Source organism: Neovison vison, chromosome 6 (genome assembly GCF_020171115.1).
Source record: "Neovison vison isolate M4711 chromosome 6, ASM_NN_V1, whole genome shotgun sequence".
Taxonomy (NCBI): Eukaryota; Metazoa; Chordata; class Mammalia; order Carnivora; family Mustelidae; genus Neogale; species Neogale vison.
In genome coordinates, this window is record NC_058096.1 from 153929503 (window position 1) to 154001591 (window position 72089).

Sequence of the window (72089 nt, forward strand, 5' to 3'; positions counted from 1 at the left end):
CCTTTTGCCACCCCGGTCCAAGTCCATTAACACCTACCCTGCATTGCCTCATACCCTTGTGCCCCTCTCCAAGCCATGTGACCATTCATGTTTAAGTTGTCCTGTAGGACAAAAACAAAACAAAACAAAAACAAATGGTGTCTGGTAATGCCTGGTTGAGGCAGAGATTCAGGAAGAGGATTGACAGTCAGTTCAGAGACCTTCGGAGATTGTCTGCTTGTCAATCTCACTTTGTGTGTCTTTGGGCAGACAGCCAGGAAGGCAGAGCATTAGTAGGAAGCCACCTCCTGGCCCTTACTAACGGTGGGAGCTACAGAAGTGGGGCATGGTGGGTTGAAATAGATGCTGACGGCACACCACAGAGGGGGAAAAAGATCAGCTAGAGCTTCCGGCTTCCATCTCAGTGACAAGTCAGGCATTACATAGGGAAAGACTTGAAGGATTTTGAAGCTTTTCCTCAATATTGTATTTTCCCCTCATTTGTTATTTTATGTCCTGTGTTTTCATGATATTGACGGGAAAGTCCACTATGGAAGGCACTTCTGGCCCCGAATTAGGGCTATGGGGGAAAGTAGAGAGAAGGACTGGGTCTCATCCCCAGCTGGCTTCAGGAGGAACAAAGCAAGGCATTGAGTGGGTGATAGCAGCTCCGAGGAGAAAGGAAGGCAAACTGGGAAATAGGGAGTTTCTGGGAAGAAGAGGCAAGCAGAGGAAGATGTCCTTAACTTCAGAAAGGTCTAGAGAAGTCAGACCAAAGCCAGAACTCTAAGAAGCAATAGGCACTCCATCAGTTTTTAAGTCTACACCATCCAGTGTGGTACCCACTTACTACATGGGACTATTGAACCCTTGAAATATGGCTAGTTGGAATTAAGATAAATATTTTATTTTGAGGACTTCATACTAAAAAAAAGGATATTACATATTCATGTTACTTTTATATTATAGGTTAAAATGTAAATAATTATACTATATTGGGTTAAGTAAAATACACTATTAAAATTAATTTTCCCTCTTCCTTTTTGCCAATTTTAATATGGTCACTAAAACTCTTTTAATTACATATGTGACTCAAATTACGTATTTATTGGGTATCACTTTTCCAGACAAAGAGATGCAGAATTTCAAAACTCTGTGTAGTTTAAGTTCACCACACTGAATCTCTGCTCTTCTCTGCATCTCCTGAGGTTCATCTTCCCTGAGAAGAACTGAAACCAGCTTCAGTGAAGCAGAGAGCTAGGGGAGTTTGGGTCCTAATACTAGCATGGTGAACAAGCATGCTTTTCATTTGGTGTATTAGGTCTTCCTCTTGCCTCTGAGAAGAACCAATTTTGGGGGCTGCTGAAGGCATAGGAAGGAGGATTTTGGAAAAAGGTGTCCATTCCCTTCTCTGCTTCAATTATTTTTGCCCTTTTTTTTCTTTAGCTCCACTTTGTCATGGAAATTTGCATCTTCTTACTGATCCTGGCACAGAGCAGGCAATCAATTTCAATAAGCATGCCATCAGATGTGCCCAGGCACGAAGCTCAAAATCATTTCATTACTCACTGTCAGGAGGCAACCAGAAGATCCTGGAAATGGTTCTATCGGTTCAAACATCAAGGCTTTTCTTTATCCTATTGACTTATTACTGGAATTTGCAGAACATTTTGTGAACGCTGGTTGATTGGTAGGTCCTGGCTTCAGAATGTTTTGGGCAGGGGTTGGGGGTGGGCTGTTTTTCTTCTTTAAAGAAACACATTCATCTGGTTAACAAAAATGAACAACTCATGCAAAGTATAGACACTGTATCAGATACTTTGCTCTCAATGAACTCCCAGACTAATTGAGTGAGACAGATTTGTAAAAAAGAAAAAAACACAAAGAAAGAAAGAAAGAACATGATAGAAATCTGTACAGAATATAGAAGCATGTAAAGGAAGGAGTAATCAGTTTTCCTTGTGGAAAAATCATAAAAGGCTCTAAGGGCCTTTGAAATCAAACCTTCCGCTTCCCCTACATTGCGCCCTGCACACATGCCATGTGTCCCCGCCACCAGTCCTGAGACCCAGACAAGCACATCTAGACGGATCCAAACAGCTCTACTTGGTGTCTCAGGAACATCTCAAACTTAACGTGCGCACAATGTATCTCGCTTGAAAAAAAAAAAAAAAGAAAGAAAGAAAGAAAGAAACCCTCTGTTCCTATCACCCAATGTGCCTTCAGTTCCCACTACTCAGTAGATGGCAACACTACCCACTTCGGTTCTAAACTGTGACCTCAGGGACACCTTTGATTCCTCCCTTTCCCCCGAATACCTCCCCAGACAATCCGTGTGTGGATCCTGTCAATTCTGAATCATCGCCATGTCCCACCCGAGCTAATGCAGCTGACCCCTACATGGACTCCCTCCCTCCTCTCCTTTCCCTTCCATTCTCATTTCTAGATAGCAACACGCACGCACATCTGCAAATGGAAGTTAGGCCATGTCCCTCGCCTGCTCTTACCTATCAAATGGATCCTAAGGGCACAGGAACTACAATTCCAAACACTTTTCTTAGAATCTGCAAAGATTTCTCAAAAAAGACACAAGGAACACTACACAGCAAAGGCAATAAGATTAATTTAATTCCTTTGAAATGAATAGCTTCTGCTCATTATAGAGAAGTAAAAAAGGCAACCTAGCGAGAGAAGGTATCTGTAAAACATATATCTGACAAAGGACTCATAGCTAGGATGGGCAAGAACTCAGACAAATCCATGAGAAAAACAGAGGTTACTCAATAGAAAAATAAGCCAAAAACTTGAACAAATGGTTGACAAAAGCAGATATCCAAATGGCCAACATAAATATGAGAAGGGGCTCAACCCCATGAGTCTTCAGGGCAATGACGCCACAATGCAGTACAACACCACCAGGCTGACTGAAATGAACAAGGCAGATGGAGTAATACCAAATGTTGGAGGGGGTCTGAAGCAACTGGAATGCTCACCCATTTCTGGTGAGAGTGAAGATTGGTACAAAATGGCTGGGAACCTGTTTGACAGTATCTGTTAAGGCTTCACATATGCCTGCCCTATGCCTCAGCAATCCTATCCTTAGATATATACACACATACTCCCAAAATACAAACATATATACTAGAAGACAGTCACAAGACTGTACTAGATTACTAGCATTATTAGTTAACAGTATTCATGAATATGCCCCAGCTGGAAACTAACCAAATGTCCATTCATTATAGATGAATAAATAAGTTCTGGAGAGTCACACGCCAGAATATTCAATGGCAAAGAAAATGATTTCCATCACCAAAGAAATACCTTTGAATCTCCAGATCACACTGTTGAACAAAAGACAGCAGAAGAGAGCTTACTGTATGATTTGTGGGTACTTGGCTCAAAAGCAGGCAAAACCAATGAATGCCATTAGACATCAGGTTAGTGTGTACCCGGGGAAGGAGTGGGGCCATAATGATGGGAAGGGGAATAATGGAGGGCTTCTGGGCTGGCAGCTGGGTGCTGTTTCCTGATCTGAGTGTTGATTACATGGGAATCCTGAATGTGAGAAAACTTATAAAAAGTATATTTATGGCTTATGTACTTTTTTGTATGTGTCTTAAGCTTCAATAAAACTTTTTTGAAAATCCAGACTTCTAAGCATAGCCTGCAAGACCCTACCTTCTCTCCAGCCTCTTCTCCTTCTCCTGGCTTCCCTTGCTTCAGCCCAATGCCTCTTTATCTTCTGCAATACACCGAGCTCACTGTCCCCTCAGGCCGTGGCTTATCCTGTTCCCGCTGAATTTTCTCCTCCTGCCTTCACCTGGGCAACTCCAAAGCTCCTTTCACACCTAAACTTAGATATCTCCACACAAAAAGTAGGTTTCTATCTGTTATTTTCTTTTTATTTATTTTTTTATAGTATAATGGTATTTATTAATATGGATGCACCTACCACAGAGTTTAGATTTAATGTCATAGATCTAGCATCTGGGCATGCTTTATAGACAAAACTAAACACAATAATGACCAATCCAGGAACCTGAGATGATGGAAGTCCTTTGTCTAATGTGGAGAAAATTTATCCAAGACTCAGGGAATTCTGGAATGAATTTTTGGGAAAAGGAAAATTTTGGGAAAATGGAAAAAGGTTACTTTTTCCAACCTATCCCTAGAAGAACCCTGTAGATATTACCTTTACCAAAGGCTTGAGGGATCTTTTTTTTTTCCCCCAATTTATTTATTTTCAGAAAAACATTATTCATTATTTTTTCACCACACCCAGTGCTCCATGCAAGCTGTGCCCTCTATAATACCCACCACCTGGTACCCCAACCTCCCACCCCCCCGCCACTTCAAACCCCTCAGACTGTTATTTTCTGCCGCAAGTCCCTAGATTTCTTCCTTTTGAGCACTTATCACAATTTGCATTATTTTCTTTGTATAATTTGGCAGGTAAATAATCTGGTTAAAATGTTAGCTTCTTGAGGGTGCAAACTGAGGTGTTCACACAGTACCTCAGAACTGGTTTTAAAACTTGAAGATGGGGGTGCCTGTTGGGGGGAGTCAGTCATTAATTGTCTGCCTTTGTCTCAGGTCATGATCCCGGGTTCCTGGAATGGAGCTCCACATCCAGCTCCCTACTCAGCAGGGAACTTCTTTCTCTCCCACTCCTCCTGTTTGTACTCCTTCTCTCACTCTCTCTTGCTGTCAAATAAATAAATAAAATCTTAAAAAAAAAAAAAAACTGGATGACTGGCATTCTGGGATATTCCTCAATCCTAGGCAAAATGAGATGGTTGGTCACCTTAGCCAGAAATGTATCCTGCTGCCATTACATAGCAAACAATAAGTGTTGAACAAACAAATGAATAAGGAAATAATTGTTGTCCAAGTGAACAAAAAAAGGAGCAGAGAGATTACACTTATCTTCCTAAGCTAACATAGAAAGAAAGGAGAAGAGGTCAGGATCGAGCGCCCTGGCACCACACAGGTCCCGAAACATGTGCTTATGTATTTGATTCTACAGTTCTTCCTCAGCTTACCGCAGGGTTATGTCTCATTATAAGTCGAAAATACTGTAAGTTGAAAATGCAAACATCATAGCTTAGCCTAGCTGACCTTCAACATGCTCAGAACACTCACAGGAGCCTACAGTTGGGCAAAATCATCTAACGCCAAGTCAGTTTCATAGGAAAGTGTGGCCCAGCTCCTGTAACTGATTGAACACTGCATTGAAAGTGACCAAGGGAATGACTGTCTGGGTACAGACGGGTGGTCGGTGTCCTGGTTCTGCACCCCTAGCACAGGTGGCTGACGCAGAGCTGCGGCCACCGCACAGCATCACAACGGGGTGTCCACCACATCCTGCCAACCCAGGAGAGCACCCACATTTACAATTCTAGTACAGTCTCTAATGAATGTGCGTCACTTTTGCACCATCATAAGGTCAAAAAATCTTGAGTTGAACCACGGTAAGATGGGGACCAGAGTCTATTGGTGCCATTTGGCATCAGTGCAGCTCCGGCTTTCAAAGCCATTCCTCTGGTCAGTCCATCAGTAGCACTTCCCCAAGGCTTTTTACTGCAAGGGTAAGAAGCTGCTGGTAAACAAAGTAACAGGCACTGCCTGCGAACAAGCCGATCGAAACATTTTATTTAAATGATCCTTCTCTGTTGGCATCCTTAGGAAATAGAGGGCTTTCAGAAAATTCAACATTATTCTTTCAGAGAGGGAGACTTTGCAGGCTCCACGAGTGCTGGGGATGATGTTCATCTCCTGCTTGCATGTCCCTTTCAGATTATGGTGTCCTTGGAGGGTGAGAGCGACGATGAGCTATCTGTGTGACTCTTTGGCTTTCTTTTATTTTTTTTAAGATTTTATTTATTTATTTGACAGAGATCACAGGTAGGCAGAGAGGCAGGCAGAGAGTGAGGACGAGAAGCAAGCTCCCTGCTGAGCAGACAGCCCGATGTGGGGCTCGATCCCAGGACCCCCAGGATCATGACCTGACCCGAAAGCAGGGGCTTAAACCACTGAGCCGCCCAGGCGCCCCAGTCTTTGGCTTTCAACTCAGCCTCTCTTTCAGAAGCCTCCCAAGGCTCTGTTTGTGCCTCCCATGAGCAGAGCTGCTTCTTGACCTTGTGCTTATGGAAGGGATTAGCAAGCCAAATTCAGCTGAAATGAAAGACCTGTGCTTCTCACAACTAGGAGTTACAAGTGGGTCTGATGGGAAGTCCCAGGGCACACAGAGCATCAGTTACTCCTCGTTCCTCATGTCTCCAAAAGCTCTTACACATTTTCTATGGGCCAATATTCCAACCTGGCTTGACCAGGAAAAGCATTTACAAATTAGCCTATTGCACTATGATTATTTCTCATTCTTCATCCTAAACTTTCCACCTGATGATTCTGTAGTTCCTCCAATTAAAGCCACAGCCCATTGCCCCATGCGCTGTGACTTAGCCACGTGCCTTAGCCACGTGCCTTAGCCACGTGATTTACGTTAGCCGGAGGTGGTGTCATGACAGTTTCCAGCACAGATCTCAAAGATAGCACATATTTCCACTTCTACTCTGGATAGTTCCAGCCATGAGAAGAACATGTGTCAGGTAGCTCACTGGTCCAACGAGGAAGGGAAAAATGTGGAGAATACCTAGACCTAACCCACAGTTTCAAGCCAAGCTCACATGAACAAAGCCTCAATTATCCAACCCTCAACCAACACATAGAGGTTTGAATTAGAATATCTGACTTTTGTTTTCAGCCACTGAGCTGGGGTGGTATTTTAGGCAGCATTGCTATAGAAAAGAAAATCAATACTACAAAAATTGGCCGACCTTGACTTAGTGCTATCCTAAGCGTCCTAGCAAAAGTCTACTTTATCATCCCCTTCTGCAAGGTCAGTAGCAGCTTTTGGGCAAACCAAGTCATCTGAGACAAGTAAAAATGTACTGAGCATCCACAGAGACCACAGAGATGAATACAACAAAGTTTCTCATCCTGGAAGAGCTGGTATTTTGAGTGGGATCCAGATACCTGAGGAACAACTTTACCATAAAGTGGTAATGAGTAAGATTAAAAATGCACACTGTATTACATTCCCATGGTGATGGTTAATGGTGATCCCAATGGCCAAAAGAGGTCATTTCCTATGGAGAGAAGACCATGAATGGAGAAGATGAGGAACCCAATGATGAGACCGTGATACAGGCACGAGGCCATTACCCAGCACCTAGTGGGAGTATCTCTTAGCGGTATAGTGACAAGATCTAGGATAACCATCTATTCAGTCCTAGAACAGTTGCTGAATGGCATTTTGAGTATTCTACATAGACCAACAGAAAGCGACTCTCTCTTGACACTAGCAATCCATTTCCCTTCAGATTAGGAAGCCAAAGGAGAAGAGTTAGTTTATGGTGCCAACTGTACAATTCCAAACTGTAACCTACTACTTCTTTTGGCATGGTTTTCTTCTTTTTTAACAGGCAGACATTGAGGAATGCTTTACTTACCATAAATTTCACCTGTTCTAAGAACAGAATTCAATGATTTTTAATAAATTCGTGGAGTTGTGCCACCATCACCGGAACCCAGCTTTAGGACATTTCCAGCACCCCTGTAAAAATTTCTTCTGGCCATCTGCAGTCACTCCTGTTGCCAGCCCTAGGCAACTAATCTACTTCCTCTATCAATTGCCTTTTAGGGAGATTTCATATAAACAGAATCATACTTGGGTTTTTGAATCTGGTTTCTTTCACTTAGCATGTTTCTGAGGTTCATGCATGTTTTAGTATGCACTGATTCATTCTGTTTTATTTCTTTTTTTTTTAAAGATTTTATTTATTTATTTGACAGAGAGAGAGAGAACGCGCGAGAGCACGCACAGGTAGGCAGAGAGGCAGGAGGGGGTGGTGGAGCAGGCTCCCCGCTGAGCAGAAAGCCAGATGTGGGGCTTGATCCTTGGAACCTGAGATCTTGACCCGAGCTGAAGGCAGAGGCTTAGCTCACTGAACCACCCAGGCACCCCTGATTCATTCTGTTTTCTAAAGAAATAGATTCCCTTACCGACTTGACTCCTGCCCAACAAAAATAGACTTAACATAAGAATATTACGCATAATTTATAGCTTTAGTTTCTTCAGCAATCACACCCAGGGAGGCTGGTACCTATATAAGGAATGGAGAAAAAACTGACTGAAGTTAAGAACAAGGTTTATTTTCTACCTGCCATGTTCCTTATCACATGGGCCAAGAAAGAACCTAGGAGGATCATGAGTCATCCTCCTGAGGAAAAATGGTGATCATTACATAGCCACCTGACTACAGACAAAGCGTTTCTCAGTCTACTTTGACCATAATTTTTCTCTCAACCTCTCTCCCTCCCTCCTTCCTTCCATTCTTCCCTCCCTTCTCCTGGTGTGTGGATGTGTGTGTGTATCTACGATTTGTTCACTGAAGACTCTGGAACTATTTCAATGGGACAGTATCTTATCCAATAACATTTTATTTGCCAAGACCAGAAAAATTATCTAACTACATGAGAGACCATAAAATCTGACCATTAAAGTCACAATCTGTAAATAGATACCAATAAAACAAGGGGCAACTGATTTCAACAATGTTCATTGGCCAAATAATTAAACATTTCAGTTGGGTGGTCCAGGAAGGACAGCATGCATGTTTTTTAGATAGTTGCTTAGTATTTCCATCAGTAAGACTGGATCATAAAATCAGCTTATGACATAAGGGGGCCAGGGGCTCCTTTCATAAAATTAAGGAGAAAACAATGGAAGCACTACATAGAACCGAGATTTGTATAAGCAGCCAACCTACGTGGGAGCTATGAACAATCTCATGGGCCAGCTGTGCCCCCAAGCTGGGAACCACACTCAATACCACTACTATTCTATGCCCAGTGGACGCATTTGACTTCAGACTCTATGTTACACAGCCCGTCTGTCCTACAGGAGCACATCAAGGCCACTTATGACCTCACTATGGTCAGCTGAGAGACTGTGCCACGCTAAACCTCTCCACACAAAGAGCCAAGACAGTCCCAAGCCTGATTTTGTGAGCCCTGACAAGGGGAAGTGATCTGGCAGTGCTTTGGCGGCGAGTTTGAATCCAGAACAATCCAGAGAAAGAGAAAGCAAGGTTTAAATTAAACAGAATTGAACAGAACAGAGAAAAGGAGAAGATAGAACCTTCTAACTGCAATAAATCCTGACAGTTCAAAGCCAGGAAATAGTGGTTAAGGGAAGAAGATGGGAATATGACAAAACCTCCAAATCCATCTGAATCACCCATGCTCATGTGGTAGAAAACAAAGCGGTGAACAATATGTAGAGGAGGCTGCCCAAGGGTCCTGACATAATTTTTCTCTCAACTTTCCAAGCCTAAGGTTTTTCAGGTAAAGCAAGAGCCACTGGAATTACCCCACTTAAAAAAAAAAAAATGTGGGCTTCTGTGGAGAGGGCAAAGTTAAACATATCCCTTGGACACTGGAACATTACCATAATTGGTTTGTAGAAGGCCCTTGTTTTGTTTTATTTTCTTATTTATTTATTCCTTTTTATTGTATCTCTTTCTCCTGTCCCCTTCCCCATCAGCAACTACTTTCATGTTTCTAAGGTACATGTAAATAGATACTGCTGTTTGCTGGGGTATTTTATTATCTATTTGAGAGAGAGGGAGAGTGCACACAAGCAGGGGGAGTGGCAGAGGGAGAGGGAGAACCAGATTCCCTTCTGAGCAGAGAGCCCAAAGACACGGGGTTCAATCCCAGGACCATGGCATCATGACCTGAGCTGAAGGCAAATACTTAACTTACTGAACCACCCAGGTGCCCTGCTGTTTGCTGTTCCTACATGTAGACAGATTATGTCACATAGCTCATTCTGCTTCTTCTACTTTCTACTAAGCACTGTATAAATGTCTATCCTCTTTGCCATGGACAGTGCGAGTCTCTTCTTTTAACTGTTGCCTGCCATCCCTGTGCACAAACCACACTTTGCCCATGTGCTTCCCCAGGGCAGGGTGAACTTGCTTCCAAGTCCCTACCCTCTGCAGGCAATGCTGGGGTGACATTGCCTAAAACACCGTTCTTACAGACCAGTGTGGAAATTCTCTGGGCTCTATACCCCAGAGCACACTGCTGAGACATGGAGTACACAAGACTTCACACACCCAAGAATGCAGAGTACTCTCTAGAATGGTTGTGCTGGTTTATGGGCCCACCAGCTGGCTTTCTTCCCTATCCAGATTTCCTATATCCAGACTTTTCCTATCAAATAGGTGTCAAGTAATAACTCATGACTGTCATATTTTCTTTGATTATTAATGAGTCTGAGTATTTTTTAAATTTTTAAAAATTTTTTTGTAAACATATAATGTATTATTAGCCCCAGGGGTACAGGTCTGTGGATCACCAGGTTTACACACTTCACAGCATTCACCATAGCACATACCCTCCCCAATGTCCATAACCCCACCACCCTCTCCCGACTCCTCTCCCCCCCACCCCCCTCAGTTTGTTTTGTGAGATTAAGAGTCTCTTATGGTTTGTCTCCCTCCTGATCCCATCTTGTTCCATTTATGCTTTTCCTACCCCTCAAACCCCACACGTTGCATCTCCACTTCCTCATATCAGGGAGATCATATGATAGCTGTCTTTCTCTTATTGACTTATTTCTCTTAAGCATAATACCCTCTTGTTCTATCCACTTCATCGTAAATGGCAAGATTTCGTTTTTTTTTTTAAAGATTTTATTTATTCATTTGTCAGAGAGAGAGGGAGAGAGAGCAAGCACAGGCAGACAGAGAGGCAGGCAGAGGCAGAGGGAGAAGCAGGCTCCCTGCCGAGCAAGGAGCCCTATGTGGGACTCGATCCCAGGACCCTGGGATCACGACCTGAGCCGAAGGCAGCTGCTTAACCAACTGAGCCACCCAGGCGTCCCGAGATTTCGTTTCTTTTGATGGCTGCATAGTATTCCATGTCAGGTCATGTCAGTAGAGACAGAGCCTCAAGGGGGTACTAATTCTGTGGCAGCTCTCAGAACAGGAGAAACAGAGCTGTGCCAATACCTTAAAGATCTAGGGGCAACGTAAAAATCAGCAAATGAGTAGATGTGAGATTTGTGTGGGTTTTGTCTTTACATCCAAGAGTACTTCCTGCCTTGTTCTCTCTGCTGAGACCAGGGGCACCTGGACATCAGCTCTGTTGCCAGACCAGGGGCACCTGGACATCAGCTCTGTTGCCAGACCAGCTATCGGTCTCACTCCTCTTAGAGGGATCCTTTGTCCTGTTGGTGCCCCTGATAGTTGGTGAGAGGTCCGAATAAGGTCTGATGAGATGTTGCTACATCCTGACCACATCCAGAGACCACATGTCAAAACCTGTGTCTCCTGGTTCGTGAGGTGTGAATGAATTAGACTTAGTTTTTCCCATGAAAAGCATCCTTTCTAAAGAGCTATCTGGTCTCTAGGGCCAAACTACAATAACAAGATACATATTTTTCAGCCATTATACATTCGCAAATCGTATTCCACACGTATATATGAGACAGTATGTATACATATTATGAATATTTTACTTTCTTTTATATGCACATACACTAATAAAAATAGTTAATATTGTTGAGCTCTCATTATGAGTCGGGCACTGGGCTAAGTGCTTAACATTTGTAATTGCCATTCAACACTTATAATCCTCCCACATAATAACTACGATCCCCACAGAGACCCTACGAGAAATTATCATCATTCTCAATTTTTAGTTAAATAACCGAAGAGGTAGATGATTAAGTAACCTGCCAGAGTTACAAAGGGGTAGGTGGAAAGCTCAGATCCAGATGTGGTCAACCTGGATTCATCATCAGCACACAATATTGTACCTTTGTCATTCACTGGTCCATTGCTATCACTATCTATTAGGGTATAAAGGCTCAAAAAGCAGTAATGACTTCTTGCTGGCTTTACATTGTACCTCTTGTCTCACTTTAGACATATAGCAAAAGAAAAAAAAAAAGGAAAAAAAGAATGACAAATCCAATGGATAAAAGAGTACTAACCACATACAATGCCTAATTTGAACACTGAAGGAAATTCCCTGGATAAAAATACAGTGTACGAGGAGATTTAAATGAAGTACGGGAAAATCTGGAAGGATGGGAGATAGATGAACCCAGGCAAAGGGGGATGGAGCTCCACATGCAGGTGTTGGCAGGGTCCTCTCTTGAGCAGAGCACAGCACAAGTGGAGCATTTCAAGCTCCACAAAGGCCAAGTGGCCATGGCTATAGCAAACAAAATCCCTTAATTCTTTTTTTTTTCATTTACTTTATTTATTTTTTTTTTAATCAAAGTGTAGTTGACATCGATGTTATCTTAGGTTTGGGTACACCATGTAGTGATTCAACACGTCCAGGCCTTACGCTATGCTCGCCACAGTATCGCTTAATTCTTGATTGTGGAGTCTTGTCCCTGATTACCTCTGGGAGTTACTGCAGCAGAGTAGAAAGGAGACACTCTGAATCCAAAAGGACCTGCGTTTAACTCCCACTTCTGCCCACCACTGGTGATTTGACCTTAGAAAATTGACCTTACCTCCCTGCCTCCCAGCTCCTTGTCTATAAAATAATCCTTCCCGTGCAGGGTTGTTGCAGGAAGTAGAAACGATTTGTCCTCATGTATGTTATACAGGAGGCATACAATAAGTTACCATCATTGTCATCACCGTTATTGTGAGTAATGAGGGAGAATATTTGGGGACTCACTGTTCTCCAGTAATACTTTGGGGGACCCAGACAATGGCTGGGGTTTCTGGGTCCTTGTGAGTCTTCTCAGGTCAATAAACAGCCCATAAATCTCTATCCTCTCTTTTAGAGAAAGAAAAGATCCCTACTACCCATGACTCTGTCCACAAATCTTTCAGATTAAAAATGACAGAAAACCCAATTTAAACTGGCTTAAGCAAGCAAGGGACTTTGTTGGCTCACATAACTGGAGAGGCCACCAAAGGGCTGGTTTCGGGATCAGATGGATTTGAGGCTTAACCGAAGATTTCAGAATTTCCCTCCTTCCCTTGACCTCAATCCTCCAACCCATCCTCCAGGTTGGTTCTACAGAGTAATAAAAAGAAGAGGAAGGGGAAGAAGAAGAAGAGGAGGAGGAGGAGGAGGAGGAGGAGGGAGGGAGAGTAAAGCGGGGGAGGAATTCAGGATAGAAGGAGGAGGATGCTTCACACATTCTGCGCTCAGCAAAGCCATGGAAATATTCCCTTCCTGATCATTCCTGGAAAAGTCAGGGCTTCATTCATGTTGCTTGCATTTGGGCTCCCATGCCCATCCTTGACCTCATCCCTGGGACCAAGGGAAGGAAATCCTATTGGTGAGTGTAGGCCTGGGTTCCATACCCAGCCCTGGGGCTAAGAGTACATTCGTGCCCCCCCACACACACATGCACATACTGAAGGGACAGAGAGTGAGATGGAGGAAACTCCCCAAGAAACACAGATGTGCTACTAGCAGAAAAAAATGGCCCTGAATAACATCCATGCTACCCACGTCGTGAAAACAATCGTGACCGATGTTTGTTGAATGTTTACTGTGTTTTGGGATAAGAGCTTTCCATCAGTTGCGTCATTTAATCCTCATAATAATGAGGCAATGTACATGTTCTCAGTATTATCCCCATTTAATAGATGCGGAACCTGGGGCCCAGAGGGGCTAAGTCACGTGTCTGAGGTTGTGATTCCAGTAAATGTCAGGGTTGAGAGTTGAACTCAAACCACTTGACTCAAGCATGCACACCTACTCTGATGAGCTGAATCACACCCCCCACCCACTAAAGAGATGCCTAGATCTCAAGCCCTGCAACCTGTGAATATGGTACCTTATACAGCAAAAGGAACTTTGCAGATACAATTAAGTGTCTTGAGATGGGATGACTATCCTGAATTATCTCACTGGGCTCAAAACATAATCACCAGCGTCCTTATAAGAGGGAGGCAGAGAGAGACCTGACCACAGAGAGGATAAAGCAGTGTGGGGGTGAGGTGGGCTGTGAGGGTGGAATGGCTGTGGAACAGAGACTGGGGTTCTGCCTTTGAAAATGAAGGAAGAGGGTGCCTGGGTGGCTCAGTGGGTTAAGCCTCTGCCTTCAGCTCAGGTCATGATCCCAGGGTCCTGGGATTGAGTCCCACATCAAGCTCTTTGCTCAGCAGGGAGCCTGCTTCCCCCTCTCTCTCTGCCTGCCTCTCTGCCTACTTGTGATCACTCTCTGTCAAATAAATAAATAAAATCTTTTAAAAAAAGAAAAAAGAAAAAGAAAATGAGGAAGAGGGGGACACCTGGGTGGCTCAGTCACTCAAGCATCTGACTCTTGACTTCCGCTCAGGTCATGATTTCATGGGTCATGGGATCGAGTCCCAAGTTGGGCTCCACGCTCGGTGGGGAGCCTGCTTGAGATTCTCTCCCTCCCTCTCCCTCTGTGTCTTCCCCCATTCACTCTCTCTCACTCTCTCTCTTAAATAAATAAATAAACCTTAAAAAAATAAAAGAAGAAGCCACAAAGTGAAGATGTACAGGTAGTCTCTAGAAGCTGGAGAAGATGAAGGAACCAGACCTGCTGGACATCTTTACGTTAGTCGACTGAAACTGTGTTTCGACTTCTGACCTCCAAAACCGCAAGAGAGTAAAATCTGTTGCCGTAAGTGCTATAACTGTGGTAATGGGTTACAGCAAACTTGACACTTTTGCACTTACTAAACCAGAGCACATACACATGAATGTGCACACAAGAATACACAAATATGCCAATTTGGGTGAATGTGAGATTTGCCCTGTGCCCATTCCCCAGAGTGAGCCCCTGGGGAGAAGTGTACTTCCCTAGGAAAGACAGAGGTGTGCTGCATATCTTCCGCTTGTCCCTCCAGAGCTGCTGTGGGCTTTCTCCACCCTCCTGCCTACCCAGGAGGCTGGTGTGCAAGGACAATACAACTGGGACCTGTGCCCTCTGGCCCTCAGCTTGGTTCCACACACACACCCCCCAGGGCACAAAGGCAGCAAACTGAAAAGGGAGATATGTCTGAAGAAATATTCCCTTGTCTTCCAATCTGACTGAAGGTGGGCTGTGTCAGAGCATTTAAGTCCACTGCCAAGACTCCCACCGTCCCAGCTGTGCCTGTGGCCGGGAAGGTAGAGACGTGGCCAGCCAGAAGCAGCAAGGAGAAGGTGAGGATGGAAATGAGGGAATCTCCAAGACAATCTGTTGAGTGAGAAAATGACAGGGAAGTGGCCGTCACGGCAGTACTCTAGCCCAGCTGTCATCAAGGACTGGCCGCCTGTCCCCACAGATATTCAGCTCTATGTAAATGTTCAGGGTGCTTTTCCTCAGAAGAAGGTCCTGAACATATAAGTGTTTTTGTTGAAAGCTAATCTCTGGACACAGCAGTAGGGACAGGGCAAGCGGCATGGGGGAGGGAAGGCGGCCAACAGAGGGTTACCGCTTACTGTATCTGACTCTGGACTCCCATGGAGAACATGTGCCTGGGCATCTCCCCACTGGAGCGATGAGGGAGCAGGGATAGTTAACACACCGGCTCTCAACCGTTAGGGGATCCCCTGGTTGAAGGGTGCTCCCAGGGAGTGTGAATGTCCCGTCCTGATGGGCTGGGGAGTGCAGAGAAGCCCCCGCCACCAGCGAAAAGCACAGGCAGGAGATGGGGTGCTGGCACAGGAGGTCTGTGGGTGGGTGTGCGCTACTCTGGCAAAGCCCACGGGCTTGGACGGGGCACAGACGGCACAGACACACAAAACCAGAGGAAGCTAGATGTCTCTGAATTGACAGAGACTGTTTCTAATTATGGATAGAGATTCATATTCACTCAGTTACAGAAAACAGAAACTTACTCAAACTAGCAGAAGCATAAAGGAGAATGAATGACAGGCTCACCGGGATCTTTCACGGAATCCAAGGGTTGAGGCTGAAATTTCTCAGAGCCTGTCTGGAAACTGGAGTTGTGTCTGGGGAAAAAGGGCACCTCATCTCCTTTACCACATGCATGCATGAGTCCACTCTCCCGGGGTGACGCAGCTTTGACCCTGCCTTTGCTCACTGCTTCTGCCATTCCATGTCTCCTTGTTCTGTGTCTCTGTCTCTGTCTTTCTCTCTGTCTTTTTCCCTTCCAGGTTTTTTTTTTTTTTAACTCTATTTGCCTATGACACCCCCCCCAAGTAACAACTCCATTTCTGTTAGATAAAAATCTAAAATGACCCCCAAGACTCTCCACTCTCTGCCACAATACCTGCATAATCTCCAGGACTATGAATCTGGTGGATTTCAATTCCATGATTAAGTCATGTTATATGGCACAGTTGACTTTAACAAAATGGGACTATGTAGGTGGGCCTTGCCTAATCAGGTGAACCTTAAAAGGGTCTGAGTTCTTCTGAGAAAAAGATTAAAAGCATGAAGGAGCTTCTCTATTGCTGACTTTGGAGGTGGAGGGTGCCACATGGCAAGAATTACAGGCAGCCTCTAGAAGCCAAGAACAGATCCTAGTCAACAGTGAGCCAGGAAGCAAAAACTTTAGTTTTATAACCACACACAAAAACTGAGCTTGGCCAACACCCTAAAGAATTTAGAAGTGGATTCTTCCTTGGAGCCTCCATAGGAGACTCAGCCAACACAATTTCAGCCTTGTAAGATTATAGGCCTTGTAAGAACCCAGCCACACATGGCTTAGACTTCTGACCCATGTAACTGCTAGTTAATAAGTGGGTATTGTTTTAACCTGCTAAATTTATGATAATTTGTTACACAATAAGAGGATAGTAGTATATGATCCCTGTCTCTACACGATCTCCTAATTCAAACAACCAACTCCAGCCAACTGTAGTCTCTAAGTCCTAAAATAAGGAAATCATCTTGTCCCTAGTTGGGTCAGGGGCCCACCACTGATCTAGACTGCTATGTCTACTATGCCCAGGCATGCATCCCACTGCTTCCTCAGCAGTGGCTGTGGGTATGCAATCTTGGGCAAGAGGACATAGACAAGGCAGGCAAAGTGGCTGGCATGCTCTGCTATGGCCTTTCCAACTCAAATGGTGTAGTGTTCTATTAGTCTATACCCTGCCTTGTACTGTGTGCATTCTCTCTCTCCTAACTACCTGGTGAGCTCAGCAAAGGCAATGAGGTGGTGTGAAGACAAGCAGAGAAGGTGCAAAGCCCTGGGTGCAAACCACAGTTAAGCCACTTACTTGCTGTGTGAGTATAGGCAAGTCAACCTCTCAGGATTTCTTTCCTCATTTGTGACACAAGGGTAGTATACCTACTTTGCAGAGCTGAGAATCTAGTGAGATGAAGTACAGGAGCCCCTTTGTGGATCTCCAGTAAATCTCAGTGGCTGTCTGCCATCTTTAGTCCACTTTCCATGTCCACCACAGTAGCAAGCAAGATAGTATAAGATCATGGCTACATCAAATCAAATGAATTAAAGAATTCACACAGTGAGGGCGCCTGGGTGGCTCAGTTGGTTAAGTGTCTATCTTACGCTCAGGTCATGATCTCAGGGTCCTGGGATGGAGCCTCACATCAGGTTCCCTGCTCAGTGGGAGTCTACAGTTCACACACTGGTTGTATGGTTGATGGACAGGAGTGGAGCAATGAGCAGCAGGAAAGTACCCAGATTATCACGTAACAATGGTGTCCACAGAGAAGAGATGTAGTTACGCGGCCCCACGATGTGATTCAGCCACAAATGATAACAATGACTAGAGTGATGATAGCAGCTAGTCTTCATGGAAAGCAACCTTGACCGTGGCCCAGGCACTGTGCTGAGGGCCCCCTTGGTCTATCTCATTTAAAAAGCTTAGCAAGGACCCTTCAGTAAGTGCTATCATTACCCCATTTTATGCATGAGGGTTAGAGATTCAGAGCTGAAATAATGCACACCAGAAAGGAAGTGGGAGTGTTGAAATTAAACCCTGAGTTGATAGGACTCCAAAGTCCAGAGCTTTTAACCACTCTGCTTCAAATTGCCATGAACGTGGTGTTCCTCTGTTGAACTACAGGCATTGATGGAAATTCGTGGTGCCCATGGAGCCTGAGACTGAGTGATAAGATATAAACCTTTTCATTGACTGCTGGGCTCTTTTCAAATCTTCAATTTCTAAGAATTTTTTTTTTTTTAATCGCAGGGCAAGAAAAGTACCCAAGGAAAGGATAATGAGCTTATGTCTGCCAAACCAAAAGTAGCTATTCAAAAGACGGTCCAGAGCAACTCCACTTCCCCACCTAGAGGAACACTCCACCAGTTAAGTATCCCAAACAGCCTCTGCTTGAGTTTTCAGTTGATTGGAAAAGGAAGACAAAATGAGAAGACTTATTTCTCTCCTTAGAAACCAAGAGTCTCTTGGGGCGCCTGGGTGGCTCAGTGGGTTAAGCCGCTGCCTTCAGCTCAGGTCATGATCCCAGGGTCCTGGGATCGAGTCCCGCATCGGGCTCTCTGTTGAGCGGAGAGCCTGCTTTCCTCTTTCTCTCTCTCTCTCTCTCTCTCTCTCTGCCTGCCTCTCTGCCTACTTGTGATCTCTCTCTGTCTAAAATCTTTAAAAAAAAAAAGAGAGAGAAACCAAGAGTCTCTGGGGGTTCCATTTGGGGGGGGGGTGGTCTGTTTTACTTTGCTTTTTAGCAGGATTGAGACCTCCCGAGTGGTTCAATGCTCACCGAAATGTTGGGGTATGAGAAAAAAAAATCCCTGGGTTACCCCCGGACAAACATGACTCTTAGGAATGTGACATTCGTTTTTATCATTGACACCACAAGGCAGGGTGCAGGACCCTCCACTCTTGGACACCGCCATTGCACAGTGCAGAGGAGCTTGCCTGGGCTGTTACAAATAATCCAAGACTCCTTTCGGTAGTTGTAATACCCTTGCCGTTCCACACGTCAGAGTCAGCCATTACCCCGCAAGCCTGTTTGAGTCAGCTTGAAATGCACCTTGGCAAGGGTTCTCTCCTTGTTGGACACTTCCCCCCTCCTCAGGCTTTTCAAACTCAGCGAAAGGAACAGAGACCTAGTAGGAAATGCCCACCTGTCCTTGCTCTCCTCGTAGAGTCTGTGACTCTCCCACAGGGCCTCCCTGGCTCTGGGATAATTGGGCTGTTTTATTATACAGCAGCAGCTGGAAAAACTAAGAGTGATTCTTTACGTGGGCCTCCGGACCCCATCCCTGAGAGTCTGGAGAATCCACGGCCATCAGAGAACAACACACTCATGCCCAAAAGATTATCTGTCCACACCAGTGCCTGTAGAGTGCTTCCAAAATCCATGCCTCATTGAAAGAAAAGGCTCCTTATTTATATGATACATTGACAAAGAGCAAAATACAGTGACAGGAAGTTGCAGACCCCATTCCTCGGCTCTCTTCCTCGTCTACATGGCAAACTCCCGCACAACCTTCAAACTCAAGTCTTCCTAAATGTCACCCCTTCCTCCAGGATGCCTTCCCTGAGCCCTGCTTGGCAGGACATGACTCCCACTCCTCTTGCTCCTTGGACCGATGTCCATCATCACACCGGGTCACAGAGTTTCTTAGGTGGTCAGCAACTCCCAGGAGCCAAGCTGTGAGTGCAGGACTGGGCCACAGCCCGTCTATGTAGGAAAGTGCTATTCAAGGTATGGTCCAGGAACAATACGCTGTCGGGCCAGCAAGAGGGAAACACGGGAGTCAGGATCAACATGCAGTAAGCTTTGCCGTTATTTGGCATTTAGAGAAGTATCAGTGCACAACAGATTAGAAATTAAAAAATGAGAATAAAACTACTGTTAATCACCGTTTGGGAAACACTGGTGTAAAAGACATCCCAGGAAGAGGGAAGGAAGGAAGGAGGAAGGGAGGGAGAGGGAGAAGGAAAATTGGTACCGGAAAGGAAATAAAAATAGTAGGCAGTTTTTGTACAGTTATTTAGAATATACAAAGTATTTTCACACATACGCTATCACTGCATCCTGAGCTCAGTGATCAAGGCGTTCCCTTTATGCCTCAAACACTCCAAATACACATTCAGATCTCTTTTCTTTGCTCTCTTCCTTCCCTGGCCGCCCTTCCCTCCACTGGGCTCTCTTATTCAGCTCACGGATCGTATGAATTTCCCTCAACAAGCCCTCTCTGACCACCCAGTCTAGCCTGTTCTCCCCAGCCTACGCCATCCCTCTCTGGTGAGGACCCTATTTAGGAATTTTTTGGGTTTCCAACCCCCTCTTTCTATGGTACTTAAAACAATCTGAAACTACCTTACTCTCAGAGTGACGTATTGTCTGTGGTCTGTCTTCTCACTAGAAGGTAAGCAGCTGGAGAACGGACAAGCTGTCTGTCTTGTGTGCCCCGGAACTCCCTCGGCTAGACTAGTGCCCCGCACAGGAATAGGCAGGTGAATGAGTGCTTACACAAGTCCACAACTAAATGATTCAATGACTGAGTGAATACAGCAGCAATTCTTCTGCCCATTTAAAGTGCAAAGAAAAGAAGAGTCTGAGACCTTTGCCCGAAAGAATTTCTGGGTCTTTCCCAAGGACGCAAGACTCTCCGTAGACCTGGTGCTCCCACTTGATCCTGCTGACTGAAGATGGGGTGCTCCTTCCACCTGGAAGCATTACCAGTTGTTGATGTTTCAGGGGAAGGACCTACAGAGTCTTGAAATATCCAATAAGAAAATGTAACAAAAATTTAGCCGGTTGCTAAAGTCAAGGTTCGCAGTTCTAACTAGGCACTCCTTCGAAATGAAAGAGAAGACAGCAAAAGCCCAGGAGACTGAGTGTGGGGTTTACCTGCAGCTGTGACAACACCAAGCCCCTCATTTTCTCCTTTCTCCACCCCCAAACCAGTGCTTAAATCCCTGTGTATTATAGTAAGAGAGCAGTACAAGAAAAGACTTTGGAGCCTGGCAAATCAAGCCCAATCTTGAATTTTTTCTCCTACTTGTACAAGTTGCTGAATCTTCACCTTACAGAGTATGCGTGAGACTTAACAGACCTCAGGGGCAAAGGGGCCCCAGGAGCATTCAACCAAGACCACCCCCTCCCTTCTTGCTGTCGGCATCTTGTTCAGCATCAGCTAATGATTATCACTGGTGTCAAGTGGATGGGAGAGTGAGTACAAAATGCATGGTGATTTACAGCCCACATCACTTTTCAAGGCAGCTAAGGGCTCTCCAGTTAGCCTGGGCTCCTGAATGAGGGCTTTGCATTTACCTCCCCAACTCAGTAATTTTTAGCCAGTCTCTGACCTCACATGCAGTCTCATTGCTAAGAAAGTAAGTCTTTGAGCGACCCTTTTGTGGGATAAAAGAGTAAATGGCTGTTCCCAGTGCTAAACTACAATGGTACTAGGAAATAGTCAAAGTCCTTGAAAATTGTCATTTCTGTTTTTCTCCTCTGGCAGCTCAACTACTAGAAAGATCATGAGTTTTGAAGACAGAGGGACAAAGGTTCAATTTGCCATCCACTGGTAAATTACTTCACATGGCTAAGCCTCAACTTCCAGATCTGCAAAATGGGCATAATGCTGTTTACCCCCAGTGTGGTCTTGGTGAGCCTAGAAGAGATGTAGTTCAGACTATGGAAGGTCTCAATAAACGGGAGCTCTGATTCCTCCCCGCTGAACACTTGGTCTTAATCACAGGAAGAAACATGTGCCCACAGAAGTATGAAACACCTGAGTCCCATTACGATAGTGCCTGGAACATAGGAGACAATAACTATTAGCTGAAGGAATAACATGCAAGTGTGATTTGTACACATCTGTCAAAGGGGAACAAGGTCCTTATCATGAGACCTGGCTCAGTGTCATAGAATTTCAGTTCATGACTTTAGAATCCCTCATTCGCAAGAATTCACCAAGAAGTAGGGCACTTTAGCCTAAAAATCTTGTCCATCTTCAGCTCCTCTGTGACTTGGTTAAAAAACCTGTGATTTAAGGCCAACAGGAAGTAGTGACATAATCCATTAGGTGTTAGAGTGAAAGCACCACAAGTAATGTGTCCGTGGCCACCAGAGTGACTCTGATCTCCCAGGGAGAGGAGCAGATCTCCAGGGAAGGGAGATTCGAGTGGTGTCCTTCAAAGCCAGCCAGCCCTATGTTAAAATACAGTTCATTCAAATCAAGGCCAATCACTGCACCTGGGTTTTCAACCGGGCTTCGACTCTCCCTGTCAAGAAAATGATGCAAGAATTGCCATCCAGAAATTAGAGAAGAGCGGGAAGAAAGAGTCAGGCAAAGATTGAGGGGCCCAAGAGGCATCCCCACGCTGGGGCTTGCAGAGCTACGCAGACATTCAGCTCCAACACTTAGCGGGAGAGATGCGGTTGTCTGTCAGACATCAGACCTGGTTTGTGAAGCTGCCAGTCACCGCTGTGAACTACAAAGTCACCGTGTGAACTGGCCAGGGCCCAGGAGGATTTCCACAAAATGAAAATCCAGATAAAGAAATGCCAGCGAGCTCAAGGAATATTGGAGTTCTTAATGATACTGGTGTCGGCCAGGACCCCAAAGCCGCACCCGAGTCCCCTCTCTCCTCATCCCTCGCCCATGCCCAACTCCTCCTTCCTCGCCCTTCTTATCTCCTTCTTCCAGTTTTGAGAGACTTCCAGAATTGAAAGAGGAGAGAAAGGTAAGATAGAACATTAGCTTAATGGAGGCTTCCTATTTATTGGACATCTAAACTTAAACGAATCCATGGGGTGTGACTTTTGTGGAAACGTCTCTCCTTGTATGAGAAAAGGGCTAACAGCTCACTGAAATGGTCAAAGAATGATAAAATTTTTCAAATGCTTCCTAAGCACTGGTCCAGACTAGACTTCTCTCGCCCCTCCTTGGCCCCATGAGTTTCACCTCAACGTCACGGTCTCCAGCCCCCACCGGGCCTGCAGTCTGCTTGCAGCCCGTTTCCGCTTCTCCCACCTGCCCTCTCTCCGTGACACACCCGCCTGGGATCAGGACGACTGCTCTCGCCAAGTGTCCATGAGAATGGAATCCTCTGGATCCCAGCCAACCCTGTGCCACTTTCTCCGGACACCCACCCTGCAGACCAACCCTCCTCTCTCCAGATCGGCCATTTCTCCGTTTCTACCCGTTTCTTCTCTACCAGTATTTAAATATACTTCAAGTTATCCACCTGGAAAGCAAACAAGCAGGCAAAAATCCGCTCTTCTCTGTGGGCTGGCCATCCCAGTTCTCTCGCCCTCCCTCTCCCACACGGTGTCCCAGCTGTTGCAAGTCGAGCCTACACTCACTGTTGTCTCTCCTTGCCAGTCAGCACAAGGGTTTGGGATTAAAGCAGATTGAGTCAGAGCTGTTCTTCTCACACACTATTCCTGTGATCCTGGGCATAGAATTTAACCTATGTCTCAGTTTTCTCAGATAGAATGGAGGTCAGACTGGTTCTACCTATTAGATTGTTGTTCATATAAAAATGTAGCAATACTGGGAAAGAACTTAGCACAGGGCAAGCTCTCCAAAACGTCACTATTATCGTTATTTAATCTTTAAAACAATCTGGACACTTGCCCCGCCATTCCACCACCACTGTTCTCCCCGGAAACCTTACTGCTAAATTCAATCAAAGATTATTTTTAGTGGGTGTCTGGGTGGCTCACGTCAGTTAAGCATCTGACTTCAGGTCAGGTCATGACCTCAGGGTCCTGGGATGAAGCACTATGTTGGGCTCTCTGTTCAGCGGGAAGCCTGCTTCTCCCTCTGCCCCTCCCCTTGCTTGTGTTCTCTCTCTCTCTCTCTCTCTCTCAAACAAATAAATATATAAAATCTTTAAAAGAAAAAGATGATTTTTCAGAATTATCTCCCTTGATCTCTTTGGCACAATTGATGACTTGTGTTTTTTTGTTTTTTATTTGTTTGAGAGAAGGAGCACAACTGGAGAGGAGGGGCACATGGAGATGAGAAGCAGGCTCCCCGCTGAGCAGGGAGCCTGACTCAGGGCTTGATCTCAGGACCCTGGGATCACGACCTGAGCTAAAGGCAAATGCTTAACCTATTGAGCCACCCAGGTACCCTGAAGACTTGTTTCTTTATCAAACAAGCTCTCCATCCACTTCTTACTCTCTTTGCTCTAGCACCGAAGTGCTTGTAAACATTCCCGAGTCCCATCCCCACCCCGTCCACTCCTCACTCTGCAGTCATCCTGTCTCTCGAATTCTTGTGGCATCCACACACCAACAGTGCCCAAACCTGTATCCACAGAACAAGGCTTCCTCCCACCCTGCAGACTCAGAAATCCAACTGCCTGTAAGACATCTTTCCTAAGATAACTCGCAGACACTTCAAACTGTCCCCCAAGTGGACATAATCACCTTCCACCTGTCTTCCCGTGTGGACCATCACTCAGCCAGTTGGCAGTTCCCCAAACACTAACGACACCTGTTCCCTTCACCCTCCCCACCCACATCTGATCCCGAGTCTATCTCCTACACATGCTTCAATCCATTTGCGAATCTCTGCTCCTGCCGGGGCACTGCCACAGTTAACACATAGCACTGTGTCCTGTAGGTAGCACTATCACCAATTTTCACCGGATAAAGGCATCACATCTCCTCTGACCCTTTCCCTACTCCATAGCCAGAGTTTATTTACTTCATCTGAGTTCGGCTTTTGAAAACATAGAAATGTACAAAGAATGATAAAATCAACATTTGTATTTGCACGACCCAGAATTAATTGTGATATTTCTAAAATTAAAATCTTAACCATATCACTACTTTGTAAAAATGCTCAGTGGCTCATCCTTGGGATCAAACTCAGCCATGATTTCCAGCTTCTTCTCCTTCACACTTCCCTACTCAACCGTCCAAAATCCAGGACTCTCCACCTTTGAGGATGAGGGCATTGAATGGACGACAAACTGCTTGAAAATAGGATGGAAGCTGAACTACACTTTGGGAGGTAGCTGGCAATCAGCCCACAGAAGTGATACTCAGAGCAATATGTTAGATGCTGCAAGTGACAGCATCACAGAATCTCAGCATTGCTCAGAAATTTATTTAAATCCAGCCTCTCCTGCTATCCACCCTTGAACTCTCCCCTTACGTCTTCAAAGAAACTGTATTTAAAAGGTAGTAAAGTACATATACTATATGTTTTGCATCTTATGGCTTTTTAATGTACTCAAAGGAGAGTATATAATACGGGAAGACAGATGATTGTAACTCTCTCCGGCTCCTGGAAGGCAGAAATCTTTCCCCTGACATCCCTCCAAGGGGGTAGAGGTGATCTTTGAATGGAAAAGGAAAGAAGGTTGGTAACTTCAATTAAGCAGTCCTTTTCATGAAGAGAGAGGAAGCATCCAGAGGTTTCTGGCAATTCCTTTGTTTTATGGAGGTAGTTAAAGAGAGACCAAGAAGAAAAAGAAATCTCTCCACTTCTTGTGACAGGCCTTGCAAATTGTCTTATTTTAAGGCAACATTGGTATTTCTTTTGCTACCCAGTTACAGTAAATAATGGCTTGAAAATGGTATAGCCATTATGAACCCGAATCCCCTTATTTTAGTCTGTAGTAAAGTCTGTCTTCAAAGACACCTACATCATTACATGCCTGATGCTATTTGGCTTGGTAGCCAAATTAAGAAAATACAAGTATATTACACAACCACCCTACAGGAATTATTTACTAAGTGGGTAACTGGTATGGAAGAAAATGGATGGTACAAATAAGCTGCCTAATCCTCAAGGCTGTGTTGGAAATCGCTCCAATTTCTGTGAATGATTTTAGATGGAAGTTTTGTTATTGGTTGTTTTTTTTTCCCCCCAGAACTCAATAGTTTTTAGCTGATCACACCTCTGCTTCTACAATGATTTTTGTAAATGTCAGAAGAAAGCCAAAGGGACTCATTGCTTTTTAAAAAAATAATAATAATAAAATGAGGGGCACCTGGCTTGCTCAGTTGGTAAAGAATGATACCTTGATCTCAGAGTTGAAAGTTCAAGATCACGGTGGGCATAGAGCCTACCTAAAATAATAAGGAGGAAAGAGAATGGAAAGGAAATCTGGGCATGATCTTTGTTTATGTTATCTGGTGTTTTTATTTGAGTATTGATTTTCCCCATTACACATGAGAACCTATCACCACTGCCCATGGAGAAAATTTATTCTGGAGCATAACTGACTTTCCAGTAAAGTGAAATATTTTCAAGTGTTGCCATTCCTATTATTAAAAAAAGTACATTGCCTTTTAGAACAGGTGCTTTGGAAAAATTAAACTTTGTCAAGATGGATATTTTAATTTGCAATGGGAAGTTAACACAGATGGCTGTAATGAGGGCTCTAAACTATCTGTTGGTTTATTATTTAGAGCTTTATATTACCAGGAGCACACCCTCAAAGTTTCTGCCCTCTATGCACAGTCTGAGAAGATGTGCTCAAAGGTGTCAGTAAGACCTAAATAATGCTTTGATCTACATGGTAAGGTAAACAGGAAGTTGATGAAAATACAGTCTACAAAGGAAAAGTTTTTGGAAACTTCAATGTCTACAATACACAGTCCATGAAGTGAGGGCGCATGCCAAGCATTACACACACACATACACACATGTGCACACACACATATGGGCACACAGAAGAATATCCCAGAAGTGCAGTAAGGGAGAGCACTGTGAGCTCGTGCTTTTTCTAAAAACTTCAACTATTGAAAGGGATCCAGCCAGTCCCTTAAAGATAGTCATGTTCATAAACATAGAAGTCACTATTTTTTTATTTGACTACAGTTGACGCACAATGTTGCATCACTTTCAGGTGTACAACAGAGTGATTCAACAAGTTTATAGGTTATGCTACGCTCACCACACTGTAGCTCCCACCTGTCACCAGACATTAGAAGTCACTATTTATTTAGTTCTACTATGTGTCGGGTGTCATAGCAAGTCCTTTATAGTCATTTTTTTCTTCCAGGAACTATACTCAGTAAGTCAAAATATCTTCATTTTACAGATTAAAAAAATAACAAAACTGTGGTTCATCACCAATCATATCACTGCAAAAAAAAAGAAAAAAGCAACAAGGTCATGTATTTCTAAGTCATAGTTGCTTCATTAGGGTAAGCTTCCCAATGTTAGCAAGAATCAGATTAGGTTTTAAGTTAGATCTTTTACTTTATTCCAACGAACGCATAATTGAAATACAGAAAATAGCATTTTTTTAACTTAACTTTATTCTTTCTTTCATAATAGTATACTTCACTTTAAAAACAAAGGGGTAAATATTACCCAATATCTTCAAGAAATTGATGTGAATAGGATTCACAGATGGAACAAGCACCAAAGAAATACAAACGATTCTGCAGAGTTCAGCACCTTCGTCTATTGGACAGTTCAATTCAATAAATGTTATTCTGGCACCTGCTATGTGCCAGACAGAGGAAACACAGTAACAGCGAGGTGGTGGGCACTGCCCCGGTCCTCATAGAACTTTTGACACTGTCAGGGAGACGGGTGATTGAGTCAGAAACTCCAATACGGTGCTGGGAGTGCTAATTGAAGGGGCGAATCAGGAGATCACTGGTGCGTAGACAGAGGTAAGGAAGGACTCTGAAAAAGGTGACATCTGTGCTGCATTAGGGAGACTGAGGCAGAGCTAACCCTGCATGGAGGAAGTAGAAGACAAAGCTCACGTTAGGTACTAGAATTGAGAACACAACCTGTTCAAGAAAGTCACTCTTCAAACAAGTACCATGGCATGGTGGGAGTATGGAGATGGGAATGGTGGGAGGCAGACAGGTTAAGATGTTAGAGCAAGGGATGGGCAAGGAAGGCAACAAATAAGCCTGCAAATTCAACTGGGAGCCAAACTACAAAAGCTTTCCATGCGTCATTTTAAGAAGGTTGGGCTTGACCCAAGGTCTGATGGAGCACCTTTGAAGGACTTCCTTCATAGCTATCAGTTCAACCCCACTTCTGTTTCCAGGATCCAGCATAATCCCGGCCTAATCTCTTGTACCTAAAACCACCCAGAACTCTCAGTCTCACCACATGTGAAAATTTCTAATGGTTTTCTCCTGCAACAGAATTTAATGAGTCTAGAAAAGGAAACTTCTGATGTCTAGAACTTTCCCATCCAGTTAAAATGCTCAGCCCCCCTGACCTGTTCATTGCTACGGTATTTCCTGCCTCCTAACTCAAGAAATAGAGTCCTTCTGATCCATGCAGAGCTAGAAGGAAAGACGATAATTGCTCAGCACCTGAGGCATGAACCCACATAACTAATCTGCTTCCTACAATGCGTTTCTCTCCTAAACCACCCTCGTTACCTTTAGCTTTCTTTCCCTTGAAGCTACAGCTTTTATGTAACTTGAAGCTATTAAATGGAATTATTCCTTAGCAGGTATCGCTGGTACCAGCTTAAATTCAAAACTATTCTCTTTTTAACAGTTTAAAATTACAAATATATTATGCCAGAATCCAACCTTCAAAGCATACTTAAATGGGTCATTTAAAAAAAATACTTAATATAAAGTGTGTTCTCCACAAGTTTTTCTCCTTCAGGACAAAGAGAAATTTTCTAATGAGAAAGTGGAAAAATGCCTCTGGTGAGAGAGCAAACACACACACACACACACACATTTCTATACTTGAAGATTGAATGGTAATCGAGAAAGAGTTGTTTAAAAGGGGTAGTGGAATGTCTGAACAAATAATATCTTGAATATTTCACATATTACCCAGGAGGGAAGTTCCACCAGCATATGCCGCAATTTGCCACAGGCAGACGGGAGGCTTTAATTCAGAACATAAACTGGGCTCCCACCTATAAAAAATTCTACAAGCAACAGCACGCCCTGGCTTGAATAACGATATATGACTTGTGGCTGAAAACATTCCGCAGCTCAACAGATGGCTCTCTTCTGGGGTTTCAGGCAGGCAGGCACTGGCTGGGGTACCCGGATCACAGAGGAACTCCTCCCGAGGAAGAGAAAGTCAGAGGCGCAGGGGTTCACCAGCCCAGGGAGATGCCATGTCTTTTGTGAAGTACACCATTTTCTGGGTGTGCCCTGTAGACTTTTCCAGGAACCACAGCACGAAGCAATTGCTTTGTTACAAAAGCACATCAAGGAATTCGTCAAACAGGAACTGCTGGTACCGGTGGAATTCTTTTTCACGCCCTGAGAGATGCAGATTTTCATCTGTTTGTCTCTTTTCATTGGGAAGCAAAATCTTGTTACTGTGTATCTAGGTTCAAACTTGAGGGTCATCTATATCCCTCTGGCATATTCCAGCCCAGATTCTTTATGTCCCTGGGTAGATAGATCTTCAGCGGTACCAAAGAGAAAAATCACCCTGTTGGCTGTTAACGGAGGGGAGCTTCTGCGTGGCCTGTGCACAGCCTAACCACTCACCTGGACCAGTCCTGCAGCCCCAAACCCCAAAAGATCCAAAACCCATCTCATGCCCTCCTTCCCACACCCAGTTCTCCTTTCACTTTCCCAAAATGGCAACTGGTAGCCATCTGTCCTCTACCATCAGATCCAGGAAACCCAGAGTCACCTTTGCCTCCTCTTTGGCCACACCCCCTTCCATCTCGGGCCAAGGACAAGTAACAAGCCCTATCACTTTGACAATCGAAGTCTCTCTCCACCCTGTCTCTCCTGCTACACCGCCACCTCCCAAGTCCAGCTCACTAATAAGTCCACCCTGATCTATGCAACCTGCAGCCAGAGTGGTCTTTCCCAACACAGTTCAGGGGGAATTTCTCCTGCTCCAGACCCTCCCAGTGGCTCTCTATGGCTTATTAGAGCAAAGTCCAAATTTCTAACTGTGATTTAGGAGTTCCTTCCAGTTCTGGTCCTTGCCTTTACATGAACCCTCACCACCCCCTCCCCATACTCCACCTTCCACTCTCTGCTTTAACCAAGCCAAATACTATGGGACTTCCCCAAGGCACTGTGTTCTCTCTTGCCACCTGGCCTTTGCATATGCTGTTCCCTTCATTCCAAATGAGAGGCCTCCTCCCAACTCCACCTTGTCCGTGAGCCTCAGCCAGCATTCTCTATCAAGAGGAAAGAATTTTCCCTTTTCTCCTCAAGCTTCATGCAGGTGCTTTCCCTACATGATCTCATAAATCTCGTGCAAGTCATAGTACTTGTCACACCATGTTGGTGTCTGTGTCCCCTCACTACTGCATCCCAAGATTTAGGCCCAGAACCTAGAACAAATAGCCACTTAAGTAATTGTTGAATAAATATATGAATGTATACTTCCTGGATGACTGAATGGTAAACCAAATTAATAAAGGACATTCCTGATTATTTTAGCAATTGACAGCACATCCTTTTGCTTCCCCACCACCACTCTTTCCCATTCCCATTCTTGTCTCTTTCTGACATATACACTGACCTGGTACCTGGTTCCTAACCTGGTCAGTCCCTCCTTAGACCTCTGGATTTCTGTATATGTATGATATCACTGCTGTCTGACCCTTGGCTTTCCCATGGCATCTCTGATTTGTTCTGCCTTCTTGCTTTCCCATTCAGTTTGGGTAGGACCAGCCTCATAAAATCTAATTTTTGGTCCCAGTTGTCCATGCCTGGGACAGTCACCACCTGCACTCCACCCACCTGTTAAGTGAGGAGTCAGACATTTTAATATACATCCATTATTCCTGGACTCTTCAAGACTCAAGCAAAGTTATACTATTTTTGTCTTCTTAACCATGGCTATGATGTTGAAGCAGGATACACACAGCTTGGCGGACAGATGTGTTCTTTGCTGGGCTAAAGAATGGCAGTCAAAGCAGAGACACTCTGTCATCCTTTTCTTATGGGTGCCTCCAAGAACCACTATCATGGCACCATGGGCCCATTCTTTGTCTTCCGGTTGAAGAGTTTCATGCATGATCACAGACTTATAGTAATCCATGGACACGTAGTACTCACAATCTTGAGAATTTTTTCTTGCAAACCAACTCTTGTGGGACAGTGTGAAGGAGGGTCATGTTCTCCCTGCAGAGGGGACTCTGTCAGTTTCTTGGCTACTCTACCGGACATACCCAAGAGCCCTATGGACCATCCTGTTAGCTGCCAGGAGTCAAAGCCAACATTATTAGGGCACCGCAGCTGAGCACCACAGGCCTAGAATGTTCTCACATGACATACACTTAAATGCTGGTTCCTAACTCCAGCTCTTTGAGACCCTTCCCATCCCACATCTCTAAACACTATCCTTTGCCCCTTCCCTATATATTTCCCACTCACTTTGGTCTTAATTTCTGCCGCTCTAATCTTAGCACTGACATCATTGTCTTGAACCTGCCTCTGTCCCTATGGATTTGGTGTCCACACACAGATTTCTGGTTGTATGACACTTGGCTTCTCTCTATGACTCTGACTGGCTTACCCTCCAGATTAAGGCTCCAGCACCCTGGCACCCACCCAACCCAACTTAAGGTCCTTTGGAAGGATAAGAGAGGAAAGTAGTAGACTCACACAAATAACTCCCTGGCATTTCTAAGTGGGCACCATGCTTCCTGTAGATGTCTCTTCACAGGGCCTCTTTATCTTTGACTTTGTAGATGGAGACCTAAGACAAGCACCACATCGTAACTGACTAATAGAATGAATTGGGTGGATTTTTAAGAATATTCTGTCTCTTATTTATGCCACCTCCAGATACCCTGCTGTCTTTCTTTCAAGTATTTTTAATATGAAAAGTACAAAATTCTTAAAACATACAAGGTGGGACTGAAAATACCATATTGGATATCACAGAAGTGTGGGCCAGCCTGTAAGGGGAAGTTGGAATCTTGGTCTCAAAAGCTATTAAAAGCCATCCTTTTTGCAATCCCTTCACCTGCCCGCCTGATTGCTTTTAAATGAAGATGTAAGATCTCAAGGAGAAGAGGGTGCAGAAAATAGAATGCCTTTTTTTTTTTTTTTTACTCTACTACCTCCAGATAATAATGTGGGCGCATCCACAGGTATAGATAACCAGTGTAAATTAAAAGCTTAGCCGGAAGCCTATAAAAGGCCATCTCCACTCTCTCCTCTCTACATCCATTCATACACGAAGCACAACACAACTTGAGAGATGGCCAAAAAAATTATCTCTAGAAAATTCAATTGCTATAACCAATTATTCAGTGAGACATCCTTTGTTAAGCCTCAAGCCTTTGATTAGCAAGCTTAAATTAAAGAGATTTCTCCTTCTCCTACTTCACACTGAGCTATATCGAGTGCTATCTTCACTTATCCTGGTCATAGGAGCATTCATGGGCCAAAGGGGGTCTTAGATGTGTAATGGAATTGCCATTAAGTCATACCTGCTTCAAAAAAGGGAATGGGGGGCAATGAGAATGGTTGCTCCATGACTCATTTGATACACCCTTGGAAGCACCCCCTTCTACTGCAATCACCTTCATAATCAGTGACACTGTCCCTTGCACTGGAACAGAGCAGTAATGCATCGGAAAGCACATATTTCCTTCCTTCCATGCCTTCAGAAAATAGTCAGCTGCAAAAAATTTAGGTGTGCAGTTTAGATGGAACAAATGACCTTGAAAATCCAAGACAGACTTAGACATTTTAAAAATAATCTTAGGGGCAGTACTTCCATCCCAATTCTGTCTATATGGTATGATTAACTTCAGCAGAAATCTAAACCACAAAACTCATACCACAAAGCCAAATATTTGAGGGTTTTACTCAGTGAATTTAGAAATTGACAAAATAAATAAATAAATAAATAAATTTATTTATTTATTGGCCACAACGTCAGCCCCTTGTTCGGATTAGGAGTCATTCAAAAAAAAAAAAATGCAAAAGAAAATCCCTCAATCATCATGTCATTTGATGTGGCTGTCCTCTCCATATCTGTATGCATATTCATGCCCAAAGACCTGCTGAGGAGACAGGGAACCCTGAGGTCCTTCCTGCATCTTACTAACGGACTCTTGATTAGAAGGTAAGCACTCAGAGTCTCTTTCATGGAAAGATGAACTCAGATACTGATGTTCTAGTTGTTGGGCAAGACTCAGAAGTTCATGCAAACAAAGATGTGACTCCATTTTGGAATGGCTGCAGTAATGTGGGGTATGTGTGTACACATGCTCTCACTAGTAATAGAGAAATAGGGAGATGAAGAGAGGAAGGAAGGAGGTGGAGGGATAAGGAGAGGGAAGGAGAGAAGAACATCTCAAAACTTTCCTGTTAAAGAGCTGTACCTCCTGAAAAATGTCTTTGAAGTCCCTTGAAATAAACCATTTCTCACTTGAGCTCTCTTAAGTTTTCTGTTGCTTGTCACCAAGTTGATGTCATGTATCTTCCATATGTCTTTTATTGTGATTTGCATTTTCCTGGGTTAAACCATACCTTTGGACATTTATTATGTGTTTCAACAAAAACCCAACTCTTACAAATGACCCAAGTGCCAAACGGTGTTGTCACTATGGAATTTTATCACAAAATTACAAGGCTAGACATCACATCCACAGTTTTCAAGAGTTAGTAAGAAAACAGACCTGAAGTCAAGTATCTCTATAGTAAAAGAAGTAGAAGAATTCCATGAGCCCACCAGGAGAATGAAATTGATGTCAAAGGCCCCTAGTCTTTAATAGACTCACACCTTTCTCGATCTTCTGGAGCCTCGGATCATTTTGTTTGACTTTGGCGAGCAGTTGGGGACCTAACTAGATTTTGCCAGATGTCAGAGATAGGAAATCAGCTTTGATGCCAAAACAAGAAAATTGTCAAAGAGCACACTTCCTGTATCCTCTTTCTTCTAGAAATGAAAACAGTACGCAATCAAGTATATTAATTGTAGAGGATAAGGAACACTTAAGAACAATGAATAGAATAAGCAAATATGGCAGAGGTTATTATTATGTTTGGGTCAAAAAAAATCCTTTTGCTAAGAGCCTTTATTAGAACTTAGAAATTGGTAAAATATTATATAAGGTTCTTCTCTATAATGATATTTGCTGCAATCAGATATTTTCTTGAGTAAGAGTTAACTGCTGCAGTATGAAGGGGCTTTTTCAAGTACTTATCATGCACATACACTGAAATCAAAGCCAGCCATGTCGCCTGCTGAATGTCCAGCTGGTTCACTCAACTTGTACTTACTTTGCCATAAGAACTGAGCAATTAAAACTGTAACAGGATGTTAAATAGGACTTTTCCTAGCCTGCCAAGGCAAAATGCAGGATGCCCAGTTAAACTGAATTTTAGATAAATAACAAATGTTGCACAGGACATATTTATACTGAAAAAAAAAATATTTGCTAAATAATGGCAACCTTAACGCCTTCTCTTGTCTCAAAGATTCAAGTGAAGCTCAAAAGCTGAAACCATTGGGCTACAACCACCCCAAACTACAAAGAACTGCTAAGCATGCTCTTGCATTTGGTCTGATTCTGCTGCAGCCTGTCTTATCAAAGGTCATTATAACCATTACTAATATTTAAAATATAATACTTATATTATTATTGTTGATAATTTTTTTAAAGATTTTATTTCTTTGAGAGAGAGAAAGAGCATTAGCAGGGAGAGGGGCAGAGGGAAAGGGAGAAGCAGACTCTCTATTGAGCAGGGAGATTGATGTGGGGCTTGATCCCAGGACCCTGAGATCACAACCTGAGCCAAAGGCAGATGCTTAACAAAATGGACTACCTGAGGGCCCAATAATTATTATCTTATAATAAGGTGGGATTGAGGTTCTGTATTCTTTTAAGATTTATTAACTTATTTGGTTGAAGGGAGGAGAAAGAGAGGGAGAGAGAGGGAGGGAGAGCATACAAGTAAGGGGAGGGGCAGAGGGAGAGGGAGAAAGAGAATCCTGTGCATACTCCCCACTGAGTGTGGGGTCTGAGGCATATCTCCATCTCACAACCCTGAGTTCATAACCTGAGCCAAAACCGAGTCAAACATTCAGCTGCCTGAGGCACCCAGACGTCCCTGAGGTTCTTTAATTCTTCAACCATTCTATATACTCCTGCCCAACTAATCTAAGACTGCACATTCACCTCTATTCTCCTATGACCTGTAGAAGCCTTCTGGGGGGGCCATGTCTCACTCATTTCTCTTTCCTGAGAATCCTCTTGAGAACACATGGAAGGTATTCAGTAAATGTTCCCTGAAGTAAAATGTTTGTCCATGGCCTTCTAGTCATTCCAGATTTCTGTCCCTGGCTTTTAAGGGTTTTCATAATCAAGTCTCAGCTGGTTAACTTTATTCTTCATTTCCTCTCAAGAGCCTCCATGTTGATTTTGCTTGTCTTTTTGCTGTCTCTCAAATGTGCTCTACTAATCCTTCCTCACTACACGTGCTAATATAGGAAACTATTCTGTAGTGCATTCCCTCTGCTCCCTGAAATTTTACACAAACGTCCCTGAAGATCCAAACTGAGGACCCCATTCTTCAAGATGTCTTTGGTTATTTCATCTAGGGCCATCTCTGTTTCACGTAACTTCCATTTTGGAAGGTAGAGCATGTCACAGTTTCACCTTCAATGTTTGTTAACCCTGTGGTCTGTTGGTTTGGTTTCCTCAGTTCTGAGGTCCTAGAAGTCAAGGAATGTGTCCTAAATGGCTCTTGCCTGCCCTCCTTTTGCCCTCAGCACAATGCATGCCCAGTGGACATACCTCACAGAAAGGTATAGGACATTATTTCCATGTCATCTAAAAGCTTCTATTAAATCACTAGAGTGTAAGTCATTGCTTAAAACTCTCAAAAACAGCTAAGGAATATGGGGCTTTGACCTTGTCCTTTCATCACTTCAATAAATTTTTAAAAAATCACATTTCATTTTGACGAGCATTTCTCTGACAACTGGATGTTGAGCATATCACGTTTATCAGACATTTACATTTCTTCTTCTTTCACTGACCAGTTCAGACATAGTATACTTAGCTGCATATTCTGGTTTGGGTTCATTTTGAAGTCCAAGCTTGAGCTACCATTTGGGAAGTGAATAGCCTACGGGTGGTCATCGAAGTAAAGGTTTTGGATTAGGACAGACCAAGGAATGTGGTAGGTATGACATCTCAACCAGGCTTGTCAAAAAAATATGGATTTCTGTAGTTAATTTTTCAGAATTATCCATTTAGCAATCGTAAAGTGAATCAGAAATGAGCCATTTAAAACCTAATCTTAAGCCCTCTGTTCACATTTGATGTTACAGGATTTTGTTGGGATAAACTAAATCATGCTTCCAAGAATCAAACATATTGGTAAGTGGGAATTTCCAGAAGGCAGTCTCAATAAAGCTGTGTCTGCCACTCCAATTTGACACTGTGAGATAGAGACATATCTGGCAAGGGATAGTGGCTGCATTGGGTTCTGGGTAGAGCTGATAATGGTCCAAAATAATGAAATTGTAGCATCTGCTCTGACTGGGTTTAAATTGTTAAGAGCAATTTCTCTGGCTCCTGAGCCAAAGTCAGCATTACCCACTGCAGATTACAGAGCCAGAAATGTTGACATAGAGTTCACCATTAAGCAAAACAAGGCCTGTTGTTGTAAGTCAAACAGCCATCATATTAGCTGTGTAAGGAAATAATTTGGGGGGATGCTAAAGGGTCAGGATATACCATTAGCCACTTCACAGTGACAGAATATACGAAGGGCAGGAAGTACAGGCTATTGTGCTTGACTGATACAGCCAGATAGACACAAGGGGTCCTAACACTGTAACCAAATACTGCTGAATACATAGACCTCTGCAAGGGGAGTGATAATGCTTAATCTGCCTCTGGTTTGAGGATCATGAAAGCCATGTTGGCTCCTCCACATATCAAGAGAGAAGAAGGTCAGAGGATAATGGTAAAACTCCGCCGCTGTGAGATCTCATTACCGCTCTGACATCATGGAGTCAGAATAAGCCGAGAGACAGTGAGGCTCTCCAATGACGCTTTCCTCACTCCCAAACTCAGATGGTCAAAATCATAGTAACTGCTATAATCATGAGGACAACTGTTAACAAGGCACACGCCCCTTCTCCATGCCAGGAACTGTGTCTCTATACTAACACAACCCCATAAGGGAGGGTGCAGCCTTCAGGAAGTTGGTCATAGCTTGGCATAATCTTCCAGGAGATCTTTCTTATCTCCAGAATTTCCTCAGGATGAAGTTAGAAGAAGCATCCTTGTTATTTTAGAGAAGAGGGACGCAACTCGAGCCTTATATGTAAGAAACAGGGTGGACTCAACCTTTGGTTTTATTTTATTTTTCTTCTTCATTATGTCTTCTTTTGTAACTCAGATCTGGCATCTGTGTGGTAGATTAATGCTATGAGGGAACTCCATGGAATGCTGAGCGCTCCCAAACTCAGGACTCTTGCAAGACTTAAGGAGGAAAGGCTGGCAGATAAACCGACTTGTTCCTTCAGATGCCTAGTAAGAAAATCTGGCCCACTACCTAGGAACCACTCTAAGATCTTAGAAGGACACAAGGACTTCTTGTTTCTGTGGTTTTGCTCTTCTCAAGTAGAGCTATTTTTATAATTAACTTCTATTCGTAGTGATAAATGAGAAGAGAGATCCTTGAACTTCTACACCAAACAACTGCCAAGTTTTGTTTTACATTAGTGACTCAGAAAATTTGTTATTTTGGTCCTGACCTTGGAAGTCTTCATTCTGTTTTGGAAAATAAATAAGCTAAAACAAAGCCTTTCTCTTCGCCATGGAAGAGATACTCGGTATTCTGCTCCAGGACCTGACCACCCCGTGTCATATGGTGTCCTCCTCTCTACTGCTCTTCACCAACTTTCAGTCTGGGGTCTTTGAGCCATTAGCTAGAAGTTAGGAATTCAACAGTTAATTCATTGGCAAGTGGAGCTCCCTTTTTTCCCCCTTGTGATCTGGCCCTGTAGTTTAGTCATATAAGATGTTGAAAGGTAATAGTGATCATAAATCAACAGCAGTGAAAAAAGCTTATAACCAAGAAAAGCCAGTTATGGGGCCGGCTTCATAGAAAAAGATCTCACTCCTCCAGAAAGCTTTCATAGATCCAAGGTGCCAGATACTGTGATGCTCCTGTCTTAGGATGGAGGAACAGGAAGTCAGTTGGAGGCACTGTCACGTGGAGAGAACTTGGGCCCCAGAAGCTGGTGAAGCTGCCACTGACCTATGCAGAGGAATCCGTGAGCACTGGCTTTCCACCAGCTATTGACTGGGGTCCTCTCTGGATTTCCTAGTTATGCACTTGGTTTCTTTTAACTTTATATTTTTAGGTGATTGTGGATTCACACAGAAGAAATAATAAAGAGATATCTATATACACTTAACCCAGTTTCCCCAATGGTAATATTTTGCTTAACTATAGCACAATCTCACAACCAGGAAAACTGATATTGACTCCATGTACCAACCTTCTGCAGATTCCACCAGTTCTACACCCACACACAGCGTGCATGTATGTGTGGGTGTATTTCGTTCTGTGCAGTTTTTCACATATGTACATTCATATGGTCAAAAGCACAGTCAAGATACAGAAGCTCCATCACAAGGACCCCCCACGCTACCCTTCTACAGCCCACTGCCGACTCCCTCCCTCCCAACCTCTGGCGACTTCCTTCCATCTCTATGATTTTTTTATTTTTCATTTCAAGAACGTTTTGTAAATGGAACCATATAGCACAGCCGTTTGAGACCGACTTCTTTTTCTCTCAGCATAGTCTACTTGCAAGCCATGTGAGTATCACCAGCCTGTTCTTTATTATCGCTGAGTAGGATTCCATTATATGGATGAACTACAATTTGTCCAACTATTCACCCACTGAAGCATGTTTGGTTGTTTGCAGTTTGGGGCTATAGCAAATAAAGCTGCTATGAACATTCACATTTAGGGTTTTAGGTAAGTTTTCATTGTTCTTGGAAAGGGTGTACTTCCTGGTTGTACAGTGGATGTATGCATAGTTTTGTTTTTAAGAATTTATTTATTTATTTGACAGAGAGAGAGAGAGAGAAAGATCACAAGTAGGCAGAGAGGCAGGCAGAGAGAGAGAAAGAGAGAAACAGGCTCCCTGCTGAGCAGACAGCCCAAAGTGGGGCTCGATCCCAGGACCCTGAGGTCATGACCTGAGCCGAAGGCAGAGGCTTTAACCCACTGAGCTACCCAGGCGCCCCTATATGCATAGTTTTATAAGAAATTACCAAGTTCCATTCTAGAGTAGCAATGCCATCCTGCCATTTTCACAGGAAAGCACGAGTCATCCAGTTCTCTACACTCTTGAGAGCATTTGCTCCGGTTACTGTGGTTTTCCTTTTACTCAGCCTGATAGGTGTGTAGTTACACTTCATTATGGATTTAACTTGCAATTCCCTAATAGCTGATAATATTTAATATACTATCAGATGCTCATTTGCCATCTGTACAGTCACTTTGATGAAATGTCTGTTCACGTCTGTTGTTCATTTTCTAATTGGATTGTCTAATTTTTTGCTGTTGATTACTAAGAGTTCTTATATATATTCTAGGTGCAAGTCCTTTGTCAAATACGAGGCTTGCAAATATTGCCTCCCAGTCTGTGGTTTTTGTTTTTATCCTCTTTAGCACAGCTTAATGGAGCAAAAGGTTTTAATTCTGATGACAGCTAATTTATCAATTTTTCCTTTATGAATTCAGATTTTAAGTACCAACTTCCTCCTGGATGCCAAAAGAGTTCTTCTCTAGGCCTACATCCTGAAAATTTCCTCCTACATTTTTTATAGAAGTTTTATACTTTTACATTAAGTTGAATGGATTTTTGTACAAGACATGAGGTTTAGGTTAGGGTTCTTTTTTTTTTTTTTCCTTTTTTTCCTCCATAGATGTCCAATTGCTACAACATCATCTGTTGAAGAGGTTGTCTTTTCCCCATTATATTGCTTTTGCAAGTTTACCAAATATCAGTCAGGCATACTTGTATGGGTCTATACCTGGGTGTTCTGTTCCACTGATCCATGTGTCTTTCCCTTCACTGCGGCCACACTGTCTTGGTTATGATAGTGATGTACTAAGCCTTAATATCAGATAGAGTGATGACTCCCACTTTCTTCTGTTTTTTTTTTTCCCAAAATATTTAGCTATTCTAAAGTCCTGAATATTGCCATGTAAATTTTTTAATAAGTTTGTCTATATCTATTAAAAAACAGATGTCGTGAAAAGAAGGGCCATCTGTACCCCAGTGTTTACAGCAGCAATGGCCACAGTCACCAAACTGTGGAAAGAACCAAGATGCCCTTCAACGGACGAATGGATAAGGAAGATGTGATCCATATACACTATGGAGTATTACGCCTCCATCAGAAGGGATGAATACACAACTTTTGTAGCAACATGGACGGGACTGGAAGAGATTATGCTAAGTGAAATAAGTCAAGCAGAGAGAGTCAATTATCATATGGTTTCACTTATTTGTGGAGCATAACAAATATCATGGAGGACAAGGGGTGTTAGAGAGGAGAAGGGAGTTGGGATAAATTGGAAGGGGAGGTGAATCATGAGAGACTATGGACTCTGAAAAACAGTCTGAGGGGTTTGAAGTGGCATGGGGGTGGGAGGTTGGGGTACCAGGTGGTGGGTATTATAGAGGGCACAGATTGCATGGAGCACTGGGTGTGGTGAAAAAATAATGAATACTGTTTTTCTGAAAATAAATTAATTAAAAAAAAATGCTGGGATTTTTGTAAGATTTGTATTAAACCTATGGATCAATTCAGGGAGCAGTGACATCTTTGCTATGTTGAGTTTTGTAATGCATGAACACCACCTTGATTTTAATTATTCACTGCAGGTTTCTTTGCCGCAGCTCCTGGGTTAATATGCCCCCAGGGCCCTGATCTGCTGCAACTGCACCTGAGCTTACTGCAGATTTTGGATCCAGAGCTGCCCTCACTGGCACCCTTTTCTGGTGCAATCCTCTATGATTACAGTTTTCTCTACTACCTGTAGCTTTATGGAAAAAGCCAGAACTCATGTTTTGAATCCTACAGCAATCAGGTGTTAGCCAAGTCACCTCAAGCCTCAATTTTCTTTCTGTGGGACAGAGCGTCTTCCTTGGAGCATCCCACCAGCTAGGCCTAAATGGGGGCTGCTGTTATTATCCTAACCCACAATCCTACCTCTTACTTAAGCTGATGTGCAGTTAGATTTTAACATCTAAAATGTCAAGCTGTCACCATCCTTATTAGTAATATTTCACCTATTTTAGTCCACCATTTCCATTTTTGGTAATCACTCTGGACCCTGATGCCATCCACATTTTTATCCCAATCATTGAATAATAAGAGAAAACAAGACAGAAAGACATGGACAAAGTTTGACATACTACTAAAGAAGCCTGTTCTCATTTAGGTTCCTTGGCTGCAGTTAATAGAAACACATTCTGGGGAAAAGACAAAGGATATGCATTAAAAGGAAGTCAAAGAGTCACGCTTGGGAGCAACAGAAACAGGCAATGCCATAACCGGGAACATGTCAGTCTTGCTGAGGAGGCTGCCTCTGGAATGAATAAGCTATATACCATCATCTGTTTGTCTATTTCACACTATTCAAAATTTGAAGAGCTGGGGGAAAGGTCCTCTTGGCTGAGTTCATGTAAAGTGAGTGGCTCCTGGCTTTGACAGGCGGAAGAAGGATCTGGCTGACAAGACTTTCAGGATCTGTTATAAAAGAATTCCATCTGCATCACCCCTCCACCAAACTGCCCACAGCAGAAGGGAGGCAATGCCCCCAAATGGAATCACAGTACTGTCAGGAAGGAATGGGAGTACTTGGATACAAGAGAGTGTCAAAAGTTTACTCTACCTTCTTTTTTAAGATTTTATTTATTCATTTGTCAGAGAAAGTGTGCGAAAGACAGAGCACAAGCAGAGGGAGCAGCAGGCAGAGGGAGAAGCAGGCTCTCTGCTGAGTAGGGAGCTGGATGCAGGGCTCAATCCCAGTATCTTGAGATCATGACCTAAGCCAAAGCCAGATGCTTAACAACTGAGCCACCCAGACATCCGTACTCTCCCCTTTTTTAATTTGATAGTGATTCACTAGTTAGCACTCCCTGGCAATGGCCAGTCATCCAGAAAGAAATCCCCCCAATGGTACAGGCACATAGATCCACATACTTCACCAGGGATGTTAAAAAACTGATAGAAGAGTCTTGCTGAAATGCAGGTGCATGAAGCTCATGGCATTCCGTGACGTGAATCCACTGAAACCTACCAGATCTCAACTTTCACATAGCAGTCCAGGCTGTATCCTGCCCTCAAGTCCCCAGCTTAACCCAGTACTCAAGTTTTCTCATTGGCAAAAGAAGGCAATGGTTCTAGTCTCATACTTCAGTAGGTTTTTTTTTGTTTTTTTGTTTGTTTGTTTTGTTTTGTTTTGTTTTTTAAATAAGTACCTTATTTGTCATCTCTCCGCTAGTTAGAACTCCAATAGTCTCCTTAAGCACAGAGGCTAAGGGGCAGTCCCTCAGTTTTGCTTAGCTTTTTTTTTTTTTAAAGAGGTGGAGGTACAGAGTAGGGAGAAGAAATCTGGAAGGAAAGTTGAGTAGCTCTGCAAAAGAGAAGAAAGAGAAAGGCAGGACGCCTGCCATCGGGTGAAATTTGGGAGGGGGTGGGGGGGTGGGAGCAGACCAGGAGAGGGCAAAGTCCTCCTGTTGTACAATGAGATGAGGGTCCCTCAGGAAAGCCTCCCCAAAGAGGCAGTTTCATACCAGACTAGATGTGCTACAGAACAAAAGTAGATTCAAGGAATTTGAACCTGGGCGGGAGAGAAAGCCAAAAGGACACGTGCGGCCACCTCACCCATATCCCGCCCTGGCAGGTGGCGGAAATCTAGGATTTAAAGCTCCACAGGCCCCAGAATTTGGGAGCTGAAGGCATATTCATATGGATCTCAAGGGCCAGCCAAGCCTCCAGCTGACTTTTGGTTTATACATATTTGCATTCATATCCGAGAAACAACAGAATATTGAAATGACTAGTCCTTGGGTAATTTTCCTCATGCAGAAAAAGGAAAAAAAAAAGAAGGCTCTTTGTTCTGCTATTCCAACTTTGATCTTTTATTCCTTCGCTAAGGGCATAAATGACTGTTTATATATGTTCTGCGAGTTCAGTCACTCTTGAGGATTTTTTGTTTTAATTGTTGTTGTTCCCCACTGTGGATTTTAGCACAGAAGCCTTTCGTTTTGAACTGAGAGTATCCATAACAAGCACCTTACAAAGTGTCAAGTGCTAGACCCCTTTGTTTGTGGGGTCTTTCATCCTAGGTTTGCAGGGTACACAATTAATTACAGATGCAAATGTGTGTGGCGGCTGTGTGGAAAGCCTGGGGTGACACGGGCTGGTATCCGCCATTCCCTAGAATGGGCCTAACCACCACCTCTGCAAGAACATGGAGTCCCAGGAGGGTCTTTGCTTCCCCGCTGGCCCAGCCGTTCCCGCCACAGCCAAGGGTGCAAATCGAAGTCCAGAAGAGCCGGATCCTAACCTCTGGGTGCCCTTGGGGGACATGACCCACTAGGCCAGTCAGATTCGTTTTCTTGGACATTTGAAACAAGAAGCTGGGTAAGAGAATGCTGAAGTGTGTATCAAGGAAGGTCATGAGGTTGCTCTAGAGGCCATGAGAAATGAACTGCAATCAGGAGAAAGCAAATCAATAGCAAAAGAAGGAAGCAGATTAAGACAACTTGCTTCACAGAAACCCCCCCTGTTCTTACCCCAGATATGATCAAATACAGCTGCTCCCTTTGCTCACCTTCTTTCACTGCTCTTTTCTTCCCAACACCCCCACCCCTTCTTTGCCTAAACCCACCGAGGCAGAACGGTTAGAGCTTTGCCATCAGAGCTGATGGAAACACACATTTCCAGTTTCCTTGTTTCTCCCAATCCAGCTTGATATTTACAAAAGTCACGTAGACCATCCCATCACATGTAGGCATAATGACCGAGGCCTTCCTTTGTCATCTCAAAACAGCCAGACAGAAATAATAGCTGAGAACTCGGGCTTTCCCATCATAGCTCTCTTCTCTCTCTTACAGAATCCAACTGTAGCCCTAGAAAAAAGAGAGATTGGCTTCCACAAACCTCCCAGGATGCCGATGCTATCACTAGTTAAATAGGAAACAAGGTCCACACGATGTGGGAGACGTGGCCATGTTATTTCTGCTGTCCATTCAGACTGTAGATTCCCTTGGTGGGTTTGTGAGGAAGGGAACGAGAGATGTATTTGGAAGTGATATCTCTACAGGCTACAGTATATAGGGGTGTCAGGAGGAAATACAGCTAAATGTATATTTCAGATGTGGAAAGTGAGTGTGGCTCAGCCAGAGGAATTTACAGCTGCAACTGGCATCCCTAATACCATCTAGCAGCACAGGAGCTACTTTTAGTCTTCTAGGATCAAACAGCGAGATTCAAAACATAGATAATAGAATAACAACCACTGCTTAACAGGGAGCAGGAGATAAAAATAATTTGCTACACCTCACTGGATTTCACCACAACCTCCAACACAGCAATCCTGCGAGGTTAATTTATTAGAGTATGTGCAGTTGCCTCAGATGAGGGAAAACGCTATCAGTGATAGGAGAAACAGCAGACAGAAGATCTTAGCCAGCAGTGAAACAAAGGTAGGATTTCAGAAGCCAAAGATGGCACAGTAGGAGGTGTACTCAGAAGGAAAACATCCCTAGGGAAAGCAGCTCTCCTTAGCCCGGGTCCCTAAAAAGAAATCTGCATAAAGGATTCCAAACTTAATTTGTAAACAGTTATTTTAAAACAGGTTATGACTTCAATGAAGAAATTGAATGAATTTTCTGAAACTGACCTGTTTAATAGCTTTGAAATCAGTCACAAATAACACAGACCAAAAGGCACACATAACATATTGTCTCCCTCATCCCGTCTCTAAAACAAAGATCTCCCTCCAGCGACCCTTAAAGAGAGTTCAAGGGCTATAGAGTTACAAGAACAGAATTTCAAAGCTGATAGAATGTAAGGCAGCTAACGATATCTCCAAATATCCTTCCTTGTCAACCCAGAAGTGCCGGGAGTGGGGGACACATCTATTAAGATGCTCATAGACACGCTCCTGCAGCACTTGAATGGAGAAATCAGAAGGAATTGGACTTCCCCTGTACATTCTGGTACCACCAGCCCCCTTCCATGAATTTCCTCCTCACCCTCAACTCACAAAGGAGCACAACAGCCAGGGACAGACAGAACAAGAGTGAAGAAGGGAGGTGATCCAAACACTCGATCTTAACAGTCCCTAGAAGCTTTTGATCCAAAGTAACAAGTGAGTGAATACTGACTGCCCCCAGCCAAAAAGTAATTAATAATAATCATTGAAAATATTCTCTCCCTAGGGTGCCTGGGTGCCTCAGAGGGTTAAGCCTCTGTCTTCGGCTCGGGTCATGGTCCCAGGGTTCTGGGATCAAGCCCCGCATCAGGCTCTCTGCTCGGCAGGGAGCCTGCTTCTCCCTCTTTCTCTCTCTGCCTGCCTCTCTGCCTACTTGTGATCTCGCTCTGTGTCAAATAAATAAATAAATAAAAACTTAAAAAAAAAAATATTCCCTCCCTTTCTCCTAAAGTCTTCGTCCCCAGTCTGGCAAACTATAATGTGCTGAAGGAATATTTTCACCAATGTTTCCAAATACGTTATTCAGAGTGGATTTTATGTGAGATAGCCCCAGGGAACTTTCTGGAACAAAAAGCCTGCCCCCAAATTGGATGTATAAACTGCTTTAAGGTTTTAAGGTTTAGCAAAGTATATTGTGCCTTCACTAACCCCACCTTTACCCTCCACAGGCCAGAAAAGGAAAAGAAAGGAATTTGGTTTTCCAGGCACTGCAAAGGGACTCAGTATTTCAATAGGTTCCCAAGAATGCAGCAAGCAGGAGAGGCAGTATCCCCAACACAAAGCCACCCAGACCAGACCCCCAGGGCTTCTAGCTGGCATGCTGCCTGGCTGAGAAAAGAGGATGCTATTGAATTCTCAGGCATCTCTGCCAGGGACGAGGCGGAGGATGTTGCAAAAGGATAATGGGAGGAAGAGGGACTGGGAACGCAGAGATAGAGGGACAGGTAAACTTTGGAAGTGGAAGAGTATTCTTCAAGCAGAGGAAAGCAACCTAAAAATATTACCAGGGAATTAATGCAAGAAAATAGCAGAGGGATGGGTTTGGGAGGGTACATGTATTATAACAAGTACACTCCGTGGCCAAGACCCCCCAACCATTAAGACCAGAGATAACTAAACAGAATAAACTAACCATGCGGAAGGATGGCCGTCTCCAAGTGAGTATTACCACTGTAGTCCCAAGGCCAGACTTGTAACAGCAGCGACAACGTAAACACGCGCACACACACATGTACATACACGTGCATCAGGGGAGGGGTGGGGTGGGGATCTCAAGACCTGAGCACAGGAGACAACGGGGAAACTCAGCCACAAGGACTTTTTAATTGCTTTGCATTTGTTTTCCATCTTCTTCCCCATTTCTTCTGATGGGGATTTTGACTGTATTTTGAAAGCATGATCCACTCCTGTAGCACTGTAATTACACAAATATGGCATTATAAATGAAGGTTAGTGCCAGGAATAGCAAAACGGAGAGGGGTGCAATTTGTCTCTGTGAATGCAAGTGTGTGTGTACATGTTTATAAATACCTCCCATTGACATGGAAATCATTTGATGGTCCAGGCAAGTGGAATGTAGGAAATAGAACAAGGGCTTCAGTCTCCTTTTCAGCTGAAGAAGGTGAAGGCAAGAAAAAGCAGGTGCTTCCAGTTACCATAAATAGCTTAGGCTGAGCTCAGTTCCCTGAACTGGCCCCAGTTGAGGAGGCACTTGGAGCTTTGCTTGTAAACAGACATCAGTCTGGGACAGTTTGGCTTGCACTTGGACCTCTGGTATCTCAGGTAGCAGCTCTTAAACACCAGGCAGAAATGGAGGACTAACTCCCTCCCCTACTGTCACCCATTCTTAACTCCAGGGTAACCCCCGGCATCTTCAACCAGAAGCAATGGGAGTTGGGAGAGAAAGTGTCACACAGAGTATGTGATTGTTCTATACTATGTCAACAAATTATTTGAAACTCATCTCTTCTAAAGGGGGAGCCTAATCCCCAACCCCACCCCCCCAAGACAGAGGCTGCCGCAAGTCTCTCACTTCTGATGACCAGCAAGTGGTGGGAGATTTTATGTGACTTCTAAGCCTAGGTCACAGAAATGCTGTACCCCTTGGAATTGCTGCTTCTGGGGAAAGCCAGCAGCTTGCCATGAGAACATGCACGCTGCCTGTGGACACCACGCAGCAAGGACCTGCAGTCCCCTGCCAATAACCATCACCAACTCACTAGCCACGTGATCAAGCCACCTTGGAAATGGATCCTCCAGCCCCACTCAAGCCTTTGGATGAATGCAGCTTCAATCTTGAGTATCACCTTACGAAAGACCCTGAGCTAGAACCAGCCAGATAAGCCACTAATCTGGAAGAAATGGAAGGAGAAGAAGTATGCTTTGGAGTAATGAGTTACACAGTAGTAAATGAATACAGAGTCACACTGGCATTGACCCCCACTCACCCATGGCTATAGCCCACTCTTCCCCAGCAACTCTGCCACGCTTCCTTAGATCACCTCCGAAGCAGACTACGGGGCACTCAAAATTTGTGTCTCAGGGTTTGCTTTTGGGGTCAAAGACATCCCCTGTGAGGTAAATATAATTACTATCCTCATAGCAGGGATGAGAAAGAACATGTAGGCGGGAGTTACATAGTAACAGAAGGAGGCTTTCAGAAGGCTAAAATGCATGTCTCCAGCTTCATCACAGCAACGTCCCCCCTACCGCGATCCTCTGTGAATTTAAGCCATCTCTCCTCTCTCGCCAAGAACAGTAAATTAATTTGCTCATTCACCGTAGACCTAGACATTCATCATAATCACAAAATTTAAAAACCAATCGGAGCAAATTCAATAACAAAAGCAGGGACTTGGAGTCACTTAAGTCGCAATGTATTTGTTTTTCCTAATGATACCTGCACACCACGGGGAGGAATAATTAGCAAATTAATGGATTGTTCTTCTGTTGACATTAACGAAAAAACTGGATACACTTGCCTCTGCTGCCTTGTATATGTCTGAGCTGCAGGTTCTAGACTGAAACTGCTGACCAGCGTCATTCAGGATTTATTGAAGTTATGAACAAATGACTGCACTGCGTGGGCAAGAAGTGACGGCGACAGAGCCCCAATGTGCTGTGCTTTCTGTACGGATCAAATAAAATGTGCAGCCAACTTCATCTGTCACATATTTAATCATAATCATTATTGTGCTATGTGCTAATTAGGCATAAATGGGACATAAATGACTCTTGATCGAACCATTTTCTATAACAAACAACAATGTTTGTGTTTTTCTTCTCCCTTTGATGGTTTTCCAGTACCCATCTGTACCCGGTATCACTATGGTTGGTTTCCCTGGAGTCGGACATGTGGAGGAAAAAACACGTGGGCTTCGGAACCGGACCATTCCCACCAGCAATAGGATCTCGATCAGGTTCCTTTACATCTCTTGGCCTCTGGAAAAATGGAAATGAGCCCATGCGGCGGGATGGCCAGGAGAATCAAATGAGAAACTGAGAGGCAATCACTAGCACAGTGTTAGTATGCAGTAGGTGCTCAGTAAGTCTCCTACTATCTCTTTTAGCATACCGTCTCCTACGTCAACATTACTTTTTCATGTGTGACTGCAGGAGGTTCTCATGCCTCTCCCCACAAATGACCACTTTCTGCCCTGCACCCAGCTCCCAAGGGCAACTGCCCTCAGCCTCTGAGGCACATGATCCCACGCTAAGATCCCAAACTTATCCACATTTTAACAAATAATCCCCACCCACTGAAGGAAAATTACTCCAGTAATCAGGATGAATGGCTTTGAGTCCACAACTGGAAATAAGCAGGTTTAATCTGACTTAAGAGTGGGACGGTGAACACTCCAGCAAGCATGAGTTCTAGTCGTGGGCAGATGGTGATGACGATTCCTCTTTCCATTTGATTCAGATACAGCTGGTGAGAGATTGGAAGGCGCTAAAGGAAACAGTGCTGTAGCCTCCTTTTGGTTCATCCAGTGGGAGCTGTTGGTGCTTGGGGATCAGTTCGAGAACACATGCAGACAGAGCATTTGTACGGACGTTCTTCACCTCCTCGCGGCTGGATGCTCCTCTGGGCTTGGCGGGCCCTGTGGAGGCAGTTTGCCTCTCTGATATAAAAGATGAGATTTTTGGGAGCAATGCCCACTGACCATACAACAGCTCCAAACAGCACAAGCAACCGTACTAACCACCAGTTATTAAGGACCTAAAATTTATTTGCATCCAAGTTAACAAATACCTTTTATGTCTCACCTCATCTGATTCTCCCAGCCTGGGTGGGTATTATGAGCTCCGTTTTACAGATAAGTACACTGAGACCCAGAGAGGTTAGATGCCATGCCCAAGAGGCCCATGAAGAAGAGGCAAAAGAATCAGATCTGGAATCTAAATTTCACATTCTGGTCTTCTATCAGATTCCCTCTAAAAATAAATAATTAGCTTGTTTGTTTGAGAGATCAAGGGAAGCTAATTTATAAATTCTCCAGTTAGGTTTTCTTGCCCTATCTTGGTAAAAAAATTTTTAAAGACTTTATTTATTGAGAGAGGGAGAGGGAAAGAGAGAGAGCATGCATAGGCAGAGGGGAGCGCAAGAGGGAGAAACAGACCCCACCAAGCAGGGAGCCCAATGCAGGACTCAATCCTAGGACGCTAGGATCATGACCCAAGCTGAAAGGAGGCATTTAACTGACTGAGATACCGAGGCACCACCATCTTGGTGTTTAGACCCCCAAAACCACACATCTGTATCCATACCTACGGTGCAGAAATGGTTTAAAGACAGTTGTTTAATGATCTTCAAGAAGAATTTTTTGTTATGAATAGGCTGCTTCCCAGAGTCCAGGGTAATTACAAGTAGCTGTATTAGGATTACTGTCCAATGGTCCAGGGATAAAAGGCTCATTTTTTGGTGCAATTACGGCAACAAACTGCTTCAGTCAATGGTGCCTGTCACTTCTGCAGAAGGAAGCATTCAGATCTTAGTACAAAAGAGTAGACCTTCATTGGGTCCACTAGGAAGTAACTTACAGTCTGTTTTCTTTTTTCAACTTCCACACCACAACATGGAGACTTTGGGCCACAAATGTCAGTTTTATCTATAAAGCTCTTGACCTCATCAGAGAACCATTTTCAAGGACAAGAAATCTAAGGCTCACTTTCAAAATAAGCAAGTGAGGCTTGGAGTATAGCAAATCCAAATTGAGCCAGGCACCAGGCCAGGAGTAGGGCGCCTGGCCAGAGGGGTCAACAGAGCAGAGTGGTGGTTCTCAACCTGGGCTGGTCATCAGTGTCCCCAGTCCCAAGGTCGTTATTTATTGAGAATTAGTTATTCTCGATTAATTCAGAAACTCTAGGGGTAAGACCAGGCAGTAATATTTTTTAAAGTTCTGCAAGCGATTCCATTGTACAACTACTGCTGAGCAACTCTTCTAGTAGAATCCAGAGTGTTCCAAACTTATTTGAGACTCACTTGAGGTTCTTATTAAGAATTCATGGGTCCTGACTTCTATCCCCTGAATCAGAACTTTCAGGGAAAGGACTTGGGAATATGTATTTTGAACAAGATCCCAAAGATTATTAGGATAAGGGAAATTAGACCAGACCTGTTACTATCCTCGAAGAATCAACAGGATGAAAAAGCAAGCTACAAAATGAGAGAAAATATTTGCAAATCATAGATCTGATAAGAGGTTAACATCCAGAAGATATAAAGAACTCCTACAACTCAAAAATAAAAAGACAAGCTGATTTTTTGAATGAGGAAAGAACTTGACTGGAGACAGAAGCAAAAAGTTTGAGATTAGGGTTCCAGATCATATTATCTTGCCTATCCTTCTTGGGCCTCCGAGGCATGGCATCTAAGCTCCCTGGGTCCCCATTTGCTCATCTGCTACATCTCAGCATCCACAAGCCTCAGCAAGACCTCAGAGAGAAGGTCCCAGTAGGGCGGTGTATTGGCAATTCTCTCTCTGATCCATCCTGGGAAGACAGTGCCCTGGAGATACTAGAGGAGTAAGTCAGCAATGAACTCTCTGTAACCACAGTGAGAAAGAAAGCCCAACACTATACAGAGTAGCCTGTCAGAAACGCATTATTTAAACTGGTGAGCTTTCAGGGTGGGCTTGGAATTTGTTGTATACAGGCAATTGAATGTACTCAATGTCACGGGGAAACTGGATTATAAAAAAAAAAAAAAAGTCTTCCCAGACCCCAGCAGTTGTCTCATGGGTCTCTGAGCCACTAGCAGAGAGGGGGGGAAAAAAAAAAAAAAAAAAAAAACTCTTCCTTCCTTTCCTACCTCACTCCATCACTCAGACCCAGAGACCTCCCTTTTCTCAAGTTCCATCAAAGATTAGAGGTTCTGAGAAGGACTAGAAATTTCGAGAGGTTTCTGATCAAAGAAAAGGTAATTTCAGAACATGCGGAGGAGATTGTGTAAGCTGAAAAGCAAAGCTGAGAGAGGTTAACAAAGAATGGGGGTGGGGGAAGAGAATCCAAATTGGGGAAATGGAAAGGGACATGAGCAAGAAACGCTACTGTTCAACTCACCCCCATATAGTCCATGGGCTTCATTTCTGGGAGCCACTTCGTTAACCCCCATTTGAGAGACAGGTTGAAAAGAAAGGCTGGGGTGGCTATGTGCTTTGGAATTAAAGCAGCATCTGCAGAATTATTAGCTGGACCAAGATGTGCAGAAGCTATCAATCTTGCTGCTTTGGGGAATAATGGATTGCCAAAGGGGTCCAGACAGGCTGCTTTCCCTCCCCTGAGGTCTGGCCCTGAGTTCAGCCTAATTAGCTAAGTGCTTCTGTGCCGGTGAAGCCTGGAAACACGGCTCCTGCCTAAGCACAAGGTGCTCGAGGAAAGAGGTTTTAGGAACTCTGAGTTACACCTGTCACCCAACGGGAACAGCAGTGTCCACTAACATTGTATAAACAGAAGCCATGACTAGGGTAGCAAAGGGCTCTGCTTTGGGTTTTGGAAGTCTGGTGAAGCGTATAAACCCCTTCTCCAAATATGTTTTTAAGGGCAGAGAATAAATATGCAGGATTACAGAAAAGCCGATTATATAGAAATATAGCTACCAAAATATTTTTATTAAAAAAACCAAATTGGTGATGTAGTCATAGTTGTGTATCTTTATTAAACATTAAATAAGATCTAGTAGTGGGTGTAATCATTTAGGGTTATGGAAGTAATGAATATTTTAAGATATCCACAACAATAGCTATAGGAGATGAAAATATCTATAATATCTAGTGGAGCTGTTAATTGTACCATGGGTTTCTGACATACATTTATCATTGTGCTAAGATTCACTTAGATGTTAGTGAAAATAAATAAGTAATACTTCTTCCACCCAAATTTATAAATCCCTGAATTCTCTCCATGAGCCTTAGAACTTCTGCTGCAAATGGGAATTTAAAATGACAATGACCCTCTTCAGCCAACATGTTAAAAGAAAGTGTGTTAAAAGAAAGCAGGCATTTATCTTTGTTTTTTCCTCCATTTTTTTTATTAAATTGATTTATTTATTTTCAGAAAAATAGTATTCATTATTTTTTTCACCACACCCAGTGCTCCATGCAATCCATGCCCTCTATAATACCCACCACCTGGTATCCCCAACCTCCCACCCCCCCGCCACTTCAAACCCCTCAGATTGTTTTTCAGAGTCCATAGTCTCTCATGATTCACCTCCCCTTCCAATTTACCCCAACTCCCTTCTCCTCTCTAACACCCCTTGTCCTCCACGCTATTTGTTATGCTCCACAGGGCCATCTGTACCCCAATGTTTATAGCAGCAATGGCCACGGTCGCCAAACTATGGAAAGAACCAAGATGTCTTTCAAAGGCATTTATCTTTTAATTTAACCACCCAAGACGCAAATCCTAGAGACCCTGGCCTTACGGGGCCTGAAATCTGGAAGAAAACGGCAGGAAAAGCATCATATGGTGACAGTAACTCCTGTCATCTCCAAATCAATCCAAACTAACGACTGTTCACCCCACCTCCCTGCTATCTTCATTTCCTGAGCCTGTCTCTATCAATGTGCCCATTTTGGGGCTTGGAATAGAAGGTCAGGAGTCCATAGAATTCTCCAACTGATCTGTGGACAATCCAGGACTTTGAGATGGCTTTTCTCAGTGACATGATCAGATCTGTCTTTCAGGACAGCTGCTCAGCCCCCAAGATTGAGAATATGACTCCAGTTGTGACTCCAGAATATGATTCCTGCTGTGCTTGTGTCATGGTCACCACCCATGGGCAAGTCACCCCTCCCTCTGGCCTAGATTGTTGCAGTGGCTTGTTAGTGGGTCCCTTGCATTCTTTCTTGCTCACCTACTGTTATTGCTAACAAAGCAGCCAGACTGATCTTCTCAGAAGAGTTCTCCATTCCCACTTCTTCCTTAGGATGGCTCAGTGGTTTTCCATATCACTTAAAATAAGTTTCAATCTCTTCCCCACCCTGCAGGGCTCCGCAACCTACAGCCCGATGGCCAAATCCAGTCTGCACTTGCTTCTGTATGGCCTGTGAAGCTAAATAATTTATGGCAATTTGCTTCTGCTCTTATTATAAAAATACCTACATTTAAGTACCTCAGTTTGGCCTCTTGGCCCACAAAGCCTAATGTATTTACTATTTGGGCCTTTCCAGAAACAGTTTGTTAACCTCTGCCAGCCAGGAAACCAGGAACCAACCTAGGCCATTTAAGTGGGAAGAAATTAAGTCAGAGAATCAGCTGTCCAACGCCGTAAGAGCTCAGGAGACAAAAGGACACAGGCCATTCAGATATTAACAACAGCAGGAAGCCGCTACCACCCTGCCAGTGGAGACCAAGGAAGGAAGAGGTGTAGCTAATCAGAGGCACAAAGCGAGAGGAATCCAATGGAGCCACCTCCAGGGATACCTCTGAGCAAGGGATGCTGGGTGCTTGCTTCCTCTCACACCCAAGTTCACATCAGCACCTCCTATCAGCTAACACCACCTGGAAGGCTGTTGGCAAGGAGGCCTGGGAAATGTAGTTCCCTGAAATACAAAGCAAACCAACAGAAGAAAGGATGGGAAGTGGATAATAGGGCTAGCAGGCAAATGAGCAGCTCCCCTGTAAAGAAGTGACGGTAACACCTACCTTCAAATTAGCTGTAAGAGCTAAAGGTGATTTGGCAAAAGATGTCTGGATCAAGCCTGAAAAAGGCAGCTAATGCTATTATCATCATTATTACTAGTATTAACTTTTTAACTATAACTAGTATTAACTTTTACCCTGCACTTGGATTTTCAGTATTGGGTCATCGGAGCTGAGCATGAAGGAATGGACAGAAGATGGGACCATCACTGACCTGACTTACCCAGGAGCTATTGAAGAACGGGATGACATTAGACCATATCTATGGCTCCCCAACACACCATGGAGATGGACCCAAGAACTTGCTCCAAATCCCCTTCTCCCAGGCAATGAAACCATGTCATAGCACCCACCACAGGCCCAAGGGACGGTGGGATCAGGAGTTTGCTGTTGCAAATTGCACTCAGAGATGTTGTGTGCTAGCCTGGATTTTTCCGTTCCCCAAAGGGTGGCTATTGTTAGTAGAAATGAATTTCTGTCCATTCACGCACACTCTTTCCCCGGAACTGTCTGTTGTGCCGGCCTCTAAAACCACGAGCAGAACAGCTTCGTCTTACAAGCGTTCTCTGTTAAATGCCAGCCAATGAAATCAATGACGGGTGTAATAAGATGAAGAATGTAGCCAGTAGGGAAAGTTTTTGCACCTTAAATGTCATAGGCAGGGAGAAAAAGGTGCACAGACGGAATATGCATCATCAACTCAGGAGGGCCATCCAAGCAGAAACTCCAAACGCTGGCTGTTGGGAAATTGACCACCTCTGGCCCCTTGTGGCTCAATGCGACAGCTGAGCACAGAAACTCCAAGCCTAACACTTTGAAAGTTCCAATTTTGGGTTTACAGAGAAATACATGCCTTCTACTTCAGCCACCTCTGGAGGGGAACGTCACTCACACCCCTCCTCTCTCTGCTTATGTGTCAGAGGGCAGGTGTGGTGAGGGTCACGGGAACAAAAAATTGCGTGATTTGGTCTTGCAATCTATCTACCTCTGATTCTGCTCCTGCTAGACCCATTTCTGGGTTAAACTTTGAAGTATCATGATCCACGCTATTTCAATAAAACCAAAGATTTTAAGTGGAAGTAACATGAATTCTTTCTACACAGTTTGCATATTGATTCCCAGAGCAGCCCTTTACTGGAATCTCCAAGGGCCAGTTGGGGTGTTGCAGAGCCAAAGGCAGAAGGAAGAATGTTTTTTTATCCTACACTAGAGTTTCCCAAACTTCAATTATTCTCACAAAGTTTTAAAAATTGTTGTCGTATGGGCGCCTGGGTGGCTCAGTGGGTTAAGCCTCTGCCTTTGGCTCAGGTCATGATCCTGGGGTCCTGGGATCGAGTCCCGCACCGGGCTCCCTGCTCAGCAGGCAGGCTGCTTCCCCCTCTCTCTCTTCCTGCCTCTCTGCCTACTTGTGATCTCTCTCTGTCAAATAAACAAATAAAATCTTTTTTAAAAAAATTGTTGTCATATCCAAATGCCACCTCTACACTTCTTTACTTAACATCTTGCTTTTAATTACTTCATTTTTATTTAAATCCATTTTTAAAGGAAGCTTAATTTTCACAAACATAAAAGCAGTGCCACTGGCCATAAATAGAAGGTAACCATGAAAACAAAATGATGTTACTATGTGGCCCACAGAAGGTCTAAAACCTGAGGCCCACTCTCCGTTATAAACAAGAGAATCAGCAAGTGACAGGAATGCCATTAAAGATACACTGGCACCAAAATAAAGACTTTTCCTTGACATGATCAGAGGGATAGAAAGAGAGCTGAAAAGGAAGGCACTCCTTTTCTGGGTGACTGCATGTCCTTTGTTACCATGTCCACACACGGCCTAAATCATCCACATAGTGTGGTACACAGGAACGGCTCCATAATAGACAGGACCCAGTGCAAAATGAAAATGTGAGGCCTTGTTCAAAAATTACTAATAATTTTAAGACAAGGAGAGCAGAGCATTAGAGCAAGCACAGGATCTTTTGTAATTAATAAGTCACACTCTCATACAGCTTGGACAGTACATGTGCGATACATTGTCTGTTACAGAGAATGCATTGTGTATTACAGAGAAAGCAGACATTCAAGAGAATGAGTCCATGTGGACACCCTGTAAGAGCCTTGACATCTGAAAATCCCAAAACGCAATCCTGTGAATCATCAGGGTTTCCTGAGGCAGGGAACAAAGCCAAGGTAAAGCACCAGTAAGTCTATGTCATGCTGATGAGAACAAACTCCAGCAAGTCAGGTTGGAGGAAAAAATGAGGGATGTGGATGGAACTAATGCCCAGAACCATTCATGGCTTGCTTTTAGAAAACCAGGTCCTTCTTTCTCAGTCATGGTTTGATCTGAGAAATATAAAAAAGGTAGCAACGGCTGACCTGGTATTTCTGACAGTGCACTAGCAAGAAACGTCCAGTTTGCTTAGCGATATAGCCGGTAGGTTTATGAAGGGACAAGGCACACAAAGATGTAGGCAGGGACACCAAAAGGGACAATCACACACCAGGCCTGACAACAGCAGGAAGCTATTACTGCCCCTCGAACTGAAAGGGCAAAGGGAAGCAGTGTTATTGGAACTTCAAGAGAACTGAACCCAGGAGAGAAGGTGGGTCAAGACCTTAGGTGGAGAAACATAGTTCCCGCCAAATCACAGTAGGGAAGACGCAGGAAGAATAAATGCATCAACTTCTGCTCTCAGAACCTCCCATTGGCTGAACCCAACCCAGAACCAGAGGGCAGAAGATCTTGAAGACACAGTGGCAGAAGTCAGCCTCCTAGTGCACAGAGCAAGAAAGACAAGGGGCAAATGATCTAAGGACCAATGAAAATTAGCACATCTGGTGACATGTGTTTGTTCAGAGGTATGTGTGTGTGTGTGTGTGTGTGTGTGTGTTTAAAAAGAATAGCTGACAAGGAAAAGATAGCACCCAGCTTCAGGGCTAGGGCAAACTGGTGAAAGGTGATTCCATTCACAAGACTAGGGAATTCAGGGGGAGGGGGGGACAATTTGGGGAAGAAGTTAATGCATTCTGTTTTGGGCCATCCAAGTTTGGGGGCATGCGGGACATCTAAAGACAAAAGAAACCAGGACTGCCTCTATAGACGGGGGGATTTGCAGGAGGCAGGTAAAGTCGATGAGAAGAAAATAAGCCCAAGTAGAAAGATCCAGCAACAACAACATGAAAAGGGGTTGGGGGGGGGGTACGAGGATATGTACTAAAGAAAACTAAAGAGTAGCCAGATGGGTAACAAGAGACCCAAGAGGGTTTAGCTTTGGGGGATGGGGGTGAGAACAGTGTAGACAATTTGGTCAGCAATATATCTAGAGGGAGTGAGCTTCTGGTCACTGTACAAAAAGCCCATAAGTGGAATCCTGCACAGCCTGGCTGTTTGGAAGAAATGACCCCTTTGCCTGGTTCCAGTCCGTTCTGTGCCATGTCTGGAGGGGCAGTAGCTGTGGCGGTTCTCTGTTCCTCCAAAGTCCCAGGCTGCCCCAAAGATGGACAGGCATGCCTCAACCACCACAATCCCCGACCTCAGAGAACCCCCCTCTGACTCCCACCCCTTCCCACCACCATTCTCTCAATTTCTTCTGAAACCAGCACAGAAAGATTATCCGGGATGGTGTGTGCTGGGGGAGGAGGAGGTTCAAGAAAGGATAAGAGGAACCAAGTCTCCCTTGGACTCTGTGAGGCTAACCGGGGCCAACGTTCAGGCCACAGGCTCAGGCCACTTTGGGCTGCTGGTCAGCCACTTAATGGGCAGGTAGTGAAGAAGACAAGCCCTAAGGGGATGCCACAGCTCTTCTCCACACAGCGGTCCCGCCCCCTCCCCACCTTTCTCTCCAGAGCACGTTCATCCTCGCCTGACTTGATGTTGCAGATACAATCACACATGGAGTCCCCACACTCACAGTCCAGATAGTCCCTGCTCAGGGGCCACAGCAGGGCCTCCGTCCTCCTCCTCAGCTTGCCCTGACTCTCTTTTTCAGGGAAGTCCAAGGCTGGGCTGACAATTTTACCTCTGGAAAGCCTCAAGTGCCTCCTAGAAAAAGCCCCTGCCTTTCACCCAAACTGGTGTGTAAAGATCCCTCCTTCCATAGTTCAATCCTGTTGCCTTGAGATGGAAGCTGCTTTCAAGAGCCCCCTCGGGCGACTGGTCAACTGAGGCCCGTTCCTCAGCCCTGCTTCTCGTTCGCCCTCCTGCCTGCTCTGTCAGTGGCAGCCACCAGGACATCTCCTTTCAGTTGTCGTCTGCGAGGCTCTGGAGCCGAAGCTTCTCATCCACCAAGGTAGCTGAGCTCCTCGGCTCCTGAGGTTCTTCTGACTCTGCGGTGTCCTCTGGTTGTCGTGGTTCAAGACAAGATGATCCAGCCAGAAACAACTTGCAACCCCTTCCCTTGAGAAGCGTACAGTCTTGGGAGAGAGACGGGGACGTGCACAGTAATTCTGTCAGGAGGTATATAGGGAAGCATGAGAGGAATACAGAGGAGGAAGTCATCAAATCCAGCCGGGGACCAGGAGGATTCAGTAGGGGCAGCTATATTTTACAGAGCACCAACCATCACGCCCCAGGCTTCGCGTCAGCTACTTACACAAATATCAGCCCCGATGACTCCATGAGGTAGCCAGTCTTCTTGGCTTTATCGTGTATCCAAGAGCACCACAGCTGACAAAGCTAAGGAACTCACCAAAGGCCCCTCGACACCGAGCGAGTGAGTTCAGATGTGCACAGATCTCTCTCTTGCCACAGCCTGTGTTTATAACCACCACTGTATACAGTAACTGGGCCAACATCAGATAATTACTGTTGCTTACTGAACACATGATAGTGCCTTAGGCGCGTAAAACACATACAGAAATCTACCCCATCGGGAAGGTGTTATTTCAATTCCCCTTTCACAAACCTGTCCAGGGTCACACAGGAGCCAGAATTCAAATCTAGACCACCATGTCCGCACACGTTCTCCACCCAGGTTAGAAGACAGAGTATGTGGATAACCCCCAGGTGCTGTTATTAAAGAAGTAAGCTTTTTGAGTTTGGGTTCACCCCCGAGGCATACGCTGTAACAAGAATTTGGGTGCAGGCAGTTTATTTCTGAGGTAGTCCCAGGGAGCAGGGAAAGAGGCAAAATACGGATACCAACTGGGGTGTCTGCTGCATCGCAGGCTGCAGGGGCTCGGTCCCATGGGCCTTCCAGTGACGAGGACAGATTCCTTCCAGAATGAAGCTCTTACAGGAAGGGATGGTGGAATGTTCTCCATAGGCCCTCCCCCACCCCCCACACAGTGTCTGGGCTTGCTGAGATCCCTCAGTCATCCCTGACCTCAGGGGAGCTCTGGAGCAGAAAACAAAGACGGAAGACTCGGGACGTCTGTGTGAAGCCAGACACTGTGGGCAGGAAGTGAAGCAGAAAGCCATCTCTGAACCCCCCAGCCGCAGGGAAATCAGAGGTACTAGGATGACAGTGGGAGGCTAGGTCACAGGTGTGCCTGCCTCTCTAGGAAGGGGAGGAGGGAGGGGCACTTCAGACACAAAAGGCAACAGAACCAAGACAGGGGCCTGAGAGCCTAACCCGTGCACATCTTCCCACACACTGGTGACACTTCCCGTCACTCCTCCACAGATACCCTGCAGCCTCTACCACACTAAGCTTCCAGCTCTCCCATTATAATTACAGAAATGAACTCTTGGTCGATGAGATAAACTGAAGGGAAACAATCTGTGATGCTAGAGGCCAAAGGCAGCTTCCCCTTTTTTCTGTCAAAGCATTAAAAAGCCGTCCTCTGCTCATTCGGGGTAACGCTGAGCCCTCAGCTACTGGCATTTTCTAGGCCTGCGATACAGAATTGAGGTTGAATGCTTGGACTGTCTGTGTGTCCTCGGGCAAGTTATTAACCTCTCTGAGCCTTGGTTTATCTCATCTCAAAAGCAGGGCAAAGACCCCTACCTAGCAGGGCGGGGATTAGATGCTATTCTGCACATGAAGGCAATTTAACACAGTATGTGGCATATAGTGAGCATTTAATCAGGGCTGGATGTGTATTTTTACGTTTTTGAGCAGATTCAATTCAGTATCAGAGGGGAGAGGTGAAGACAGCGATCTATCCTTTAAAGAAAGTGTTATTATAATATAGACCATGCTATCATGGTCAGGCGCAGGATTTCATTTACCAGCTGAATAATCTTAGTTCTGGTAACCTCTCTGATTTGGGGTCTTTCTGTCATTTAATGGAGATAACCATTTCTGCCTGCCATGAAACATTGCCGAGGCCCAGTGGAGAGCACAGATGTCAAAATGGCTTGAAAACTTTAATGTGCTATTACACGCCTTATCTTCGTGATTATAATGATAAAAATCAAAGCGTCTCCACCCCCCCTCAACACGTGCACAAACACAGCAGGGCGGCCTGCTCCTCCTCAGTTGTTAGAATGAGAGCAAAGCATTTCCACCTTAAGGTCAATGCCATTGAAGGGAAGTTGTGATTAATATCCCAGAACCTCTGCAACAGCTGTTCGAGGTGAGCCATTCATACCATCAGTGTCAAGGACGGGGCTGCTAATTTATTTATGTATGAGGATGACAACTAGGGAAAGCAATTAGGACTCGGGCATCTGTGCTTTTGTGATCCCTGATCGCTAGAACCGTGGCAGTGGTCCCCCACAGTGGCTAACTGCTAACCACCTTCCTTCCACGTTGGCTCTGTTCACTGTCTCTTTATATGCCAAACAAGTCATGTCTGTGCTCCAGTCCCTCATCTGTTCCCTTCCGCACGCCAGCCCAAATTACCCGACACAGAGCGGGAGTGCTGAAGGGAAAGCAGGCTTGGAGACACATGGGTGGGGGGTTCTAAGGTATTTTCAGAGTTCTATACAGCCTTCAATTAGTGAATCCTTGCAACAGCCCAGGAAAGTAGGTCAGTATTATTATCCCTGCTTCATGGATGAGGAAACAGGCTTAAGAAAAATGGCTTGCCCAAGGCTAAGCCACCGATCAGTAGAGCTAAAGCAGAATTAGAAGAATCCTTGAATCCCAAATCCTTGGCCGAGCGTGTGCTTATTTAGTGTGCACAAGGTGATCAGTAAACAAGGTAGACTCATTGACTGAGTCGTAAAATGATGTGCTAATCCCTTCATGGGCACAGTGGTGGACGCTAGGTCCAATTCAGACCCTAAAGCCACAAGAGCTTTTAAACACAGATCCTGAATGAGCCAAGAAAATGTTTCCAACCCCCAAACCCCTCCAGTTGTTAAGAAAGATGAAGGGGTAGGTTGGTCTTCATAGTGGACATTGTTCTGGCTGCCTAACATCTGAATACACTTCTTGCCAGGAGGCAAAGAGAGGTTTTCAACCTCAGCCTTATAACTCTACAGAAGCCAAATTAGGTCCAGTATGTAGCAAGGGAGGTCAGTGTTGGGGGTTGGGGTCCTTGGTTCAACGGAGATGCCTGGTGGCCACAGACCTAGTGGCACAGTCTTCCTGAGACTGTCCCATGGCAAATCCTTGGCTAGGCTTCAACCACCCCCCAGGTCTCCCCAAAGCCTATACTCCAGTTTTCCAATCTAATCCAATAAAATCTTCCTGCCTTAAGTTAACTGGACTCTGGTTGTTCGCAACACTGACCACATAGTTTCTAACCCAGAAATATAAGTATTTACCAGTCCCAGGTCCCCACACTTTGCTGGCTGGAGAGTGAATATGCAAAACAGCCACAGAGGGCAATTTGACAAAGAGACCATGTACCCTTTGACTCAGCTATCCACTGTGGGGTGTGTATCCTACGCACATACTTGTATAGGCAACAACTTATGTACACAGTCATTTTGCATGTGGGTACTATGTGCTGGATATTAGAGTGGCATTTGTAATAGCAAAATATTGGAAAGGATCCAAAGGTCCATCCATGAGGACTGATTAGATTAATCATAGTATATACAATGTTGGATATTATCCAGGTCTTTTTTTTAAATGAGGTATTTTCCATGTGTTGATATGGAAAAAAAAATCCCACAAATATGTCAATAAGTTGAAAGAAGAAAAGAGGTTCAGAACAAAAAAGGTTCAGAATATGTTACCTTCTACAAAAATAAGAAAAAATAAGGGTCTATATTTGTTCTTGTTTAAATATACAAAAAAGCAACTCTAGAGGGCTAGAAAAGAAACTAAACACAGTGGTTTCCTATTGGGGAGAGTGAAAATATTTTAATGGGGTGCCTTTTGGTAATTCTAAGTTTTTGAATCTTATCTAGACATCCATTCAAAAAATTACTTAAAAACTCCAACTGGGGCTCCTGGTGGCTCAATCAATTGAGCACCCCACTCTTGACCTCAGCTCAGGTCATGATCTCAGGGTTGTAAGACAGAGCCCCACGCTGGGGTCACACTCAGCAGGAAGTCGTCTGCTTGGGATTCTCTCTCTCCCTCTGCCCCACCCCTTGCTCATACTCTCTAAATAATAAATGAATGAATGAATGAATGAATATCTTTTTTAACAAAAGTGCCATCTAAAAAAAGAGAAAGTTAAACCAAGAAACAGACTTGCAACTAATTGACGGTGGGATGAAATAGGTGATGGGAATTAAGGAGTGCATTTGCTGTAATGAGGACCAGGTGATGTATGGAAGTGATGAATCACTAAATTTCAGCTCAGAAACTAATGTTATGCTGTCTGTTAACTCTCTGGAATTTAAATAAAAACTTGAAAAAGGAAAGAAACACATCATCCTTCAAGCATGGGACACATTGATAATTGCATAACCTGTTTTTCGCTGTATTTATATTTTTAGTATATTTATCTTGAAGGTTTACCTCTAATTATGGCAAATGATACTGCTTTTCCACCTAAGGTCAAAAAATACTTTTCTTTTTAAGAAAAATAGAAAACAAAAATTGTCACCGCAGAGCCTGAAGATCAGCACAAATGGGATTCGTTTGATCGCCCTGCCTTCACGCCCATGCACCCATCATCACCCTGAGCATGTGGGTGTGTCTTTAAGGCTGACAGGGGCTGCTGGGGGGTCAGATTCCAGCCCACGCAGAAAGCCATATCAGAGATGTCACTGGAGGACTGCCTGCATTCTGTAGGAATCAAATCTGGTCCAGACCCTTGAGGGGCAAAGACAGAATTGGTTGCTGAGAACCCAGCAAGATGGTTTCTAGTATAAGAGAAAAAGAAGGTTCATAACCTTCAAAAATTTTGAAATCTTTGATTTCCAGTATACAAGGAAATTACATTTCAGAGAAGTGCAGGCTCCTAAGATGGCTATCTCTGAGTCATACAACTCATGGTCCCCTGTTGTCAAGACATCCTCCTCAGACACAGGAAAATAGCCCGTTCAGCATGAGCTACTGGGAAATATGGGGTCCTGGCCAATTATTTGAATCAGCGGAGTTTGTCTGGTGTGATTATTACACAAACACTCCCCGATGAAGATATTTTAGCCTTCCTCCCCGCGAATCCACTGATCAAACTCAAACCAAGGTCCCCAAGATAAAATGCACTTATTTATTAGCTAAGCTATCTACTTGAAAATCAATAATATTTCAAATTTAATGAGTTGTAAGACAAGTAAATTAGAGTTTGGAGTAAGCAATATGGATTGGGTTACCCAGCCAACTTGAACCCATAACTTGCCTCTGTAATTAAGTATCCCGTGTAGTGTGCCACGCGCTCTGGGCTAGTGGCTTTCATGAGGAAATCCGAGGTCTGCTTATTGCTGGAATGAAAGCCTTTTCCCTGCCCCGGCTGGCAGTCTGCTCCCTGCCTACTGTGCGCAGCCCTGCCCTTTCCCTCGGCAGTGGCAGCTTCAGTGATAAGTGGCTTTCCTCAAGCACTAATCACCCTTGCTCTAGTCGCAGAGTTTGAGCGAATTTGAACATCAAAATGAAGAACTGCAACTAAAAAAAAAAAACCATTGTGGTATAAATTGCCTTCAGTAAAAAAGCCTCCATGGAATGATATGCAAGTGTTAGAAGCTGTCTTTAAAGTTCCTCTTGCAGTTTGCATCTCACAGAAGCGTGGGGATGGCCAAAGCAGATTTCTCACCATATTGACGACAGAAGGGACAAAAGGGCAAAAGTGAAAACATTGACTGTCGCCACTCAACATCAAACATCCTATCTTTCAACCCTTGCCTACATCAATCTTTTCTGCCCCTTCTTAGGGGAACCTTATTTTTTTAAATCAGACTAATGATTGCTTCAATCTTCCTGCCCCTTCCCAAAGGAACCTTACTTTTTAATTCTGAGTAGCAGTTGCTTTTCAATTAATTAATTTAATTAATGCCAAATGTAACCTCTGACCTTGTAGTAGTCCTAGATCTTTGGACAGAGTGCCTCCCAGCCCTGTTGCTCGGGAGGAAAAACTCAAAGATCGCACAAGGAATGTAGCTACTTTGCAAAAACCAGAGCTGTTTTCAATAGGGAAAATAGAAAAGCAAGCAACCCTGTCCAGATCCTGCCATTGAGAGTATGGACTATGGATGGAGTGGTCTAGGTACCTCCTGGGAGCTTGTTAGAAAGGCAGATTCTTAGGACCAACTCCAGGACTGCAGAATCAGAATCTGCATTTTCTCCAGATTTGAACAGTGTCCCTAGGGTTGCAGTATGGCTCTGCTCTTACTCATCATATGACCTTGGCCAAGTTACATAGCCTCTATGTATTTCTGCATGCCTGACACATACTATGTGTGTATATTTACTGTATATTTCTGTATGTCCGGCACATTCAATAAATGTTAGCTATTGTCAAAGGAAATTTTGAAGATAGATTTATTTATTTATTTATTTATTTGACAGACAGAGATCACAAGTAGGCAGAGAGGTAGGCAGAAAGAGAGGAAGGGAAGCAGACTCCCTGTTGAGAAGGGGCTCCATCCCCGGACACTGGGATCATGACCTGAGCCAAAGGCAGAGGCTTTAACCCACTGAGCCACCCAAGTGTCCCGTCAAAGGAAATTTTGAAGGAAACATTTCTAGGAATAAGTGAGGATATCTGAGGCTTTGGACAAAAGGAGATCCTTTGGAGAAAGAACAACATATGCCTGATATAAACTGACAAAGATTTTGCTGGATCTAGAGTAGCAAGAATGGAGGGAAGAAGCAGGGGTATCTAAAAAGGACGATCACTGAACACAAGTATATGTTCACCTTCTACCTCTGCTCCTTGAGCTAAAAGGTGCAGTCACAGGATTTAAAATGAAAGAAGAAAAGAAACCCAAAATCCAGGTTTGGAATTTACAGTCCTTGACTGAAATCCTACCTCTTCTATCTGTGGTTATGTACATCTGAGCAGGTCCCTGGGCCTGGATCTCTTAATATGCATTTGTATGATGAGGCTATTGAAAGTTCGTTTAAAAGGAGTTAGGAAATCTGCAGGCACTGAAGTGTATGTGTGTGTGTGTGTGTGCATGCCTGTGCATGCTTTTTTCTTTTTTCTTTCTTTCTTTTTTTTTTGACTGATGGCAGGCAGAATATCTGTATAGCCATAAGACTTTCTGAAGTCATGGGTTTGGGTTAGATTTATAGGATTCCCAACCTAGCTGCATATTTTGAAACATGTGGGAGTGTCTTTTTAAAAAGGCCTATATCCAGGCCACACACCAAACCTATTAAATCAGAAGCTTTAGGGATAGTGCCTAACACTTACTATTTTCAAATGCACAGCCCGGAGTTGAATCCTACTGTGTTAGAAAGAAAAAGAAATAAGAAAGAGATAGCAAAATCACTCTGCATATATATATATATATATATATATATATATATATATATATACACACACACACACACATACACATATAATAATCTGGGGTGACAAAAGCAGATAAACAAATGAGAGAAAACTGGGTCTAGAGGTGAATAAAGAAAACAGAGTGCCTCAGGCCTAGGACGTCTGAAACTCTAGCAGCAGAGGTGGTTAAGGGTCTTACTAAAGAATAGAAAAATCCAATATTCTTGATACTGGCTATCTCACAACAAATTTCCAGTGAAAGCAATCACATAGTTACTACGTGAGATTCTTGAGAGAAGACAGAGAGAAAGACACTCAGAGAGAAAGAGCCATTGACTCTCATTTTAGTAGATGCCAGGGCTGACACAGGACAAGAATAAAAGCAGACAAACCAGAAATAGATGACCAGTAGAAACGCAAAGCTACTGAAAGTTCCAGAAATCTTGTGGGGAGCACGGACCTCCTACACCAGGAGAAATAAGAATGCCTCAGGGGAAAAGTGAATTCGACTGACTTCAGGTCACACATTGACCAACTTATCCTGAGCGGATTCTCAGGATGGGGTAGTAGTTCTAATGAGACCGAACAGGTGGATATCTCAACTCCCTCCACACACTGGATATTCTCCTCTATTGAAGCCATTGGTAGAGAAACCCTTTCACCGATGTGGTAGTGTCAGTAAAGCTACTGTAGTGGTCTGCTACTCACCAGGCTTGCAAATAGATCATTTGAGGGAGGTTTTCCAGCATTGAATTAGCAATGAAGTTTTGATGACCATTTTCAAAACTTGTAAGGAGGAAACATGGCCCCTATCTAACACACTTCTCTTAGGACCCCTTATTTTCAGAATCCTACCATTTGTGACTCAAGAGTCAAGGGAATTGAAAGGAAGTCAGGCCTGGGGAGCGGTGCCTTGTGAAGTGGGCTCACACTTTTTCACTCACATGATTCCATTCAGCCTCTTTGAGGATTCCACAGTGCTGCTGGTAAGAGAAAACAACTCAGGAGAACTCAAATTAAATCATGTCACTGTGCATCACATAACATTTAAGCGTGTATGGATTTTTTTTTTAATAGATGGCCTTTTTTTTTCCAATTTATTTATTTTCAGAAAAACAGTATTCATTATTTTTTCACCACACCCAGTGCTCCATGCAAGCCGTGCCCTCTATATTACCCACCTCTTAAAAGCATGATTGTTGTTTAACACACAGAGTGAAATCATTTCCAAGGAACCAGCGTCATCTAATACACAGCTTTCCGGCCCTACAGGAAAACCTTTTAAGCTATAAAGGCTTAAAATGAAGGAAAACTTCAGACCCTTCATTTAAGGACCATAAAAGTCCATTTGCTCCATTAAATAGTCTTGATTCTCTTGGTGTGATTATTTTTCTTAAAAGATTTTATTTATTTATTTGAGAGAGAGGGCATGAGCAGAGGGAGGGGGAGAACAAGAAGACTCCCTGCTGAGCAGAGAGCCCGATGTGGGGCTCAGTCCCAGCACCCTGGGATCAAGACCTAAGCTGAAAGCGGATACTTAATCCACAGAGCCACCCAGGCACCCCAGCATGACTACTTTCTATAAGTGTTCAAGACTTCTGATTTGTCCTCTTTTTTGATGAAATAAGAGGGACATTACTTAAGAGCAGAGACCATATTTACCAGCTGATTCATAGGCTTCTAGTCTTAGCTCAAGTATCTTACTCTCTGAGAGACTTCTACTGACCCCAAGGCCAGGGGAAGTTGCCTTGTCTCTGAGTGCCATTAGCAGTCTCTTTATGTCACCACCTCATAACTTCTTCTATGTCAAGCTTATCTATGTGTCTTTCTCTCTGAGACAGAATACCGTTCGTCGTACCCCGAGCACCTAACACCGTGCCTGGCGCAAAACAGAAAATCAGTATTGGTTAAACTGTTGACATCAGCAGAAAATGAAAGAAAGCAGTTGCACTACATCCCAGAATCTGTGTTACTATAAACAGGGATATCTGTTACTTCCTTCCTCTCCTGAGTAATAACTGAAGCCATTAGTCTATTCCCCCAACTTCATGGCGAGACAATCTGTCTGAAGAAGATTGTTCACTTGAAATACGAAGACAGCTAAAAACTCTCAAAACCAGCTTATGCTGTAAGCAATGTAGTTTGAAGAATGTGCCTTCCCTGATTGGCTCTGTAACCCCAGATGTGGGCACAGGGTCTGCCCATAGTAGCCACCAGGGGTGGATATGATGTTATGCCACACAGAATTCCCTTCAAGGAAGGACCTGCTGCCTTTCCATGCTGCGTGCCAGCAGCACACAGCCTTCCCCTGCCAGCTCCTTCAGAGACTGCTTCAGCTCTACATTACCGCACCTGAGGTCATGCCCTGCCCAGGGCAACCGTCATCCACTGAACGAGCAAGGCAGGGGGATAAAGACACATCATCCTGGCCAAATGTGGCCACAGGACAAGTCCAACAGGGCACATCTGCTCTAGAACCTCCCAGCAGCTTCCCATTGGTCCTGTATTGTGGTGTGGAGTTTCCCTGAGCCCACTCCCACTTCCTCTCACCCTAACTTCCCAGATATCAGTCCCTAACAAATACTTGCTCCTCAAACTCCATCTCACTGTCCACTCCAGGAGAGCCCAGCTGTGAAACTGCCAATAAATGCTTACTGAATATATGAGTGAGTAAAAGAAAGAATAAGAATGTATTTTAAAAACTAATGTACAAACAAATGAGTAAAAGATGCACTTAGAAAATATTTCAACTGCACTAAATAACTCCCACTGTCTACTAAAAACATAATTGGGGGAATTAAGGAATGCCCCAAGCAGTTCCATATATACATAGTGGGGTCTAGCTCCCGCTTCCTGAGCACGTCTTCTGTTAACTGCCATTCTATCTCACGTCATTCTTTCAGCCTGCCCTTGGGGAGAAATTCATTGGCCCCATTTTACCAAAAAGGGAAGGAGGTTGTCTCAGAGGTGTAAGATCTTGCTCAGTATCACATGACTAGAGAGTTGTAAAGTTGGGATGCAAATCTCTTCTGCTTGGTTCCAGATAAAACTACTCCATGGTTCCTATCATCCTCTAAAATCAATAGCAAATGCTCAATATGGCCAGACAGACTGGCTGAAAGCAAACATTTGGCCTGAACATCTCCTTCTTCCCATCTGGCTGCTCCAAAAAGAAACTGTTACCCTCGTTCCAAGCTCACCAGCTCGTCCCTGATGAATAGATATGACCTGGACAATTCCAGTCTTCTTTTTGGCCTTGGGATATGTGCCATGTTCTTTCTCCATGTGATGAATAACAATAATAAAAGTTAATCGTAGTAATAGTCATAGTAGTAGTAGTAGTAGTAAAGAAAGTATCTTTACTAAACAATCACAAGAAAATTTCTTGCAACATTTATCTAAAAGGAGAACGGAATAACATCTTTTAAGGACCTAGTGATATAGCTTGTTGCAAGCACAGTTTAAGAGGAACTTAAAAATGTACTTGAATTGGAGTACCTGGGTGGCTCAGTGGGTTAAATCCTCTGCCTTTGGCTTGGGTCGTGATCCCAGGGTTCAGGGATCAGGCCCCCGCATCGGGCTCTCTGGTCAGTAGAGAACCTGATTCCTCCTCTCTCTGCCTGCCTCTCTGCCTACTTGTGATCTCTCTCTCTCTCTGTCAAATAAATAAATAAAATCTTTTTTAAAAATGTACTTGAATCGACACAGTGAGGTTCATGATAGCTCCCTCCCTTCCCATTGAGGCAAGATTGAAATATCATTGGAAATTAGACAAATTAGTACTTTCTCAAAATTTTGGAGGAATTCCTTCTACTCACAATGGGGAGATGAGTCCCCAGTCCTTACCCCTTTCTGCATCCAGGCTCTTTGTCTTGTAACTTCATAGTACCCTCCCACATGGATTCAAGATTTGTCAAGTGACTTGCTTTGGCCAATGCAATGTTAACAAGTGAGATACAAGCAGAAACTTAAAAAGTGTTTCTAATATTAGGATTTCTCTTCCTCTTGCTCCTCTACCATTGCCATGAGAACATGGCCAGACTAGCCCACTAGAAGGTGAGAGAGGTGTGGAACAAATAAACCTCAGCTAAGATGCCCCATCCAAGTGTAGCCCAGATTAGAGCCCAGACTAATCCTTTATTGTGTGAGAAATAAATGCTCATTGTCAAATGTTACTAAGTTTCTAGTAGTTTGCTACAGAGCAAAATTTAAATGTCATAATGGACTTAGGTCAAAAACTATTGCTAACCCTCAGTTGCTTTGATCTTTGAAATAAAATGGCAAAGATACCATCTTTATATACCTGGAATAAATCCCCCTTGCTCATGGTGCAAGAGCCTCTTTAATGCATTGTTTAATTCTGTTTGCTAATACTCTGATGAAAAATTATGCCTCAATGTTCATTAGGGATATTGGCCTATAATTTTGTTCTTCTTCTTCTTCTTCTTCTTCTTCTTCTTCTTCTTCTTCTTCTTCTTCTTCCTCTTTTGTATTGTCTTTGTCTAGATTTGTATCAGGGTAATGCTGACCTCATAAAATCAGTTTGGAAGTATTTCATCCTTTCTATTGTTTGAAATAGTTTGTGAAGGATTGGTATTAATTCTTTTTGAAATGTTTGGTAGAACTCACCAATGAAGCCATCTGGTCTTGGACTTTTGTTTGCTAAGAGGTTTCTGATTACTGGTTCAATCTCCTTACCAGTAATCAGTTTGTTCAGATTTTCTATTTCTTCATGATTCTGACTTGATAAGTTGTATGTTTCTAGTAATATATCCATTTCTTCAAGGTGATGCAATTTGTGGCATATATTTGTTCATATTAGTTTCTTACGATCTTTTGTATTTCTATTGCATTACTTGTTATGCAAAATGACAAAGATAGACAGGAAAAAGGCAAGCATAGGTGTTTATAAACCTCCTCTATGTATCCTCATGCCAAGGAACAGGGTCAGTGCTGATCAGATAATGCCTTTCTTGAAGTGATCATAGATTTCTATTCCCTTGAGTGTTAATCCCTCTCTCTCTCTCACTCTCCTGCTCTCTCTCTCTCTCTCTCTTTTGTGGGTTTGTGCTTTTTATTTATTTGTTTGTTTTATTGAAATACAATTAACATGTAGTGTTATATTAGTTTAAATTGTAGTATCTCTTTGCATTGGTACTGCTCAATAGAAATACAATGCATACCAGATAAATAATTTAAAATTCTCTAGTAGTCACACTTTTAAAAAGGCAAAATAAAACAGATGAAATTAATTACAACAGAACGTTTTAATATATCCAAAATCTTACCATTTCAACATGTTGTCAATGTTTTAAACTATAAATGAGATAGTCTACACTCTTTTTTGAGCTATGTCTTTGAAATCTTACACTCACAGCACATTTCAATTTGAACTAGACATATTTCAGGGGTTCGATATCTACAGTAGCTAATGCCTTCTATATTGGATAGTAAAACTCTATATCCAGCAGAGATAGTAACTGTATTGGCCCCTGAATGGAAATAGACAGGATATGGAGTGTTCATCTTGAGATTTTAGGCAGCCATTAGAAAAGAGAGAAACCAGAAAGGAGAATAGTAGTTGTTCATAGGCAGCTTCTGATGTAAGAACTACACATTGCTTCCAATTACTCAGAAATATTTTTTTATCATATTCAGAACAGAAAAAAATAAAAGCAGATAACCCAGAGAAACTTTCTCAGGTAAATTTTTGCAAGACACTAGAATTTTGGTTAGGAGCTGTGCATATCCTTTCACTCTTCAACTGGAGACAGCTTGCCATAAGGATAATTGTGCCATCATACAGATAGAAAGAATGGGATGAGAAAGAACCCATGTGCCTATTTGTTTTAAAATTCCAAAAATACACACACATGCACACACATGCACGCACACACACACACACACACACATTTAAAAAGTTTTGCATCACTCAAAAGGAAACAGTGCAAAGCAAGAGCACATAATTGAGAGAGTTATTATAGGTGACTCAATATAAGAAGTTATAAAACCTATGAAAAAAGGGTTGAAAGATGTAGAAGAAAAGGAGCTTGAATTTTAGTCCTTAGATAAAAATGTAGCTAACTGAAAAGAGGAAAGTGTTCAAAAAATATGAAAAATCAATGAA